Source organism: Mya arenaria, chromosome 13, assembly GCF_026914265.1.
Source record: "Mya arenaria isolate MELC-2E11 chromosome 13, ASM2691426v1".
NCBI lineage: Eukaryota > Metazoa > Mollusca > Bivalvia > Myida > Myidae > Mya > Mya arenaria.
In genome coordinates, this window is record NC_069134.1 from 1,215,973 (window position 1) to 1,288,061 (window position 72,089).

The following is a 72,089-nucleotide window of genomic DNA, read 5'->3' on the forward strand; positions in this document are numbered from 1 at the left end:
GATCGATATTTGACAAACAAAAGAATACACGGCCTTAATGAAAACTAAAAAAGAAATAACGTTTTAAAGAAATACATACACTCTATAAGGCCAAAACATATGTCATCGCCGACAGGTGCATGTCAATGTATCCACCTATACTGTATGTACCGAAAACATCTAAATATAAATCATTTCGATCTCGGTCAGAACCTAAAGAATTGGTGGCCGATGTCGAATTTGATCTAAGCATTTTGTGATACTTCATCAAATATAACGCTAAATATAACAAAGGGCCATAACTCATAATAAAAATCATCGAACCGGAACGTGATGATAATATGCGCAATTCCTCAGTTTAGCTTCGAAAAAAAGTTATGGTGCCAAATGAAGTTTACTGAGAAATAACCCTGACACTAATAAGTGAGATGAAATGGTCCTTTATCATACTATACATACATTAAAAGGACATTAACCGAGACGGAATATACTAATAATAAGCGTATCTACTTTTGCATCGAAATGATTTATTGAATACAAGCCATATATTGCTGAAAAATAGCCCGGACACGAAAGTGGTGGGGACGAGCACACGGACGAAGCCCCCCCCCTCCCCCCAAAAAAATATTATCGGCATAATACACGATAAATAAAGAATAGCTCGTTTTCCCGTCTTATAACAAAGTAAAAGGCAAGAAATTGCTTTACTCGTTACCACAACACGACTGTTCAAATGCATCGTAAGATGGTATCCTTTTATATGTCGGCTTTTGATCCGAGTGCTATGAAACAAGATCACACGAGCTTGGGTGCTAACCTTGCGCCTTTAGTTATAATCGCATTAGTAGAAAATTAAATATTTCTGGCGAGATTATTTTATCATACACTTTTTGTTAGTTTGATATACACAATATGTTTGATGTTATTTTCCTTTTTAAAGACTGTCTTAATATATGTTATGTATAGGTATTTACACTGAAGACACAATTTACTCTATCTTGCTGCGAAACACACCGGGACTTCTTTTAAATTCTTTTTGCAAAAATAATGAATTGATTATTAAAACAAATTATGTGGAAATAGGAAACAACAGATGGCTGATATATTTACCAAACTGAATATTAGAGCTTGCAGAAACACCCGGAGTTCAATCGTAATACAGTAGTATGTTTCCTTGCCGTTGAGAATAATCATACATAACTGACGTCGCCAGATGAAATAAAGTTACAGTAAAGAATTTCTATACAACTAGTGGCACAGTTGATGAGGTTACGTCGTGATCAAACATCTTGAAAGGTTTCGGCTATGTAGAAACATTTTGTGTTTTTTTATCGTCGTAAGTAATCAACTTAGTGTCTAAATAGTTTTCATCAATTTTAGAAAACTCTTTACTAAATTCCGTACTGAATGACCACTCTTTATAGAAGCTTGCAAATCTAAGGAGAATAAGAGTAAATGATGAAGCTGTGTGCGATCAAATAAGAGAGTTATTTCCTAATCATATTTTAATGTAATTAATCTAATATTCATATGATAAATGCTTCTGGTAAATTTTCATTTGAAAATACAAATTGTTAAGTTTGAATACGTTTTCACCGAGAGCTTTTTCATGGAGACATTAAATTATCTCAAAACAAAATTAATTAATTTGCTATATAATTATAGTAATTCTTTGTATTGCCTCCCTTTTAAATATACCATATTATGATAGTATCGTCATAATATTTTTTTTATTTCTAAACTGCACTATAACATCTTTTCATCCACAGGATGTATTAATTTACCTTAAGATCTTAAACAAGACTTTAGGGGCAACTTTATCCAAATGAAATAAATCACAGAATCATTGTCATATCTTATTTGATGCTTCCGGAGATTGACATAATTTCGTCCTTTAACTATAATTCAAACTGTTTTGAAACAGTGAAGTAACATTTGAGTATTTGAACATGTTCTTTTTGCTAGTTGACTCATTTAAACGATAAGATTGGTTGGTAGTAATTATTGGATGAATATTGACCAATAAATAAACATTTTGCATAGCTTCGTTCAAACCAAGTGTTAGTCTTGTTGTTTTAAAAAGGTAATCTATTAAGTATATTAAATAACCAAAATACTCGAATGAAAAGCAAATACCTACTCGAATGAGACCCAAATATATACTCGAATGACAATCAAATACGTACACGAATGATAATCAAATAGCTGCTCGAATGACAATCAAATAGCTACTCGAATGATAATCAAATACCTACTCGAATGACAATCTAAATATATACTCGAATGACAATCAAATACGTGGCATGATGTATCAAACAATATTGAAACAACAGCTGACAATAACAAAACGTTACAGGCATTTTCCACCTTGTGTTTTTTATGTTTAACTAGTTTGTGACAACACCTGTTGAAATGTTTAATGTGGAAGTAGCAATTCAGTATTATCGAGATGAGCCCGGATATAAGCAATGTTAACCAGTTACAAAGCGTTTTAGAATGAAGTAACATTCAACGAAAAGCCCTTATATGTTACTGTTAGGGCGTAGTGTTCCTCGATCGGTGTTCTTTCTTACTTTTGTAATTAGTAAACAATAATAGATTTCCTTTGACGTTAGTTATTGAGTTCCAACGCACTTTTAAGATGAACTTTATAAAACTATTTCAGCTTCATTGTATCATTAAGTTCCATGTATAAAGAAATATCTAGCCAGGGCCATTGAAATTGTTTGTAATGAGCCAACTGCCGACGTGTTCCAACATTAAGACAACACGTGCCATTGAATGTTCTCTCTATCATACTTCCGACAGAGCTCCACTGCAATTAACTCACATGATTGAGAAACATTGAGGTTCTTTTTAATACAAGTGCTGGGCTAATCTGCGTTATTGTGCTTTTCGTTCCTCAACAGAAAATATATTCAGTTTACGTGTTTCAGTGATGCTGCAAGGTTAAACAAAAAAGCTATTTGCATAGAATTATTATTAAACGTGACTAAAACTGACGTTTTGAAATGTATTTAAGCTTCTTCCGGTATATCTAATTTGTTTAAAGAGTCTGTCATTATATCGTATAGCTTATAATTCTGCAGGTACCTTATTAATTTAATAATAAAATGGAAACTACATTGAAAGGCATAATACCTCACGGAAGAGAGATATATCAGAAGCACAAGAGTGGGAACAGTTTTGGTTAAATAAGAAGTGTACATTAACAGTATAGAGTGAGTAAGTTTTGTTTGTTCCAAGGCGGTTCTTAACAGTCCTTGATAAACAGCCCTTGTTCTATATGTTATATATGCAGTGTGTTTTTTGTTTAGTTTTGTGTTGTTGTTCCATGTTTCTGGTTTGTGATTGTTGGATTTGTGTTAAATGTGATTTGCGTTGACCCAGTGCCATTAAACAGGGTTCATGTTTTAACGTTCGACAATTGTACTTGTTTCTATAGTTTGTCATATAAGTATTAAAGTCACCAAGACGGAAAAATGGGACTCTTCCAGAACTCCGTTTTCCAGATTAAGCAAGACTAAACTCTCTTTTAACATCGTGTTGTTTCGCAGTCGTTTTGTAATAAAATAAGTTTAAACTAACAGGAAAGAACTAAAGATAAGAGCATCACTGCCAACTGTTTGATTATCACGGGCTTAAGCGAGCTGTTATCCGTGAATCATTACGACATAATGTTTTAAATGATCACGAGGTACCAAATTTAAATAGCTTATATATGGCAGAAGGACGAGGCTACAATTTATTGCCACGACACATCACTTTACTGCAGTCGCAACACAAAGAAAGACTCGTACAAAATGGACACAACACAACACTTACACCAGCCGTATAGCTATTTGATGACTGGCATATCCCAAGCTTGTAAGTAATCAACACAAGACCACTTTTTGTTTGTAACGGGGCATTTATTGACAACGCCATAAAAATATCCACATCATTTAAATGAATAATATGGTACATATTAACTGACGGCAAACGACCGCAGTTAGGGCAACGCCACCAGCTTTCACGGACACCAAAGTTTTATAATGTCTACAACGAAAATACAGTCTAAACAAGGCTTGCATTGATTGCTTTTTAGTTGATTAAGATAGAACTAATTTGTTGTGATAATGAATGAAAACGGTCCCAAATAGGCTGTTGCGAAAAAAATTGCTCTTAATAGTAACGTTTATATTGATCAATCTAATAGGCCTTACAGGGTTTTGAAATTATTATTACAAGATTGCACTACATGTCTAGGCTTGAGGTCTGCTGAGATATCGAGAAAACATCAATTCATGATTTTCACAGCCGGAATCAAACGAATCAAATGCTAAGGCAATATCTAGCAAAAACCAAGACTTTTATATCTACGAACAGTACGTTCTAAGTAAAATCGTTGCAATCGATCGACAAATGGGATTTTTATGCACATACGTAAATTTAAATATATATATGCGAATTCAACTTGTTCGAGCTGGAGTGAAAATGTAAAAAAATACAGCAATAATGGAACAAAATATAGAAGTCACTTAATGTAGTGTGCCTTTTAAAAGCAACTTTAGCTGGTTCATGGACATATTAATTACGCTGCAGTCCGTTTCCTGAGTTAAAACCTGTGATAACATGTGTTTAGAAAGGTCACGAGCACACTCCCTTGGTAAGACTTGAACGCGCGATTCATTCGATGATGTTATCTTTAGCACCTTAAAATAATAAAAAGGAACACAATACTTTATTAAATGCGTAAAGACCCTTCAACAAAACTCAACCTCGTTATCTCCAATATTTCGAATTAAAGGAAACAATAATAAATCCTAGCAATAAGAAAAAAGAAAGGTCGCGAATTGCGTGAGACTTCAAAACAGTAAATGAATATATATATATATTTTTATCCGCCCCGCATACATAATACATGTACATTTAAGCATACTTATGTTTTTATCAAGTTTAATAAAACACTGGAGTCAAATACACTCCTTTGAACAGGTTTAATGGGAACATTAATATGATTGGAAGATAAATACGTAGAATTTCCAAAACACGTTTATTTACTTTCTTTACACGGTTAATGCAAAAACAATATGCAATGGACAAACTTATGAATTAGCTGTTTATAATATACCGAAGGTGTTTGCTTATATGCAAGTAAAGAGGCTGTTCTATGTTCCAATGAGATATAAATAATAGGTTACTTTTGCATGGACGAAACAATCATCATATCTCGCATATAAATGTCACTGTGTGGTTTGTATCCTTCAATAAAACAATCAGTTTTAACCTTTAAACAATATCTGTGTAAGTTATTGGCACATAATTAGTACTAGTGGTATTGTACAGCATAATATAACGTATCACTTAAATAGCATTTTTACAACTTTTAACAATGGCATGCGTTTCTTATCGCCTATTGATAAATCTTATTCACTTGCCGCTTTGCTTACATGCTGTTTGGTTCTCGCAATAAATATATATTCTCTCTCTATATATATATTACAGGTATATTATTCACAAAAGGTTGTTGAAATATTTTTCTAACCATTTTTCATTTTTTTTGCATTTGTCTTTTATTTAGCTATTTGAATTCATTTAGTTGCTTAATGTACATGTTAATTCCGTCGACAGATGCTTGCTAATTCACTTGACGCTTTGCTTACATGCTGTTTGGTTCTCGCAATAAATATATATTCTATATATATATATTACAGTCCTTCCCGTTGATAGAACCCGTAACGCCCATCCGGTGACATGAATGTTGTTTTTTTTCAATTGACACTGAGTATATTATTTGATATATGTTTATACCACTTTCTTTTATGTCGATTTTGAACACGCATATTAAAACAATGCTTGGTCTTTCTTGTGACTTAAAACCTCGGTACATTTACAATTTGCTGACCGTTCCAATTCGGTACCCAACAATCCTTGATTAAGACACTTAGCTTTGTAATATATGCATATACAATTACAGAATTACTATTTTAAACGGGACTATGGCAATTACTAGAAGCACAGATGTTGTAACAAATACCTGGAAATTTGATGACGTTCAATAATATACGTTATTATTGTATTTGGGGTTGTTGGGTGAGGTTGTGCACACAAATTGGTTAAAATCCCAGTAAATTTACATTTTACTGACGTCGGTACCTAACAATCCTTGACATATATTTATTCGAAAAGCTACAGAAACAAGCTCAGTAGCAAAAGGTTTTAACATAAACCTGGCACTGGTTTTATGGCACTGGGTAAACGCCAAAGACATACAACATAAAATCATAAACAAGAAACATGGAAGAACAGCACAAATCTCCACAAGCAGCATATATACAAAACTAGGTATTTTTATCAAGGATTGTTAGGTACCGCCATGGAACGGTCAGTAAAATGTACCTAGTTCTTTTTATACAGTATATAATACACTGTGCTGTGAAGTATTGTGCTGTTTCTTCGGCATGGTGACCACAAACCAACTTTACAGGTCGGGAATCGAACCTGGGTCGCCAAGGTGCGAAGCGAGTGCGCTAACCATTGCACTAAGCTGAAAAGTAAAATACGTGCCAATGGTATTTGATATGGAACGCATCAACAGTTTCAAAAAAGTGTATGTAATGAAATTTCCGATAGTTGCCATGAAATCACATTAATTGATCGAAACTGTTTAGAAACTTGTCAATTACCACAGGGAACAAACTGGAGCAGAATATTTATGTCAAATTTAAATAAAAAAAACCTTAACAGGTATAAATAGAACGCCATGCCACTCAAGTAGATTGAAATAGATTTGCGTCCTTGCCTTTTTCTGCTGTCAACGCATTTTGTTAATACAAGTACATCAACATGTTGGCCGTGTGTCATTTTTAAAAAAAAAATGCGCCATCAATATCAGGAAATATAGACATTTAGGCTAAAATGTTCTACAAACATATACGTCCTATTAAGAAACTTCTCGAGCATTTTTGTTTTGAACTCGTCATACACCACTGTTGAGGTGATATTTACTAAACAAGTTATTGTTATATAGCTCATTTTTACATTATTTGATTGTGGCAATCCGATTTAGTTCAATAACTGAAGAATACTTTATTCAGGTTATGCTCGTAAGCTGCATCTGCTTTCCTTTAGTTATGGTTCAAAATCATTTGATCCATCTTTCATGCTTCGCATCAAAATTAGCCCAGTATATTTACGTTTTACTGACGAACCTTGTTCATCTTACCGTCACATGACCAGCATTCTTTGGAGGTCAGTTGGACAAGGGCCATTGTCGAGGTGACTTTGAGCAGTAAATCCGATTTCGTTCAATAACTGAAGAATACGTGCAGTCAGGTTTTGCTCGTGAACTGCATCTGCTTTCCTTTAGTTATGTTACAAACTCATTTGAGGCGTCTATGATGCTTTGCATCAAAAACAGTTTTGGAATTTGTTCTGGAAAATTTGTACAATTAAACAGTTGATTTAAAGTTCCCATGAAGACATAAAGGGATGATTTGCTTTTAAAAAACTGTAAATCCATACGCTTAATAAATATCATATAACGAGGAAACGATCTGTAAATTTATCAAAGGAAAATGTTTTAGTGAGGTAAAATGCCGTTAAATATATGGTTCCGCAAGGTTATCTATCTTCAATAATGGCGACACCGTATCAGTTTTCATACCAGAAACTAAATATAAGCATACATATTGAAACGACTTTTTTATAATTCAATGTAAATGAAACTACAATCAATTTTAAGGATGCAGTAACAATTATAAAATAAGGACGTGGACATTTCATATTTTACTTGTTTTTCACTATAATAATTGGTTGAACTTTGGAAAATCGCCATATTATGTTCGTCCATTAACATTGCAAACTTAATGGTCAATGCATAAATTCATACGTGAATAACATACATACATACATACTCATATATTCTAGAGAACACAATTTTTATAATGGAACAATTTTGATTATTAAAAAGCAATGCTGTTTTAAAAGCCGCTTAAATAATTTAATTGTTCTCTCTAAGTTTAAGGGACTCGCTCATGTTTTCTGTAAAATGCATTTCTTTCTATGACTAAATAAAGTATGACAAATCATTGGGGGTGTTAAAACTAAGACACTGATAAATATGCTCAAATATTGTCTCTGAAGTAATTGATGTTGAAAGGTTTAAGCAAAGCAATCATTGGGGGTGTTAAAACTAAGACACTGATAAATATTGTCAAATATTGTCTCTGAAGTAATTGGTGTTGAAAGGTTTAAGCAAAGCGATTTAACAAAGACTTGAAGGTTACGTTATCCTTCTGATTGTGTATGAGTCCTAGTGGGCGTGAGGGTTTGTTTTCAATATTCCAATTTCATCTTGACTTCATCGGCGTGGGGTCGCACCTAGCAAGAATGTGCCAATACTTTAAGTGTTGTTGTTTTTATTTGCATTGTAGCAAAGAGTAAGTATTAGTGTTTTCAGATGCAATACAGGTAAACAATTGGTTTCAAAACGTGACTGAGTTCCATTAAATGTTTCAACAAAACATGAATTTCTATTAAGCGTGTTTAATTTTAACTTGATATAACATTGTGAGGTATGAAAATTCATAAATGTCGAAACAAAGCACAAAAAGAACAAATCGAATAATTGAAGAGAATAGTTAAATAGTGCAGACATTCTTATCAAACAGTAATCATAATGTGTCCTTCACGGTCATTGGTTTTGTTGTAATTTTAGGAGTTAGCACCTTTTCAATTTCTTCCATTCAAAATGTAATTTGTTTGGATTGATAAATACTTTTCATTTTTGAATTTAACGAATCAGGGGTGCGTTTCAGATACATTTTACGATCTGCCATTATCGTAAATTTATGATCATAATAACGACCAACTTAACGATAATCATAAACTAAGGCGTTTCAGAAACGTATCGTAAACTTTTCGGTCATACGTAAAATATAACGATCAAGTACAGCGTTAAAACGAGTGACCCAGTCTGAAGTGAAATGACGTCACGTCATATAAATCGCACCTGTCGTTTTTAATAATAATAATAATAATAATAATAATAATAATAATAATGATAATAATAATAATAATAATAATAATAATAATAATAATAATAATAATAAAACTTTTAATAATGGAATCAAGTAATGTAATGAAACAAACTGAATGACTAAATATAAAAATATATATAAACACACACACACATGGTATGAATTTCTGTAGCCATCACCATGGGGAGGGTATTGCAACAATCGGACGCCGCCTCACAATTAAGTGTTAGTGTTATACGTTGTGGTGGTTGTGGATTATTCTAGACGCTTTTGTTTTAGGAATACGACATCAAAATGGGTGCTTGCTAGTGACTTCTATTACACAATGATGAATATGATTCTGTTTGTGCCGGACAACCCGACACTCCCTAAAAAAATTGTGTAATTAGGATGAAAATTGGACAACAAAATACGATTGATTTCAGGCTGCTTATTTTAAAGTTATTATACTTTAAGTTCGTATTTGATAAGTGAAATATTAAAGTACGGGTATTATGTATGCTCTGTGAAGTAAATGCAAACGTGCAACATGGTGTTGATGATGATAGTAACGGTGATGCGACGACGACGACGATGATGCTGTTATAATAATAATAATAATAATAATAATAATAATAATAATAATACAAGGACTACGACGAATATTATGATTATAATGATACAATTCAACAATGATACTATTTATGATGTGACGATGATGACAATGCGATGATGACGAAATTGACGATGGGTAGATGTTGTTGGTTGTTGATGATGGTGGTGGTTGTGGTGGTGGTGGTGGTGGTGGTGGTGATGATGATGATGATGATGATGATGATGATGATGATGATGATGATGATTCGGCCTTAGTTCAGGTAAGGCGTAAAGTTCATACTTTTATGCATCAACACTGTGAGTGAGAGGTATTGCACTGGGAAACAGCTCGAAAATACAATTTTGAATGGTTGGATTTATTGTATGAAGATATTTCAGAAATCAATCTTTATTGTGTCAATCGTTGCAATAACTATTAAATTAACAGTATTTTAGTTCCATTCATAATACTTGATAAAACCAACAGTTGTTGACATGATTCAAGGACTTGACAGAAAAAGACTAAAAGAAATATTATCTAGTTTACAAGCTCGTCTCATCAAAACACATTATTCAACCAAAAAGTAGCTTAAAGGTAGCGCAGATTGTCATAGTGGTTCTATGTTCAGGGTTTCATGCAAATATTATCTTTAATTCCTTTTATGCTATGACCTACTCCAGAGTATACACTTCATACACCAATGTGTGTTTAAAGATGTGCCAGTCAAAGTAAAAAAACCCAAGTTATTTGTATTCAGAAATATCAAAGCATTCACTTAATTTCTATAAAAAGATAGCTTAAACGTTTCATTGAAATTAAACCCATGGCAATATTACATGAACAATCATGTTAGTATGCTTTTTATATATTATCATACGATTCAATAAATGTTTCAATTAAATTTTCCTTTATAATTTTTTTTTTTTTAAAAAGCTTGAATGAAGATATGTATAAATGGTTATCATAGTTGACACTGTATAAATATATATATATTTGGAAGATCAAATTAAAATGGCTTTTTCAATGCAAAGTCAATCTTAAAAACCCCAAAAGGAACTTTCATTTCAACTTATGAGGTTAACACAAATGCCTCACAGCCTATGAAACAATTTGTAGTCTTGTGTTGTGTTGGAATATGCAATGTATTGCACTGTCTGTGTCCACATATATGTAGCTTAAAGTCAGCTTGGTCTGGTATCTTCTGTGTATTTTGGTAAGTACTGTTTTGTCACAGTCTTCTTATTAACAGTGGAACGCTTAGAGTGAGTATATTGAAGACTGACAATGGCGGGAACATATTCTAGATGACTGAAACCTTGGATTACTCAGTGGCTTGAAAAAGACAAAAAGTTAAAATATATTATTTAATACTACATAATACAACAATACCTTTATGAAAACGCCTTTTAATAGTTTACATATATAGGTAAAACATAATTTACATTCCTCTTTCTTAATTGAAACAGTTTGTATTTTTTATGAAAACTATTTTTAATTAAAATAAACACTGAAAAAAGTAGGGTATGTAAGAAAACATGAAATATACCATACTACTATCAATTAATTAACTTCTAGTTTAGTGTTCATTCCTAGTTAAATATCACATATGTTATACCAGTCAACAGTTCAAAATGAGATGCCCAACATGGTATTAATATAAAAATGATATAATTGTATTATTGATAAAAGTGTATGTTCTATACATTAAGAGTTTTTACATAGCGCGTACATTTTCAACTCTTTTAATTTACGACGTAACGTCAAACACTATAACACTACTTGTATATAAATTATTAACTTTATTTCATCTTGCGACGTCAGTTATGTATGATTATTCTCAACGGCAAGGAAACATAATACTGTAATCCGATTGAACACCGGATGTTTCTGCAAGCTGTAATATTGAGTTTGGTAAATATATTAGCCATCTGTTGTTTTCAATATTCACATAATTTGTTTCGATAATCAAATCATTTTTATTTGCAAAAAAAGTTTCAATGCAGTCCAGGTGTGCTCAATAAATGTTTATGCGAAAAGCTTCAGAAACAAGCTCAGTAGCAAAAAGTTTAAACATAAACCCGGTTTAATGGCACTGGGTAAACGCCAAAGACATACAACATAGAATCACAAACAAGAAACATGGAAGAACAACACAAAACTCCACATACAGCACAGTGCATACATACTTTATATAAAAAACTAGGTATGTTTATCAAAAATTGTTAGGTACCGACTTGGAACGGTCAGTAAATTGTAAATTTACTGGGGGCTTAAACCAGGTTGTGTGCACAACCTCACTCTTATCCCAACAATCCTGAATAAATCAATAATGTAAACGTTTGAACGCCATATTGCCTCGAACGTTATTGCAATAATCTCGTTGAAGTTAATAATTCTTAAATTTTCTATTCAAATATAAAAACGCCATGTTTATCAAGGATTGTTAGGTACCGCCTTGGAACGGTCAGTAAAATATAAATTTACTTGGAGCTGAAGACAGGTTCGCAGCAAGATAGAGTTAATTCTTCTTAAATGTGAATATCTATACATGATATATATTAAGACAGCCTTTAAAACGGAAAATAATATAAAACATATTGTTTATTTTAAACTAAATAAAACTGTATGATGCAAAATTCTTGTATGATATAGGTTTCGTTTCTATTATTAATATGGTAACTTAAGGCGCAAGCCACGCATCCAAGCACGTGTGATCTTGTTCTATAGCACTGGGATCAAAAGCCGAGAAATGAAACGATATAATCTTTAAACAGTCGTGTTGTGGTAACGAATAAAGCATTATCTGAATATTTGTATTATGCTCCCCGATAAATTTTAGGACATGATATAGTTAGTGTATAGTCCATGTGTCCGTCTCTTCCACTTTAGTGTCCGGTATGTTTCTCAGCAACCTACGGCTTGTATCCAATAAATTATTTGGATAAACTACAGTTGTAAAAGGAGATGCGCATATTATCGGTACCTTCCGGCTGAGTAGCTGAGTCAATGTCCCTTTAAAGTATGTAAAGTATGATATAGGACCATTCAATCTCAAATATTGGTGTCCGAGCTATTTCTCGGTAAATTCCGTTTGGCACTAGATGGAATCTTTTTGGTAGCATAAGGAGATGTGCATATCATTATCATGTTCCGGTTCGATGAATTCTAGTTATGGCCCTTCTTATTTATATATAGTGTTATATTTGATGAAATATCGGAAAATACATTGATCAAATTCGACCTCGGCCATCAAGTTTTCAGTTTCTGGATACGATCGAAATGATTTATGTTTAGATGCTTTTGGTGCATACATGTGTCGTTTGGTCAATAAACCGCTGAATTATTGAGGAAGCTGTTAGAAAGTCGCTGAATGGAGGGACAGTCCGTTAGGTGGATGCCTCGATCTGCACTTCTCCGCGATAACATATGTTATGGTATTATAGGGTATATATTTTTAGTTGATTTGTTTCAAATGTTGTTTTTCTACTTGTCATTTAGGCCATGTTTGGTTTTGGTAGTCCATTATCGATCGATCTGCCAGCCTGCCGACTTTCTAATTGTAGCAGCGAACTATTATAGAAACGTGATTTAGAGTGGTATGTCCTTAAGTGTATTCCATTTTAATCATACGTTAGATGTTTGCAGCCATAAACTCAATGTTCGTGAATATGTCTAACATGATATTACTTCAATGAAACTGCCGATATTTATTTTATGTCAAATTCGCATTAGTTCGGATAGACAACCATTTCAGCCTCGTTAAGCCATTTCATCATTAGATCGGCTTTTCTAGAAATAGTTTGCCTTATTTGGAAGTATATTGGACTGACACGAATGGTAATGAAGTCGTTCCGTCTCGACCTTTAAGCAAAATTCATATTTCTTTCCAAAATTTCTGGCAAAAATAATGAGTGTTAAATTTCCATGAATTTCGCCAAGTTGCCTTTAGTTGCGCAATCAATTTTTACATATATTCCATCATATCGAATCTGACAATATAATATGCGTTGTTCAACATTCAAAGGTACTCTTTCACGTTTTTTAAGGTCAGATATTGAAAAAAAATGCAAAACGCGACGCAAACGTTTTTTGTTTTTTTTCAATGATAAAACATCGTACAATTTAGAGCTCTATTGTTTATCATTAGTTGACCTAAAAACGTTAGTGCTGCGCGTTAGTGACACTCTCAAGCATTGAATTAGTTTAATGTTAGAGTTAAGTATGCACCTGGCTACCATGGCGCATCTTCTTTTGTATAACAGTGTGTCACCCTATCCCTAACCCAAATTATGTACGAAAAGCGTAATTTAGGCAATTAAAGTTTGATAAATGTATTGCAATAGCTATCAACATATGTGTCTGCCAGCTGCTGTTCGGTGTTTGTTTATATAAGTTATATGACTAATTTCAGCAAAATCTAACACTCCACAAATGTAAGAGATTCCTTTTAAGGGAATCGTTGTATTGCATCTGAAAAGAATTGTGTCCGTATGGTCGACGGCTTGGCCATCCGATGATTCTGTTGGTTTCATGTCCGTAATGATCACCCTTGACCAAGGCGGACGACGTCGCGAATGTAGATTGATTTTGTTCGTTATTCGAAGGTATCAAATTGTTCGAGGTGGGGGCAGCTGTATTTTTGAATAAAGGAAATGCTTTTCTGAGTTTTTACCAACCCAGGTAAGATGATTCACGTGAATCTACGCGCAATTCTAAGATACTTGTTAAATGGATGACGATAATAAATTAAAATGATTAAAATAGAACGATATAGATGAGCAGAGTCAGCACAATATACAACAACAAACATATTAATAAAAACTTAAATGAAAACCTCCAACGGCGACGTTAATCGAGATCTTATGTTCTGACGTTCACTATAAATAACTGATCGTCATGACCTTGGGATCAATAAACAGCTTCAAAATATGCAAGAAAAAGAATCGTCCACATTGCAAGCCTCCTTACCGGCTTCCACACGAGCCATCGGGTCAAATGAGAAAGACACTTATATAATTACAATAGAAAACAATTTAACAGGTAAAATCCGTTTCTGTCTTGTCCGGGTATATAACGTGTTTCGGCTTTTGATTATATTTTATGGCGAATAACATATCGATAATAAAATTTAGATATTCATAAACTTAAAATTAAATACACTCAACATGCCGGTACCTTATTAACCCCAACAGCCGACACATTAACTATTATCTGGAAAGGGAGTCTGAACAATCCGAACAGCCGGCTCTTTAACTAATAGTATATTACCGAAACGGTTACCTCATCAATCCTAACAGACGTCCTTTCAATTTAAAGTATGATATTAAAGATATACCTCAAAAATCCCAACTGAGTTGAAGCAAGAGACTTATAAAATGAAAACAACATTGCAATGTTTGAATAATGTTTTATATCCAATTTGTATCCAATGAGTCAAGAATGAATTTTTCGAAAATGACATCGCTCTCTTACAACATGATAAATATCAAAAAGCCTCTACATCAGATATTGAACTAAATTGCAGATTCCACAAAACTTGTCTATTCTACACTGGCGAAGGCGTTTTATTAATAATAACGCAAATTGCAAAATTGTCATGGACTTTCTTCTGTAAACAATCAGGAAATAATCATAGAATGTTCCCGTCTGTCTTACGCCTGTCATATTTTAGACACGTAATATTGGGTATTCTTGTATCAGACATAATGTGCTTACTTAGAAATGTAAAATTATTTGAACTGTCTTAAATGCTAAAACATTAACGTTATTGCTTATAAAAGGGCCGATTAGTTAACATCAATGGCTTAAAATTAAATGCGTCGATCATAATTATGTTCGACATAATTATGAAAAAAATAAGAACATTTTGTTTATAAGGGTTAAGTTAAATTTGGTAAGTGTTGAACTAAAATATTAATTTGATTAATGAACTGAAATAACCGCTGTTTATCCAGAATTTTTATTTTGAGAATGTTCCGAATTGTCTACGATTGAAGTATAACTGAAAGTGCAAATCACACACACTATAGTGGTAGAATGCTATATCTATGGTTGGAAGTTTGGAAAACGTAGCAAATTCTTTTTAGACAATTTTGCGTATCGTCCCCAAACTCTAGTCAGAAGTATTGGCAAGTATGTTTTTCAGTTACAGGTTGCATTCATAAAAAATGGTAATCACGAAAGTTACGATAATACTTAATTGTCGCAAAATTTTTAAAACGATCTTATATCATCAGGAATCGATATGAATTACACAAAAGACTATCCAAATTATATTTTTAAGCGTATTTTATTCTATGTTTAATCAAGTGTTGACCAAACATGTTTCTATTAAACAAAAAAGAGTATCAACAGATTAGCAGCCAAGCTGGTTTACCGAATGATAAAGGAATCACTTCACGTAAGAGATAAATACCATATAAATTGTAAACATGATGATTATCATATTTAAGGATATAAAACAACTGCATCAATTAAAAAATAAAAAAAAAGAATTTGTTTCATCAAGCAATATATAAACAAACAAAATCTTGTTTTATTTGTAAACAAATAAAAGATAATTATCATTTGAGAGAGAATAATGGATGACAAGATATTGTACTTAATGAACTGAACAAACATTTAACAACTACTGTATAGCAGATATGATAGAACACTCACCCTTAAGTCCGGACCATTTTCCATAGATAAAACGGTGTTTAATAAGCAAAATTGGGAAACAAAATGTTTGATTTCAATTATATTAAGTCCATTGAAGTAAACAAAAATAAATGATTAACTTGATATAAGTAAATCTACGCGATAGGATTGGTCCATAAGTATCTAAACATTTTTTAATAAGATAAAACTGTTTATTGCTTCTAAGGTTAAGAATAACAGTCAACGAATCAGGAGTTCACTTTTTCTGTTTTTGCACAGAGGGATATGTCTCGCAAACGTATTCCGCGCTTCGTTAAATAAATACTAATCATTCTATAATATTGATTATGCCTATTTTAGTGTCTTCTTTCTTTCTTCTGCTTGGTCGTTGAATTATTTGAGGTTTCCTAACTTTTAAGGTTTAAGATTGTTTGGTATTTTCCATGAAAAAACATTATTGGTAATCTTCTGATGACGATAAGATACTCAAAATCAAATTCAGTGTTGTTTTAAACAGGTAATGCTTGGGCTATTTTTATAGTGTGCACTAATGACCCATTATTACGACAATGATATATGCTCTGCTGCAAACGATACTGCTGTTGACGAGTCTCAGATTGTAATCGAAGGCTTGTAATGATATACAATAGGCACGTTTCACCTAATCAACTCGGTCAATCCACATGTAATTATAAAGTTTTGAACATCTTCTAAATGAATAGAAACTAGTTTTGCAGTATTACATGCTTTAACGAAGCACCTGATGTTTATACAACAATGACGTTTAGAGTTTAAACTATTTCAGATTATTTTCATTCCCTTTCCTAAATGCTGTCGATACTCTGATTGTAATCGAAGTCTTGTAATGCTGTACAATAGGCACGTTTCACCTAATCAACTCGGTCAATCCACATCTAATTAGACAGTTTTGAACATCTTCTAAATGAATAGAAACTAGTTTTGCAGTAATACATACGAAGCACCTGATGTTTATACACCAATGACGTTTAGAGTTTAAACTATTGCAGATTATCTTCATTCCCTTTCCTAAATGCTGCTTTTATAATTTCAAGAACTAAGAACAAATTATACTGTTTATTATGCAGTAAATGTGTTTCTTGTTTTGTTTAACATGTTGCTGTTCCAAATTGTTTAAATGCACTGTTCAAACACAAAAGATTGGTGAATGAAATAGTTTCCACATTTATGAAACATAAGCATATTGAAAACATTAATAAATATCAATATGGTAACTTATTCTTTTAATCCATCAGTAAAATCTGATATCGCGTATGTTGTCATTGGTGTCTCATTTCTTGGTTCAGAGTGTTTGAATGGTTTGTTAACGGCATAGACATTCATTACGGCACACATGCTGTTAGCGTCAAAATGTCATTTCTGACGACAATTGTATAAAGGTTGCTCATAAAAGTACCAAGGACATGAATAATAGGACAAGAGAAAAAATCCTTTTTAAATGTCACTAAGAATATTGCTTGATTCACTTGATGCAGCTATCAAGGTCTTTTGTGGTGATAGTTATCAATGATGACATGAGCTTAGGATTCGCGTTCGTGATTTTAGAATTGTATTACTTGTATTTTGTCATATAAAAAAATTCAAGCTGGTTCACGACTACGTTATTATGCATTGTGGTATATATGTCAATATTGTTTTCATATCAACTCTATTTCTACACTGGCCTTAACACTCCAATGACATTTGTAACAGCCATTGCCTATTGTTCAAGAATACAAGATAGCGAATCGAGAGTCCTCCGATGTTTAAATAAAAAATTGTCCGAAAAAGATCATGCGGCGAAATTCTTATGTACCAATGATAAACAGGATACACTTCCTTTATAAACTGAACCAAAACATAAAATTACTATACATATCTCTTACACTAAGGAGTTACGAGTTGTTGTCATCACGGTGTACAAGCTAGGTTGAGTATATAAAGTAAAAGGTGCATACAAAGAGCTTCTCCAGATATCCATCATTTAGTGGCAGACTGGACAATATTGCAAGTAGGTGAGTGTTACGGTATCTCGATCGAATGTTAAGCCTGATCTTACTCATGACTGAAGGCACCCATACTGAAAGTATACTGAGCGCTCGCATACTGGTACATTTGATGATATCTAAACATTCATTTTAACTTTGTTCGCCTTTCAAGTTAATTTGTACCTCAATTGACACATATTTAAGAGTTTAAGTGATTATATGATTATGCTTTGTTTCCTAAAGCAATTTACGTTTAATTAAAAGAAAAATATACACTTAACAAGGACCACACTCAGGCTAACATCCTTTTTAAACCCCATTTGCTGAATAATTTTAATTACCTATGGTTATAGCGTCTATTCTCATTAAAAATGATATATAACTTATCCTACTGAATGTATTTAAGATCTCGAATTCATTTTAGTCCCATTTCTAAAAGTGTCAGTACATTATGTGAACTTATCAAAACGATAGCTACATTAAAACGCTTCTGTGAAATAGGGTTCACATCCTATTTCAAAGGGCTTCAAGATGCTTTTAAATAGCATAATATAATTGGACTACAATTGAAACAGCGATATATCATTTTTATTTCACTGATGAATCTCTTTAAACCACCGAAAGGCATATTATGAATTTGCTTAACTTTTAAGAGTGTTTCTGTGTTCTCTTAATTTCAACTTTTTCATGGTGAACTATTGAACCTGTTTCAATGTCAAAAGGAATGTGTTAATATCCACGAAATAAATGTAGTTGTAATCAATTAAAAACTTTAGACGATTTTGTTGACAGTAGGCTATGTCCATTGGTTCTAATTTTGCGGATTCGACAGTTTACCAGAAATTGTCAAAGACCATAATACCATCCTATTACCATCACAAGAAGCAGATTTAAAACTGTCGTAAGCATAGTTTGATGAGATTCTGCCATTTTATAGACATAAAAGATAAAAAGGAGATAACCTAACACGGATCCTTGAAGGACAACCTCCAAGAACCTCTAAACAACGATTATACCAAAACTTGTTAACTTTTGCTGAGTAATCTGTAAGCCGATCCCTGACATTTTCATCAATACCATTTTTAAACTAAAAAGGAGTCTTTTGTTTCAAACTGTATCAAACGCATTGTAAAAATTTCAAAACAATACGTGTTGATTCTTTTTCGTCAAATGCTTTCCAAATTTGATGATGACAGTTGATCTGCTTTCTTATTAATCACTGCCAAACAAGTGTATCACTTTATTAAAACAAGTGTCCTTTTCCAGACGGTTTCGGTATACGTGTCGGTTCTAACGCTCGGCGCAATAGCTGTGGAACGCTACTTTGCCATCTGCCACCCGCTCAGCCGCAGCCTCACCGCCTCTAAAGTCTCCCTATTCATCGTTGTGATCTGGATCGTCTATGTCATAGTGGCCCTCCCAGAACTGTTATATCAAAAGCTCCATCGCGGGTATCCTGAGTACATCACAGACTATCCACAATACTGTCCACAGATTCTGACCAAACAGAAGCAAAAACTTTATCAGATCAGTTTGATGATCGGGCTGTTTGACATCCCCATTCGTCTTACGTTCTACGCGTACACAACAATTGCAATCATATTATGGAAGGATGGAATGTCCGAAAACGTCAATAATCGTCTCAATGCAAGTAGGTATTTTAACAGGAAACAATACTTAACTAGTATTTATGTATAAACTACAATAAGCGTACCATTTACAGGTTCATTTTAACTAGAATCTATTATATTCAGTCGAGTCGACTTATTGATAGCATCATCCAAACTGTATACATCAAAGACCTATTTTAAAACTTCATTTAATGAGCATCCCAAACATAAGGCAAAGTAATATCTACAACAGAGCGCCATAAATATAACAGTTCAAAAGGTAAAGAATGAATATCAGTCTGGAACTGCGAACGTCAGAATTATGTTTCAGGGAACACTCATTGGCAACTGTTTACAGTTTAGGAACCTTGAAATAACAATACCATTATGAAGCCCAAGAGGAGCTTTGTTTATTATATAATAACCCTGTTTTAACTATTTCCCTCAAATAACTTATGTGCAATACTACGCGTTTAATATTTTAAGATTTCTGCGAATCACTTGTTTTGAGTGAAAGCATTCCAAACTAAATCTTAGATATATCATTTTTAAGGGCAGATAATTAAATAATAAAACCACTCCTATACAATTAGTATGTATAGGTTGTCGCAGATTTCCACTACTCTACATACACTTGAAATGTATTCTGAATGATATATTTAACTTGTTTATAATTTAAGTCACTAAGTTATTGCTCTAAATGAGAGAGAGGATAAATCTTTACACAATATGTGATGATTTGTACTTCACCGGAAGGAAAGATAAATTGACCAACCATCCACAGGGATTAATATTATACTGATTTATACTTTTTTTCTCACTTTTGATTGCAATCAAGAAGTTGATGTCAGAATAACAAATGTGTTTTTGAGAATTGATTTATTTTGCAAACTAGGGAGGAGTATCACGCCTAGGATGTCAATACTTAATGGATCTCTGATTCTAAAACATTCACTCATTCATTTCGGCAACAGGGTTATGCCGTTTGCAACCAAACGGAAATTCATGTGGTCTGTCAAATCGACAAGATTGTTGTTCTTAAACGCAAATGGAACTTCTGTAAGTGCGTGCTCGCCTCATGTCAAAACATCCATACATCAAAGTAATAAATTACTTTTAGATAGAAAGCATCAAAACCTATAGTACCTATAAAAGGTTGTCAGGTTAGCGCAGTGGTTAGCACACACGCTTCTCACCAAGGCGACCCGGGTTCGAATCCCGGCCAGGGCGCATGTTTGGTTAGTGGTCACCAAGCCTGGCAAGTGGGTTTTCTCCGGATACTCCGGTTTTCCCCACAACACAAGACCACACTCTCGCGCAACATCGTGCCAACGAGAGTGATTAAAATAAGTTGCAATAGCTTGTTTAACAATCGTTGTAAAATCAAATTAGTTTAAACTAACTGTAGCAATCCCTTTATATGACGCATTCAATTGTTAATATTTCTTTGTCTTAAATGGTTGATCATCTAAAGTTGAGTTCATGTATAGACTTAGACACTATAGCATGTTTTACTTTTAACTTAATAAAGCGAGCATAAGGAAAGCGAAGCGACATATACCAAGGCTCAAGATCATACTGTTACATGAATGAGATGCAACATAGAAGCGCTCTTACATTTTTTACATTTTTTTAACCGGAAACATTTTTTCAAATGACGTCACAATAACGCGGGAAAAGATCAACCACTTGAAATCACTTTAAAACATAAAATTAAAACACTTCTGGTACCAAAATATTTAAAATATAATAAACTAACACTTTTAAAAATGTTGATCTATATTTAACGGGACCTGCAGACACAATACAACCAATAACAAGATCAATAGCTTTCATGTATATTTTTATGCAATTAATTACGATCCGAACGTATCCGAAGATGCCGAAACGCAGTTCATTTAAAGAATGGAAGTTGAGGTGTAAATATTAATTAATGACACAAACACTTCATACCCACATACAAACACCACAAACAAAACAAACTACACTCGCATCAACATAGCTTTAACGATAACTAATGGTATTGTCGCCTTGTCAGTAATACTCGACTAACTACACTACAACGTGAGCCTTATGGGGATTGATTTATATGGCCATAATATACTTCCTTTTATTCAAGGAGGATCTTTGTCTTCATAAATTAAATTTTAATACCTTTCTTAAAAGGCAATATTTCTTGGTTCAATAGGTGGTGTCAAGTATTAAATTATTGAACGTATTTTCGGCTAGATTTACCCTAGGGTGAGGGTGTGCACGCAAACTGGTTTTAACCCCAAGTACATTTACATTTTACTGACCCTTCCAATTCGGTACCTAACAACCCTTAATGAAACAGCTAGTATTTTAAATAGTATTTATGCACTATGTTGTTGTGGGGTCTTCTGCTGTTGTTCCATGTTTCTTGTTTGTTTTTGTGTTCTATGTCTTTTGCGTTTTATTTAAACTCTCGGTGAACTACTCCTTCGCTTGCCGTTATAAGCCGATGGTACCATCTTTTATAGATATTATTGTCCCTGTTATTTCTACAGTATAATTACTCAGAAGAGCACTTGATTGTATAGTATTTCTTATAATATACTATTAGACTAATGCCCATAAAGTGATGTCGTTACCAATTAAAATAATCCACTGATTTAAAAGGTCGGCGAGGCCTTAGACAACGGACAGCACTAAAGGCCCGACGGAAGGCCGCCAAGATATTGATGACTCGTTATTCTCTTTGGATTCTGTTACCTACCCATCCATGTGTTCAATGTTCTCAAGTAATGGTACAACGTTTTTCAAAAACAATTTGTCGACTATAAGTAGTTTCAATGGTTAATTCCCAAAAAAAAATCCGTTAGTAATTTTGCTGTTTCATTGTTGATGAATTATGGAACAGTTAACGATGATAATAGTCTTGTAACGAACGTGAACTTATTTTTTCCCTTTAAGAATATAAAAAATGACGAGAATGTGCAAGTCGTTTGCGGATTATCCTTTTGTACTTTAGGCCTTACCTGTACTCGTAAAACACTTTTTTAAGGGATGCAAAATACTACTTGTACGAGAAGTGTACGTATGAACTACTTTTTGAGTGTAACGTCCAGGTATATGCACTTTTATCAAGGTTAAATTGTGTAATCTGTATCAAATACTAATTTTAAGTTTTTGTTAAAATAGTCGTCTCAAAAATCATGAGAAAGTGCTTCATACCTCATATGGGTCAGCTTACCCATTCACAAGAGAGATACTTCTGGACCGGTTTATTTGACCAACTACACAATTTACTATTTGGTTAGAGAGAGGTAGAGGTCCAATAAGTATTTCTTAAGCTTTACTATGTTAGCTGTTTAGACAAGCTATACCTGTCCATCGTAGATCATTAAATTTAACAGGGTTGGAAAAATGAGGGCATCACGACCATACTTATAGCCGGATGACGTAGAAATTAAAAATGTAGTTCACGTTCAAATCAACGGAACCTTGTAGGAGCTTGATGGCAGTGTTGTCATCATATGGGCTTTATCAGCTCGAAGAATATGCTATATGAATAGCGCACTCACTCAATCCAATTATATGAGTGGTTAGTATACATAAAAGGGGCACAATAAAGATAGATGCACAGTGGGTACTAAAATCTTAGAATACACTTTTTAAATTACCATCAGTAACCTTTTTTCAGAACTTACAGTGACCTATTTAGCGCACGCCTCCTCCTCACTCGTTATTTTGAAATGCGATCTACTTTAACATTGGTTTTCAACAACACTGATGTCATTGAAATAGATTACTCTCAACTAAGCAATGCTTTACAAGTGATTTTATCAGATTAAATTGCGATGGCCTGTTTCAATATTATAATAATGCAAACCATTCGATAGATATTTATCTTGTTAGCATCATTTAATGTGAACTTTCTACACTGAAATATCTTTATAAAAATGAAAGATAGTTAACAAGAGATTTGAAATTCAAAATAATGTGCAATTATAAGCTTCATTAGGTGCAACATAGTTATATTCAAGTGTGAGTTTATTTTTTGTACAAATAATGTATGTTTCAATCAAAAGTAATGTTTACAAATTTCGAACGTTAGTCCAATTGCAGCAAAGTTTTGTCATGAGTTTAAAGCCGCGTAAGCAGATGCCATGGACCAATTAATGACAAGAACCATTTCAAACTCTATAATTTTCGTACCCGTACAGAGGGATATTCACTGAACACATATTCAGCACGTCCAAACTGGCCTTTGATATAGTATGTTGTGTTTATAAGTGTTGGTTATTAACGTATGTGTTATCATTAGAATGTTTTATATTAAATACGTAATACATTTTGTCTTTAATATGTATACCTACAGCTAAAATGATTACTGAATAAATGTATTTATTTGGGAGTGTTTAGTTTGAAAACAGAGCTCCAAGAACTGTATGTATTGCATTAATACACAGGAAACTATCGTAGAAGGTCCTGCGACGAAGGAAACATAGACTTCATCAAAACGAAATGGTTGATCAGTACATATTTGGGTGGCTTCATTAATGTACATCGTATCTCTAAACAGGGTTTTCTTTAACAGTAAAGCTATTGAGTATGTCTCTCACAGACTGAGTCCGGCAGTCTTTAAGTTTAAAAAGAGCAATGTTCAATGATCAAGGCCTAACAAACACTGAACAAGACTGAACGAGACTGAACGAGACACGACGAAACTCAACAAGATTCAACAGCACTCAACGCGACAAAACCATATTCAACACGATACAACAAGACCAAACACCAGAGAAGCGAGTACATACATTTCAAACAACAATATAGATAAATAGTTGGGTTGTCGGATTTGAACTGTCAGAGATAAAACGACTCCACTAGTTGCCAATATTAGATCTACTTATACTTGCGAAATCATTTAGAGTATAAAGTGCGAAAGTTAACTTCAAAAACATAAACAAGTTATATAAACGCACAAAATTACTTTTAAATACTCAACAACCAGATACATTTATCACCTGCAGAGTAATATACCACACAGGAGTAATCTTCTGCATTGAGCAAAACGATCCCAAACAGACAATCTGACACTGCTTCCGCACAAATGGTTTGAAACTATGTCCTCGGTAAGTTGAATACAGATTTTACAATTTTGAAAAACAGGCAGAAAAAACCCGAAAAGTATTACCAGTATGGTGTCGACCTTCTTTATGCTTTCCTTAAGAATGTGTAAAACAAAACACTCAAAAAGAGCTTTTGCAAACAATCCAAACACGCATGACTTTACCCTGTTAGTTGCTGGTGCTATGTTGTCAAAACCCTACTTCGGCTTCAGCGATATATTATATTCAAGAACGATTGTGACACGTTCAACCTGCGGTTAGCAATCTATCAACAAACTTATACGAAAATAATGATAAAATATGTCAAAAGGTAGTGATTCATGATTTAACATTGATGATTGGCCAAAAACTAAACTCCAGGTTATGAACAAATTGCGATTAAACGGTCGAAGCAAAACAGAACTGATAATCATGTGTATGTACAGAAGGTTGTTTTTTAATGAGGTATGCCTTTGTTTCCACTATAGCATGCTTTCAGGACAAGAACGATATATAAAAAAAACCATTATAATTTGGTTTTAGACCAACCTCAGAGACAGTAAGAGCAGCTAAGCGCATGTTTTGGCCTATATTTTTGTATGTATTAAATAAATACGCCTAACCAAGCTTTCAAAAGTGAACAAATTTGATGAGTGATGTTTCAGTAATTTGAATTCCTGATAAATGAAAATGTAAAACATACGAATAAGGAACACGAGGCACTATCTCAAAATGAAAAAAAAACAAGTGTGCAAGTACAAGGAAACAATTATCCAGCTCCGTTAATTTTGCATTTAATAATGGTTGTTCCTACTTTACTACTTCAACTAATTGTGTGAATTTCTGGAAGCTACCATTAATGTATCGAAATTTACTCGGCGTTGCAATTTACAACTTATTAAACTCACTGAATATGTTCAATTTATACCACATTAAAGTCAGGGTAAAATGAATACGTCTGTCTCAACAGAGTCTTTTACGCCACCGAAAACAATCAAATGAAAGTTCCTCTACATCAATATATATGCAAAAAGCTACAGAAACATGCTCAGTAGCAAAAAGTTTAAACATAAACCCGGTTTAGTGGCAATGGGCAAACGCCAAAGACATAGAACACAAATTCACAAACAAGAAACATAGAACAGCACAAAACTCTACAAACAGCACAGTGCATAAATACTATATATATATATATAAATAAATGGTTGTTTATCAATAATTGTTAGGTACCGCCTTGGAACGGTCAGTAAAATGTAGTGGGGGTTTAAACCAGTTAATGTGCACAAACCTCACTCTTATCCCAACAATTCTTAATAAAGATAAAACGCAAAAGATAAATCTTATCACAGTATGCATTAACTTGAGGAAACTTATCAATAAAACAAATAATAATAAAAAACGAAAAAGGTAAACCCCAAGTACTTCAATGATTAGAGATCCCAACTCTATCTGCAGACGGAGGGAAACAATTCAGAGCACCTAATGCAAATACTTTTCAAAGATACGATGCAGTCATCGTTAGAAACTAAAAACATCACACATAGTCTGCCTTATAAAATAAAAGGTTTAAAACTGTGTGATCATAGAGTTTCATAATAAAAAGCATCATTGTACTAAAACTGGGAACAAATAAAGAAAAACATTATTAAAAATAAAAGCGACTAGTATATGCTATTCTCTCCTTCCAAATGATTTGAAAATGTAAAATATTTGAAGAAATTTAAGTCACAGCCAAAACACTCGGAGTCAGTCAACACGTGTCCGCCAAAAACGGTTTTAAAGATAACATGAATTAGCAAATTCTTCATAAAAATCAAAGCACTGAAAGTTTATTTATGAAAGGATGCTATATTCAACACAATATTTTGTTTCAGGTATTCATCTTCAAAAACAAGAAGGCAAGTGCTCTTCAAAATATTGCCGTTATATCCACGGTTTAAATAAAATCCAAGTAATTCATTAAGTCTATCTGCCCAACTACCTGCTGGAAACTTTTTAATTTTACGAATTTTCTTTAAAACATCACAATACAAATCGGGATGAGCAATACTATCAGCAATGAGCGATTTAAGACTACTATTGTGCTTTGATATGAGATTATAATGACCATTAACAAATTTTGAGAAAGTTTTCCTTAATTTGAAATATCGGAAACCCTGTTTTAGAAGTTTTTGCATCATATGTTTACTGCGAGAGCTGAATTTTGTTACATATTCTAGCAAATCGTATTAACTGTGCAATAAAAACATTATAAAATTAAAATCATCACGTTTAAGCCTCATAACATGTTTCATAGCCATATGCGATTCTAACGATTTTCCTTACATGCTGCTGAAGATAATAACTTGATTAAAAAAAATATATCGGTGCTGTAAAAAATGAAGAAAAACTTCATAAATCATACTTCTTTTGATTACGATTATTTATATGACATCGTATAGTTTAAGGATAAGTATAACAAGTAAACACGATAGTTAGGTTGTGAGATAGTGAGTATTGCACAGTCTTGATAACGCCACATTTGGAGTCAGAAAGCTCAAATATGAATAATACAACCGTTACGAAGGAAACGTTACCGAAGAGAATGTTGATTGGTTTCTCATGTTTCATTTCCCATTTATAAAGCTTATCGTCATCAAGAGAATTTGCAAAACCCATTATTGTTTGTTAGGCTCATTCAAACATGTGTTATCTTAAACGTATTTCCTTGTGTATTGCAAATCAGAGCGTAGGTGTAAAAAACCGTACAGTTTGTGTAGACTAAGATGTAACCCATTAATGCCATACTATATCAACAATACTATATCAAACCTGCAAGCTACAGCAAAAGAGTTATCTTCACTAATGTTGAGTCGGCGACATCGATATTGTTATGGAGGAATAAAGTAACAAAACTTGATTGATTTATTTTCAATTTGTACGTTTTGGATTTCTATGAATAAATATGCATTAACGACTCGTCATATAATACAAAATTGTTAGTAATCGAGAATCGAGAATAGTCATGGGGTGTTCTGGCGTAGTTATTGAGTGTCGTTGAGGAGTTCCTGAGTGTCCTTTAGCGGCATTCTTGGGAAATCCTAGATTGTCCATTTAATCCATTTAATTGTAAGCAATGGTCTGGATGTATAGAGTAGTTTGGGAGTATCCTTGGTGGTCATTGGTCAGTCAGGGGTGTACGTATACATTTGTGGGTGGAGTAATTTGACCACAAAAATGTCCTGGCATTTTAAAATGTTAATTTATATAAGTCGATATTTCAAAAAATTGTCAATATTTACTAATTTGTATTAATTGCAACAACATAGTGCAATAAGTTTAATTTTTTATTATTCATATAGCCTTTTTTAATTTAGGACCTACAATTTGACCTTGAATATGACTTTATTCCGACAGACATATAAATGGACAAAATATATAACACTACTGATTCAATACTATATGTATTGCAAATTATGGTAAATTGTATCAATAGATTTGATATAAACCAACACTTGATGTGTTTGTTTTTTTCGGAATATACATAAGGTCCACACGATATTCTTTGAAACCAATTTTTTTATTAGACGAGACAAGATCCTCGTCCAACAACTGTTTTCACAAACTTGGGACATTTCTCTGAAAGATGGTGGCGTGTACAATGTATATTTGGTTGACCACTTAAAACGGGTTTTATTTTTAAACTTTCAATTAATTTATTTGCTTCTGTAGTTATTTGTGTAAATATTACTAACGTAAGAACTCCACTTAAATGTTCTGTTGTCAATCTCAAATGTTTTTTCATTCATTTTGGTCTCAGGGCATCTGCTCAAGGCCAAAGGAAATATTTAAATGAGTTTTCGTTCGCTTAAAGGGGCCTGAAAAACATTTGTTGGCAATAGTGGAACATGTTATTTTATCCATTAAAGTGATAATACAACTGTTTCATTGATAACTATTAAAATTCAATATTGTAACACCAGGTTCATCAACTTTTATCTTTATGTTAACACTCCTCTTAATAAAATTTTTCATTTAGGAATGTCGGAGACATTTTCAACTAAGAGGGGGAGTGTGTAGAATAGGCCAATTTCAACTATAACTCCACCCCAACTGTCCTGTTTGTTATTGTCACTTGTTTGTCCATGTGATTCTCATGTTGATGTAAATGAGTGTATGAGGTTATGTATGAAAGTGGTCAAACGGGTATATTTATATTTAACTAACAGTTTCATTGGCTCTCCTATTTTTATCTCACCGCCCTTACTAATTTTCTAGGTTTCTCTAATCATTCCCAACCTAAACGCACAACTGCAAAGTTGTCCGTATATAGTTTATACATTCAGTTTCAACATAACTGTCTGAATCTTATTTAAATGATTGTATCGTTTCACAGCCTGGTGAGTTATAATATATAATTACATAGATTACTATTAGTCGTTCGTTTGTATTAATTAATATCTAAATAATAATTAAACCCGTTTTGTATTTGCTTCTATTTTGTTCAAACACGTGGCTATTGTATTGTACCCTGTATAATGTATTTTAAACATTTGCTTATTGTATTATATAATATTTACGTATATATTATATTTATAGGTTCTTTCTACATACTGGTTCTTTCTACATACTGGTTTTTTCTACATACTGGTTTTTTCTACATACTGGTAATAAATAGTAGAACCCTGAGAAGTGTTGAGTTTACCACCACCTTCTACATATATAAACGATTTGTTAGCTCTGATGTGATAGGATTATGCCAAATAAATAGTTCAATTTTTTACATTTGCCCTGGCAACAAAAAACAAAACAAAGCATGCTATAAAGCGATCACAGATTATAAAAGATCAGTTAGAAGTCACTTTCAATTTACCAGACTGTTTTGCTAAAGACTGTATTTCATAAAAAAATTACAAATAACCAGTCGCTTAGTGCAACATATATTCACAAAATTGTTTGAAATTTTATCGATATCTTTGACAAAGTATGAGTGGTAGTGTTTTTACATTTTCTGAAAGTAAGGTTCGACAAATAAAACAAAGTATCAAGTGCATGTGTTGCAAGATTGTTTTTTAAATGATTGTGTACTTGTAATACGAGTGACGAAATACTGTAACATTAAAAACGCTGTTTTCCACTCATTGTAACTGCACATCAATGTGGCGTAAGATAAATGTATAAATTTCACGCAATATATATACATACATGATCAAATGGAGAAGATAAAAAGTGAGTCATATTAAAGACAAACGTGATGTGACAGACAAGAGATATTCGCAATATATATACATACATGACCAAATGGAGAAGATAAAAAGTGAGTCATATTAAAGACAAACGTGATGTGACAAGAGATATTCTGCGAACTGACTACTGCTAAAAATTATGGATGATATGTAGGATTACTCCGAGATTGCTAGATGTATGTGCATAATTATTCAGATAGTTGTTTCTGTATTCTCAAAACAATTCCCCACAGATTTGCAAAAACCATGTTCACTTGATGATTAAAACCATTTGCTGTTCATATGTCATGAGAACGAGGCTAATCAAGTGAAACGGTGTGAGTCTGTGCTGGATTCATATACCATTTGCGGTTTTACTGAATGAATAAGGTTTTCAGTTTAGGAGCAGTGTTTCCGCATATTTAAACTAGCGACTGCGAACGACGGTGAAAAAAATAATGAAAGGTGGCATTTTTCCTTCACAAGCAATAGAAACGTGGCGCGTGTGCTATTGCTTAAATACTACATTCGCTGATTGTTTATTTAATGTCTACTGAGCATTTATTGTTACAGCTGTTTCACTACATTAAATACATGAAGTTGATGGTAAAATATAAATTTAGCTGTATGTACTATATTTCTATGACATACAAACTTTAAATGTTTTTGTTGTTGCATAGATGCTTTCTTTATCATTGGAAAATGCTTTGTAAATACGTTTTGCTCTGCATCATTGGAGAAATAACAGTATATCTATTACAATATTGTTTGAAATATTACCGATTTCTTTGAAGAAGTAGGAACAGGTCGCTTTTTTAACTTTTTTGTATTTTTGAAAATAAGGTGCGATATATATATAACACGGCGTGTTTTGCGCTGTAAAACTGATCTCTGACAAAGATATGTATCTAATTTATACTTTAAGATGTCACCCATTATCTCGAACAATAACAGCGAGGTCATCTAAAGCTCCATGATAGATCATTTGCCTTCAAAATGATACAAACACATTGTTATATACCACTACACTATCTAGACATATTATACAACCTTAATCAATAGTCATAAATCATGTGGTAGTCTGGCGCTTTGCAGTCTTCTTTGAAACGTTTGATTACAAAATGATGGATTTCCATGACTGTTAGCCATAAATATTGGACGGCTAGATGTGACAATGGGTATGTAAATTGCAAATGACCAGACTCATCCTATACAACTTTTGAAGCAACAATACCCCAACATCTCAATAACACAAATGCTGTTAAGACGTATTTGTTTCATTTAAATGATTGAAGTAATTTGTCTGAATAAAATTCCTCAATTGCGAAACGCTTTGTTACAAATCTTAACACCACTTAAGAAAGTTTCCACACAAACTAATTTGTTAGAAAATAATTGACCGACAATCAATATAATACTTCTGGACATGAATGAGATTTTTTCTTTGAAAATAGGAAAACCATTCAACGTGATGAACAAACTATGATTACTGTTGAATGAAAATGTCTGCATTATTTAACTAGTCTCTTAAGAGTCCCATAATGTTTTGCTGATGTAAACTTGTTTTATTGTATGTATATTCAAATGACCTGTCTTAAACTTCTCACATATATTTAACCCCCAAAAATGCATTTATCGATAAAACAAAATGCAACAAAACCTGAAGTCACTTTAAGTATAATATAAATGTATTGCACACAACGTCATTACGAAATTTGCATATCACGTAACTTTCTTAATATCTAATGATTTGCAGTTAAGTGCTATATATACAAGTAGTTTCAATGTAAATGTTGATTTAATTCTATTTTTAGAATGACTTCTGATAAATGATAGGCACCATTACTGGGCATAGATAAGACGGAACAGGAAACCTTGCTGAGGCATACATCTAACGGCATTTCACCCCTTTGATTGTTCCTTTGATACGTTTACATATCGTTTTCTGGTAATATTAGATTGATTCAGCTAATGGCTTTACTAATAACAACATGTACGATTATCTCCCTCATAATATAAGATTGGACGCTTCTTATGTTACATATTGATATTCAATAGCTTACTCAGTGGCCGTAATGTCACTGCAATGCCGGTAGATCCTGTCTTATGAAGAAATGTCTTTAAATAAAAATGTCATTGTTTTAAACACTCTCTTTATCAAATTTTGACACTCAATCCAGCAGTTGCCAGATGTGCTTTCATAAAGGATTTTCAACCAAATAAAACATTTGCCTAGAAGTAATCGTACACGAAAGTTCTTTGGACAGGAGTTGTATTGAATGACAATAAATATGTTTTAAAGTTTCATATTAAAGGTTTCAAAGAAGGTTTTGTCAATCTCAATTATTAACTCATGATATGCTTTATGCCATACATTAGTGGCATTTGATTTAACATAAAAGTATCCCTCCATTCTTGCTATTGAAAACTTGCTGAGAGCTTTAATATAACAAACAGATTTAAAATACAAAACAAGAATTATATATGGTCATAGTATTGAAAAAAAACCCACATCTTTCAAATTTAACAATTAAAAGAAAGTATATTTTTCCTTTTATTATAATCTTATGAGCGCTTGTAAAATATCTAGTTTATATATGTTTTTTCAATAAACCATATATGATGATGATAACAGCCGTCAACTATTTGTTGGCGACGTAAGGCTTACCCCATTATTAGCATATATATACATTTCTTTTGGGTGGCAAACATATTTCTGAAGGAAACTCCGAAGCAAAAAACAAACAAATGACCTCTATCGTGGACGGTAAAAATAAACGAGTGAGTAATAGTGAGTTCTATGTTAACCGTGGTCATCAGAACTTAATTATTGCGAAGACATTCGATGGGGTATTACAAATGGGGTGAATCGTATGGAGTCTTGTTTTTCTTCATTATTTACCAAGTTTAACCGGTTAATTGTGATAAATTAAACATGATATATAACCCTTAAGTATATTCCGAAAAGTTTGGGCCTGTTTTTATTGTCAAGATTGACTTCAGTCCAACAATGTCAGTTTCAGTTAACGCGATTCTTCGTTTATTCACGTTAAGAATTCCCTTCAGATGTGAAATTTCAGGACATCTGGTAGCAAGTTTCGATATTGTTGAGCGCACTCATTAGGGATTTGGCGGAAGGAATGTAGATGTAGATAATTCAGCCTTTTGACAGAAGACCAACAATGGAAGAGTCGGGAATATGGTTCAAAAAGGTTAGCCGGGAACTAGATTGAACCCGGTTCTAAGCAAATCATTCATCTGTCTTTACCTTGCAATTTGATAAGATAATCTAACTTCAATTCTTACAATATACTACTGTCACAACGGTCAAGAAAAGCAGAAACCACAACACATGTATCAATAATCTAAAAATGAAATACAGCCGGTAGAACACTCATCTTGTTTTGGAAGTCATTGTACATTTACAATCAGGGTACAATGACATACTTAATTGTGCTATTAGGCCAAAAGAAATTGTTTGTTTAGGGTAACCTTCCCAAAATTTCAAGGAAGGGATTTTTTTTGTTGTTTGTTTTCTTGCACATGGCAGTCTTTCCTACATTACTGTCATTGCCTGACTTTGTATTATCATATAAACAATAATTCTGATTAAAATCTGCATTTATCCGCCCTTCGTAACTCTCTATTCGCTAACGCATATATTTTTTGCTCAGAAACGGAAAAAGATAGTTAGGGTCGGCGCATTTTTATAGGTAGGGTCGGGTTACCTGAAACGGACATATTTTTTTTAGGCCTTACAAAAGATGATTAATAAAACTTCGTTTCAATTATGCTTAAGAATATTTTCTATCAAGTACAATCCTACACAACATATGGAAAATGTTATCAATGTGTTGAAACTGTAGCAGATGTTTTTCTTTGAATAAATGTGAAGAAGGATGGTGGTTAACGTATATTTTGTTTGTCTGTATTTCAGTGGCTATCTTCTTTTAGAATTGTGTCTTTAAACAGGGTATAAGTTATATGTTGGCTACTGGTCCTGTTCCTGTATTGTCAAGGGTACAAACACAATATGGCTCAAAGGACATTTATATATTCTCGGAAATAACTTTTCAAAACGTATAGCAAAGGTTTCAATATATTATCGATGAGCACAGAATTGCTTTGTTTATTGTAAAATAGCTATCATCTGTGAGATGCTTTCTCCACAGAGTTGCAGCCCTGTTTTCTGTCTAAGCGTGGACATCATGTTGAGTGTCGTTCGTATGGTGTCAGACTGTCAGTAGATTTCGCTTGTAAATGAGACGACCGGTTCGAACAGAAAAGCAGCTTCACCGATAAAAGATGCTTGTGATGAAAATTAAGTTATAATCCTAGAGAGAATGACATTGTTAACACGTTTAATGACCATCTGAGTTCTTTCTGAGATAAAAGAAATATAAAACATGCTATGGCACTTTTCAGGTGTACTTACGGAAAGTGGTAGCACAAATGACATCCGAACTATAAAAACAGCAGTTTCCGTCTGATTAAAATTGTTTGTTTAGGAAACGAAGTTTCATTGAGGGTCGATGTGCCGCAGCTAGGAATATGTTTATTTAATCCATAATTTTTGTAGGTCGCTAGTGAGTATGATTCGTTGGATGAATGATAACAGAAATTATTCGGACCCATTGTTTTGACAATTTGCCCGGGATATGCAAGACACGTATAACAAACATATAGCATGGTCTCCATGAGCCTGATTTTGGTTTTGATTGGCTAGCTCCGGGCGAAAGTATATTTGGTCGGTAAGTGAAGTGCGAGTGAAAAGACATGAGTGAATGTTTGTTTTTTGGTAAATAAATCTGAAATCGTACCAATGTTTACTAAGTTATATTTTTGTTACATTTCGCTTTTAATATATGAAATTTATCTACATTAAATGAAAGGCAACTGTTGGTGGCTAGAAAACTTCAGAGCATTTTTATAACTTGAAGTTTTATTAAGTGTCATGAAAATACTTTGTGAGTCTCTAATTGTTATGTTTGTTGTATTATTTTGATTATTATTTGGAATATGTGTTTTGATTATTGTGTTTGGGTTAGTTCAGATAACCGCTCCATTACGTACAATAGCGTTCTGTTATGTTGACTGATTGATTGTTTGATGGTGCTGAACAAAGGTGAAAGAGTTTATTAAAAACGAGTTCTTGTTTAATATTTGAAAAGAAGATTTCGCAGATTAGTGACTTGAACTTTGAAGCCGCGATAAAAGTGTTAGATTTTGGACCAAAGTTCACATACAAGATTTAACCCTGTTAAGAGCTACTCTGTTTCTTAACGTGCACCAGCGTATAACACTGTTACACGGGTTTTCCGTTTAAGGTCCATCTGACGGTTATAAAAGCAAAGCAAATGGAAATATTTAAATTAAAACCGCGGAAAGGAAGTTTAAACATAAACCCCATCGAAAACAAGAAAAGCCAGAAACAAAGAACACCAATAAAAACATCGATGAACCGGAAACACAAAACAAAAACCACATGCACTGCACGTACAACACATAACATACAAAATATAACAGAAAAGGAATGCTGGATACAGCCTTATAATGGTCAGCAAAACATTAATTTACTAGGTTCAATGGCGGAAGAAAATAATTGACATTGGTACAAGTAACAGAGTAAGTTGCTTTCTAATATCGAAAATTATATATACATACACAGCAAGGTTTCCAATGATGTTCACATTCTTTGACATAAATAGTTCAATGGATGTCAACATACTTGGGTGTCGGCAATAGTATTAAGGAATGCATCTTTGTCGAAGTGCTAGATACATGCTACGTTCAAAAAGAGAGTTGAACTCATCTTCCAAGATATTGCACAAAGACAGGTCCTATTATCAATATTTGTACAAATCCATCTATCGGTTTCGATACTTAATCTATGGGACGACATCCTTAACTTGCTGAAAGGAATTCTGTATCTTTCAATGCTGACATGTTTTAAATAGAACTGAACATCGAATTGCAAAATATCTTTTTAAACCAATGCCCTTGATGATTCGTTTACTCTACCTTGGAAACACAAAGTTGTTTGATAATGTTTGTTGAAAAATCAGAAGGAATTTAGGGTTATCGCCAATACCTTGCGATAACCATACATCATAGAAACCCAGAATTAAAACAAATTTTACTTATTTAGCCAAGTTGTTTCTGTTGGGATGGCTTTTAATATTGTCAAACATTATTGTGTAAAGAATATGTACCCTTGTATGTTCCAAAATAAACACTATTGAGCCAATTTTTAAACGTGTCAATTGTACCTAATGTTAAAAGGTCAAGCCTTCCCGTCTCGGCACGAATAAAAATCGTTTTTTTTGTACTTTTTACATTTCGGACACAAATTAAAAATTGTGTGCATTTGTATTTCCCGAGGTCCCGACGACTTTCATGTAACGCGTTTCGACTGTATATATATTATATATGATATTTTCATCCAATGTGAGAGCGGTATCATGGTTTAAAAGCGCTCTACCGTTTTACCATCAATGTATTAGACGTATGTTGATTTTTTTAACTTATTTTATTAGTTTCTTTTTACTTTTAAACATTGTCAGAAATTAGAAGATTTCAATGAAATAAAAGAGGACTTTTAGATATGAATAATTTTGATATAATACATCTTTTAGGGTAAAAATTTATCAACATTCCAAACACACATTTACTGATCAGACGTATTTGTTTTATTTGAACTATGGAAATAATTCGCCTGAATAAAATGCCTTTTATATGCTAAAATTTAGATATTGCAAATTGTGCTATGTTTTTCAGCAACAAGTCATAAGAAACATTTTGCTTTATTGGCAGACTTTATACTTGACGTATTGTTTTTGGTTGCTAATCTTACGTCATTTTCTTTTAGACATATAAGACGTCGTCTGACTTATTTGCGCGCAATTTGCGTAAGAAATATTTCTATACTACATTTTATGTAATAATTTTAAACTCTTTGTAACAAATCATAACGCCATTGCGGGTAATTTTTTGCACAAACTATTTTGATAGACGAAATCATTGACTGATGATCAATATAAAAGTCCTTGACATCAAGCCGATTTTATTTCCATGGAAATAATAAAACTATGGACCGTGATGGACACAAAATAAATTATTGTTGGATAACAATGTCTGCATTATTTAACAAGTCTTTTTAAATTATGTGTATATTCCTTGTGACAATTTCAAATGTCAAAAATAACAATATCAAACTTACCGTGTGGAGTAACTGTATTATAAACTATTACAAAATTTAAAGCAGATAAATCCACCTTTGTGAATATAGACGCTTTGTTATTTTTCATGAAAATACTCCAAGGCACAGCAACAAAACAAACGTTATATCGGTATGTAAATTATGCTAGTTTCGTCTTCGTCTTTTACCATGACTTAAGCAAATTTCAACCAATTATGTTCAGCTATTTAAGTTCACTAGGATGTTCACATCCATATTTTTTTAGCGCAACTGCACCTTGAATATTGAAAACTTGCCGTCAATTATATTGAGCTAAGTGTAATATAAAATAGTTTCAATGTTAACGTTTAGTTTTAATATTATATTATTTTTAGAATGACTTCTCATGAATGATAGGCACCATTATTATGGATAGATAAGTCGGAACAGGAAACCTTTCGGAAACATGATTTATGTTTCCGCAATGTTTCCTGTTCCTGTTAACGGCGTTTTACCTATTTAATCGACTCCTTTGATATATTTCTAGGTCGTGTCATGGTGAAATGATATCTTTTAAACTAATGGCTTTACGGTCATTAAAACCCAACTTAAAAGCTTCATCCCTATCTACGTCTTTGCAACTTTTACTCGACTGTTTATTGTACGAATTTTCCAGAACGAATAACACAGAAAGTAAAATATAAATGTAACGCATTACATGACTTCTTCGAAATCAGATTGGTTGAGGTTACTTAATTTAAGACCGTAAAATCTGTAAATACTGTCGTAAATAGACACATTGTGATACCTCCACATTGATCTTCTTGTCTCAATGATTCATTATAACATATTTTATATATGTATTAACTGTATTTCAATAAGGTACTTTTTAAAACAGGTAAATATAATAGGTAATACATTTACCTATGATATTTATTCATTTCAAATAAGCTCGTTCCGTTTAATTTGATAAACTTGATAAATTTGATATATGTACCTTTTGCGCTTATGCGGGGCGGCGAGATATCTTAATTAAATATGTGTGTGGTATCGAACCGAACACGAACAAAATACGTCAAAAATGAGAAAACTATTTCCAAAAATACAACCAAATAAAAGTTTACTTTATAGACTGAATTAAAAAACAATTTGAAAACTGGTGAAATCAATCTTGGAGACTCTCGTAATATATAATGTATGTAATGACTAACTAAACGTTTGACTAGACAACTGTACGGATTATGAACCTTAGATCTTTCAAAGTACAATAATTAAGATACGATGATTACACCATTCAGCTGTCGACTTTTTTATGGCGATGTAAATCTACACCCATTGTAAGCATATTTCATCTGAGTTTCTTTCGGTTGGCAAACATTCCTTAAAGATACTCCGAAGAATAATAACAAATTACCTCAGTCGTGGACGATAAGAATAAACCAGTGAATAAAAGTAAATACAATGTTGAGTTAACCGTGATCATCAAAATATGATTATTGCGAATTATTTCAATGGGGTATAACAAAATTGGTGGAATTATGGAGTCTTGTTTTCCTTTATTATTTTCCTAGGTTAGGACTATAATGTTGATAAATTAAAATGATATATAACCCTGAAGTATACTTACAGAAATTTAGGCCTGTTTTGATTGTCAAGATGGGCTTCAGTCCATCAATGTCAGTTTCAGTAAACGCGATTCTTCGTTTATTAACGTTAAAATTCCCCCAAAATGTGAAATTTCAGGACATCTGGTAACAAGTGATTAGTCAACAGTTTTGATATTGTTGAGCGCACTCATTAGGGATTTGTCGGAAGGAATGTAGATGTAAATAAGCCTCATGACAGAAAACCAACAATGAAATGTCGGGAATATGGTTCATTAGGCAAAAAAGGTTAGCCGGGAACTAGACTGAACCCGGTTCTAAGCAAGTCAATCATCTTTATTTATAATGCATTTTGATAACTTCAAATCCTATAATATACGACTGACAATGGTCAAAGAAAACAGACACCACAACACATGTATCAATAACTGGTAATGAAATGGAGCCGGTGGAACACTCATCTTGATTTCATGATCTGAATAACAAGTTGTTGAACACGCATCTTGATAGCTTTATGCAAGGACGAACATCTGAAGGTACACATATCTTAATAACCTTATGCAATGGAGAACAGCTGGTGGAACAAACATATTGATTGCTTTATCTAATGCAGTACAGCAGATAATAAGTATTTTAAGTTACACTGTTTTTGTCATATCACAGTAAACATAAATGGTTAAGAAAAATAGTATTAATCATAAAGCACACTTTATAAAAAGCTTAAAACTGGGAAGTCACTGTACATTTACAATCAGATTATAATACCATATTTATTGTGGTTAATACAATAGATAATTTACATTTATATATTTTCAAAACGTATGGCAAAGGTTTTAATGGTCAAACGATGATCACGGAATTCCTACTTTATTGTAAAATGGCTATAATTTGTGAGATGTATTTCGCCACTGAGTTGTGTTAATTTGCATCCCTGTTTCCTGTCTTGGCGTGGACGTTATGTTGAGTGATGTTCATATGGTGTCACCCTGTTACGCCTGTCAACTCAGACGACCGGTTGGAACAGTAAAACAGCATCACAAATTAAAAGATGCTTGTGATGAAAAACTATTTATGATCCTTGAGAGCATCACATTGCTAACATCTTTAAAGACTATCTTTCTATGACACCTCTTAGGTGTACTTAAAGGAAAGTGGCAGCACAAATAACATCCAAACTGTACAAACAGCAGTTTCCGTTTGATTACAATTGTTCGTTTAGGCCATATCACTTCAATTAGGGAGCGGGAAAATTCGACATTTATTTATATATTTAAAAAGAATTTAGAATGGTGATTCTGAACAATGATAACTTTTTTTCTCCCTTTTAAATAAAAGGTTAAGCGATAAGACCCACGACATTTTTATTGTAATATGTCACAGTTGCAGTTTTCTAGACGAGGTCGGAGACTTATAGCAACGTTTGTTTGCATTGTTAGTTGTAACATTATTTGCAAAATCGTTTATTCTTTCATATTCTCGAAAAAGGAACAGAAATACGATGAAAACAAAATCAATTTGATTTAGCCTAGATAGTAATGGAAATCATTAATCTATGATTAACAATAATAATACAATGAAACCTACGACAACATGGCACATTACGAGATATTCAATTAGTCAGAAGGACCAGGAAAAAGGACTTTACTGTCGATGTTATTAAAAGACAATGATAAATTAACTGCAACAAAGTACACTGTTTTGGCATAATATATAACAGGCAAGTGCTACGTGCAAAAGTGCTCGCATTTCTTCAATATTGATGAAATGCAGTGAAACTGGACGGAATCATTTGATTATAAGAAATTCATGATACTCAATTGTGTGTCAGTCTGTTACTTTGTTTGTCTGCATTTTGGTCTGTATATTCATCCATCGTCTGTGATTTTGCTTGTACGCCTGTTGGTCTGTGTGTTCATTTGTGAGTCCATACTTGTGTTGGTCAGAAGTCCGTCTATTTGTTCGTTCGTATCTTCATCTTTGTCTAATGACCGTAAATGATTTAACATACTTATAAACTTGATGCAGACATGTTCCATAATCCATTGCCAAGAAGAAGGTAATGAAAACAATGATATAGAAAATACTGATTATTGGTTTGTTATTTCCCCAATTCGGGAAGGGAGGGGTTGCATATGAATCTGTTCTCTTTCCGTCTCAACGCTTGACCGGAAGTGTGTTGCAGCAGCATCTTAACCATTAGAGATAATATGATGAAATAAGAATAAAACATAAAAAGTTTATTGTTAAGTGTACCACGTGTTTAATTTAAAAATAACAACCCAGTAGTTTTAGAATTATAGTCATTGACATATTTAGCTTGAATTATGCCTCTTGATGGATAAGCATTTAGTGTAACATATGTAAAACCTTTAAATAGTAAGTTACCTAACAATAATTGACATACAACGATCAACATTCGTAGACCATGACTGTTTAAAAGGATTTAAGTTGTGCACCTAGGGCCAGTTTTACGAACAAGTTTCGGACTTAAGTTGCACCTAAAGCAAATTGCTAAGAATGACGTGAGTTGTTGCTAAGGCTGTTTCATAAATGAAACGAAACAAGAACTTGAGTTGCTATTTTAAGTAAAAGCAAAGCAAACCACAAGCCAAGTAGTGAACTGTTCAAGTTTAAACATATTTAGAAGCAAAATGTTAGGGCCCAAACGATACCGAAAGAAATTTCCAAACGTACACTCACAACAAACAGTTCACACACTCATTACCATAAAGCTTTATCAATACATGTTGGGGTAAAAGCCTTGGAAGGGTCAATAAAATACGAGTTTGCTGCAACACGAGTAAGTTTTAAACTAGTTTATCTTCACATCTCCCTGCACTCTCCGGACATGTAATGGCTAATATACGCTGAAGAATAAAGTAAAACTTACGTGAATACTGACAATGCAAATTGAAGAACGCAACATTAACTTCACAAGAGTGAATTCAGCCGTAGTAAAAAAGCCAGCCTAAAAGTACGGTGCAATCATCTGCCATCTACTAAAACAGTTTTCTGACACATCTATCATCAAAGTAATTGTATATATGGCAAATTTGGTAAAACTCCTCATTTTGTTTACCACATGACGTCTATCGTGAGATATTATCTGACGCTAACAACGAATTATGACAGAAAATACGTCAAACATTTATACAATTTAATGGCATCAGATAAACTGAATAATTCAGGACACAACAAGTAATTTAAAGTTAAAAACTTTCTAGAATATATCGGAATTATTCAAGTTAAGTAAATCAAAGTTAATTAGTATTTCTTCGTTATTTCTCGTACAGTATTTTCGACCAAAAATAGAATAAAGAGACTTGAAGAAAGTACCTTCTGAAGTTTGTATTCTAACCTATTATATTAAAATACGATGTAAACTTTTTTATCAAGGTGAAGAGTATCATCAGACTACAATTAGAAATGGGACGATGGCAAACACCGCATGAAACACCAAGAAATGAATGAAAATGTTACACCTGTAATACTCTTTTGCCAATTAGAATGTCTATATTTTTGCATTATCCGAGTAATCTGAATTTCATTGAACTAGATTAACCTGTAAAATTAATATCATGCTCAATATAGGGTTTTATATGATGTTATTCATTGTGAACGGGAAACGTTTATGCATTTTGTCGAATTGTCCCAAATCGGAAGTAAATAATTAACACTGATTCTGTCATGAAAAGAGTATGAAAATATCACAGATATTATGCCAATTTCCTGTTATTGATTGAACTAATGAACGAGCGGAAGTACTGTTGAAATGGGATTTATTTCTTACCTTAGGTTCTACTGGACTTTCGCATGAGCAATGAATTGTATGAATGTGCAGTGTATTATAGTATGCAATTGTTAACATAATATAACGTTTTATTGTGATGAATAGAAAGCCAAACTGAAAATGACAGTTCATTGCAATAATGAAAATAATTTTCTTAGTTATGTGTTTATCTATAGAAATATAACTGAGCTTCGATCATTTATATGTTACCTTTTACAATTCATCTGATGAAAAGTGATTATTTTGACGAATTTTAAACCAATCTAAGCATACATTTCTATATTAATATGAAAACCTAACCCCAACCCATGCGCAAAGATATAGAGGAAATACACGAAATGTTAAAAAGATTTCCGTTTCATCAGCAATTACTGTGCGTCAAGTGGACTACATTTTCATTGATTGTTAAGAAAATCAAGGACGCCAAAGACATAGAACGCAAAAACAACAAAATTGGTCACATTCTCGAGCAAAATTTTGACAAAGTAAGAGGTGTTATATTATGGTCATGCATTGTTTACCAACTGGTATATGATAAACAAGTAAAATGTATACACAGACGACTTGCCAGTCTACCGTTTATTCACAATATATGTGCTGAAAATAAATATGTTATTGTACAAGCGGTTTATAGTTCATTTGCATTAGACTCAGTCTAGATGTGGGTCAAAAAAATAAATATAGCCTTTCATGATTTCCACAAGGAATTATTCTGATTCGTTAAAACAAATCAAACACTTACGTTTAAATCAATTACGTTAGCCAATAAAATGAAGCATTTCATGTTATGCTACAGGGCTTATAATCAAATAGTTTCATTTGAGTTAATGACTTTATTGCAAATTTGGCCAAAGGGAATTGAAAAGCAGGTAAAGGCAGATAAGTCGTGATATTTGACGATTATTTCCAGTTTATTGCTGAGCATCAATGAACAAAATAACATGTTGCTGTTAATAACCTTTTTGAAAAGATATCGGAGAGGCAACACACTGTTAAATTTCTAATATGAAAGCTACAAAAACAAGCTTAGTAGCCAAAAGTTTAAACATAACCCCGCTTAAGACTATCTAATTAACAATACAAAAAATACAACCTTGTATGTTGATGATAATATAAAATCAAGTAAGAAATATTGGAACGTGGTATCTTACAGGCACTTCATCGTTCTAAATGTATTTCTTTTAACTAACTCAAACACCAGACGGTCACGAAAATTTGGAAGTACCCTGTGATTGTATTGTTGTGTTTTCATTTTATTTTTTTTAAATGGTATAAATAACATCATCGAAGGGATCCCGCGTTCGAGAGTTACTAAGGATATGTTATTATGATAATTCTTAAAACATGCTAACACAGGTTTTCAACTCAGCAAACGAACTGCAGCGTAAATAATATGTCCTTAAGGCGGCTTAAAGATGCTTCGAAAGCGACATCACATAAAGTGAAAATTTGTTCCATTTTTGTTGTAACTTTTTAAGGTTGAACAAGTTTAATGTCCAAATATATTTACCATTTCAAGGTTCAATAAATAAAATACTTCTGGCGGGAACATGCAGGGATCTTGTCTAGAACGTACTCGTCGTCATTATAAAAACGACTTGGTTGTTTGGTAGACATTGCCTTTGTATTTGATTCGTTTGATACTGGCCGTGTGAAAATTATTATTGATTGCAATATTGACCTCTCCGCAAGGCCTCAAGCTTAGGCATTTAAGTGGCGTCCTTTCAAAATATTTTTTAAAACTTGCTAGGTTTAGATTATCTAGGGGACCGTTATCGTTCGTTATCACAAAAAATATCTTCCATCAAAATGAATTAAAAGTCGATCAAGTAATTCTCAATCAAAGTTACGTTTAGGCTGTATATCCTTTGTGGACATAATAATACATTAGTGTCCTTACAACTTTACAGAGTTCTTACTATTCTTACATTGAACTCATTTAGAGGCATGCCTTTTTGAATTGAAGGCGCAACTTCGCAAGTGGATAGTTATATCTTGAAGGACATCAACAGTCTACCTCAGTTACTCCAAAATGTGCTCAAAATGAGCTGGTGCTTATCAGCATAGCTAATCATAGTTAACTGTACTATGGTCATAAATCGTCCTCCCCTACTGGGCTGACCACTGCTCAAAGTAAACACAGCAGCTTGTTTTTTCTCTCCCAAATCTCTTGTACAAATTGAAGCACCTCAACAATTATTGGCCATTTATTCAGGATTCTAGAAAGTGAACAGTCAAATTATGTAAATGTGATTTAATTTTCATTTTGGAAACAGGACAGAAAAGGTATGTAATCATTGTTTTATTTAAATATATATTACAATACATGTTATATCATAAAACAATACATGTAATATCATCTAGTACTTTTTAGAGCACTTTTAGCGTTTAAATAAACTTGTAAATGTGTGCCATTATTGAATTTAATATGAGGAATCATCATCATCATCATCATCATCATCATCATCATTATCATCATCGTCATCAAATAGTGGGCTATATTTATATAATGTTTATTGTTCTTTCAGATCTAAAAACAACCTTTGTCAAGATGAATTCATTTCAATTCAATATCCCTATTTTAAAAGATCTCTCAATTGTCATTGATCAAAATGGGACGAGATTTTATTTAAAACAAGTACGGTGCACAGGAAGGATTGTACAACGTTTCTAAAACAGACATACCCGAGTGTCAAAAAGTTAAATCAGCAAAGGGAGTCACAATAAAACGAATGTCTGCAAAACTTGCAAATGAGACTAAAACAGAACGGGAAAAAAGAGAAGAATCTCGAAAGAATACAGTAAAACAACAACTCTACGTAACGCCTTGATTTCCCGAGTTCAGAAATGAATGCTTGCCAAACCATAGTCCGAACCGGACTGCACAAAACTGAAAGTTTTAAAATCTAAAAAGTTGACACCTTAAGACTTGACATATGATGTAAGGCAGTTTTCGATACTGCCATTGTATGCAAAGTAGTTTGAAAATTACAGAAACCCACAGCTTTGGATGCCACCAGTAAGTGCGATTGAAAACATGTCTAAGAACGTCCAATGTCTCTTAGATTATTATTTGACTGCTGGTGGCCATTCAAAACAAATGCCAAATTTTCTACTTTTTGGCAGTCTGGTTCAAACCAATACAGGAGTCACAGAATTTGATCTTGGTCCAGACACGCACGTGACCAGTATCGGAAAATGCGTGGTGACAGATCTTGAAGAGCTAGCCCTTAGACTGAAGAAAGGTGGCAAAAGGAGACAGGATGAAACACCACAGAGGCGAAAACTCAGACCACACGCCTAGGTTTTCAGTTTTAAAATCATAATAATAATGCTTTTATGATACCACGTTCAGTCAAACCCCATTGGCTCGAACTCTCTTGGCTCGAATTCCTCGAACTTAATGAAAAGGACAGATTAATTTGAATGTAAGCATTACCGCTTGGCTCGAATTTTCCGAGGCTCGAGTTGTTTTCGCCCGGCCCTGTTCGACTGTATACTGTATTTACAAAGAAAATTAGGAAATTTGCCTTTCGAACTACCTCAAGATATTTTAGCTGAATTAATTTCATTAACATAGTAAATTGGCATTCGCGTGAAATTTTTATTCAGACATGGAGAATCATGAGCAGCAGACATTTATGTATAAACACCCATCAACATCGATTTTGCCGATTAAAATAACATTTGCGCTCACCAAATCTACCAGAATGTACATTGGATATAGGTTTAGAAATACAAATATGTGATAAACAATCATTTTATTGAGTTCCGTGCAAATCTTACTACTCACTATATGCATATAATATTCATTTTGATTTTGGTTGCTTTGAATATTGTCACCCAGGTAGCTGCAGCGGTTTGCCTCAGCATAGCTACGGGCCTGTAAATATGTATTTATAAAACGTTTTTATATTTTCAGAAAATAATGACATATCAAAGAGGGAAAACAGACTGACATCCTGCCGACAAGATTGTGATATGAGTTGTACATGTTAACATGACACTGAATTTTATACACTAGTTTGTAGCATTTAAAAGTAACATAATGTGTTTACGGTAGTTTAATTACAATGTATCATCTACATATTATAATGATGCAAATATATATGTCAACAAACTTAGTAAAGGTACTTATTCAGGCTTGAATAAGATATATCTAATTGAAAATCTATCCCATGTGAAAGTGAAATTGGAAAATTTTGGCTTCAGGATTGAAACAGCATATATTTCAGCTTAGTGAGTTAAAATATGTACAGTAAAACAATTTAACAAACTGTTTTGCAATACGATTTACCAAATTTAATCAAATTGTGTCTGCTGGACTGATCAAGGTCTTTTTTACCATGTATGTTAAATTATATTTTGCTGTTCCCAGAAACTAATTCATGGGCTGTTGATCAGTGTATTGCTGTAAATTGGAGTAACTGAGGTAGACTGAAATGTAAATTGGACATGCATTCATGTTTCAGCATTCCTTATCTCAGAGATGCCAATTCAATCCATAGATTTTGGCCTCCAAGGGTGAACATTTCTTCACACTGACCTGATGATATCTTTTAACCGTAAGCCCACTAATCTCAGATCTGAGAGGAAATTCTGAGAATTGGAGTTACTGGGTAGGACTGTCAATGCCATCATAGTTCAAACGGATTCTTTAATGTATCATCTGAGTAGGAATATGATCCAATAACAGTAACATACCAGATATTGTGTCGAACTCTCATTAGACCTTCTATGAAGATGACAAAAATATCTTTAATATGCTATTTCTTACATAAAATAACATTCTGTTGCAGATATGGAAGTTAGAACAGTATCATAATCACATGGTTGACTAATCTTAATAATACTTCGACACATCGCAACTTCTAGCAATATGTACGAGACTGTTTTTGCGTTACGGCTACCATTAAGCCTGGTGTAGTGTCTAATATGCACGAGTCTATTTTGTGTGACGGTTGGCTATAAGTTTTGTGTGTTGGCTTAAAAATTTAGCCTCCTACGTCTACGTTATCTAAGCTATTTGTTCCATACCTCGGGATCATTCTGTCTTATATGTCTTAATGATTTTAAGATAACATTTCGCTAAAGCCAGTGAAAAGAAGACAGCTGGCAGTGATGCGCTTATCCGTTCTGTTAGTTAAACTAATTTACTTTACAGCGATACGAAACAGGTTTTTTATAAAATCAAATTAATCACTCTTGTTTGCGCGATGTTATGCGAAATTGGTCTTGTGTTTTGGGGAAAAAGGAGTATCCGGAGGCAACCAACTTGTCCGGCTTGGTGACCACAAACCAAACTCACTCTCTCTATACTGTTAATAAACAGTTTAAATAAAATCCAAGAATGCATTGTTTTCTTCTGGTGTATCTCCCTTCCACAAAAGGTTATGTTTGATCCTGTAGTATCCATTTTATTATTAGATTGTTTGAAACGTGAGCTCGAAACTTATCAGCGATACGATATAATGATGCACCCTTTAAACACGTAAGATATACCGGAGGAAGCTTAAATACACATAAGATATACCGGGAGAAGCTTAAATACAGGTACAACGCCAGTTTAATTCATACTTATTAATGTTTCTGTGCAAAAAGGTTTGTTTGATTGATCAACCTTGCAACATTACTGAACTATGTAAACTGAACAAATTGTCAGTTGAGGAACGAACGGAACAATAATACAAATTAGGAAAGCACTTGCATCCTAATTGAAGATCAACGTTTTTTCAGTTATTGGATTTCATTTCAGTGACGTTAATTGTGACGGGAGCCTTATACAGAGAACATTCATTGGCATGTGATGTCTAAATTCTCGGCAGTTGGCTCATTACAATCAGTTTCCCTGACTCTGTATTCAAAAAACAGATATCCCTTAAGACGTGGAACTTTGTATGGACAATGTAGCTGAAATATAATCATAACGTTCATGTTAATAATGTGTATGATACTCGATAACGAACGCTCTAGGAATACCTATCATCGTGAACTAATAACAAGAGTGAGATTGAACAACGGTCGAGATACACAACAAAAGAGCTATTCGTTGAATGTTTGATCATTCTTAAATGTTTTGCTACTGGTTTACATCGCATATATCTGGTCTCAGTTTGATGATGCTGAATAACTTTTTCATTTCTTTATTCAAAAAAACAACACGAAAGACAAATTGGATCTTAAATATTTCAATAGGTTTTGTTTTTGTCAGCTGTTGTTAAATATTGTTTGATATATCATGATACATTTTTCACTGAATTAATCATGTTTTAAAATAAAATACAATTAGCACAAACATGCGCAATTTTCTCAACGCATTTCTAGTGAACACGATGCGCGGCCTTTTTCTAAAGAGTGTAGCAGGCATTTTGTCTGTCACTTCAAGGTCATATTTCTCACGATATCAAGCGTGGGTATCATTGGGGTTAGATGTTGTGTAGTGTCCAATATGTACGATTCATTTTTGGAGAATATATTTTCGAGTAACTTGAGTAGTAAATTAAAGTTAATTGGTATACGTTGAGGGGAAAACGTGTTCAATTCTTGATGAGGTAATTCCATTCCGAAAGTGACTTCATTGATGTTTTGGAGCTAAGCTTGGATTAGACAGCTGCAGCCAACCGTATAAAACCGGTTATGTTTTTGGTTTAATCAGAGTAGCTCAAAATGTATATTGATTGGTCAATATATATTAAATCATTACTACTTACCAATCAAATCGTTTTGATGAGTTAACACGCCAAAAGATAACCTGTTGACAACTAATCAACTGGATACGGAACAGTTTGAGAACGTTCTATTATTCATTGCTTAAAAAATGAATTATTGTCAATGATGAAATTATGTTAACCAACGGAAGCATCAAATAACATATGATACAGACTGTGGTTGTGTGTATACAGTTGTCGTTATACTCTAGTTTTATCTTTTATGGTAAGTCATCTAAGATTTAAATGCAAAGATGTTTAGTGCATTCGAGAAATTAAATCTGTATCATTTCTTTGTTTCATTTATATCATAAACTATTTTCTTACCTTTGCATGGATTACATTATTGAACACCATAATTACGCTACTGTTATCATATTATTTCATATATTTTAAAGGAATATTTATGCAAAAAGCTACAGAAACATGCTCAGTAGCAAAAAGTTTAAGCATAAACCCGGTTTAGTGGCAATGGGCAAACGCCAAAGACAAAGAACACAAAATCACAAACAAGAAACATGCATAAATACTATATATATATATATATATATATATATATATATTTATATGATATAGATATGAGGATTGTTGGCGACTCGCTTCCCAAGCGCACGGGACTTGATCGAAAACATCGCTTGGAAAAGTTTCCGCAAGTCCGTAGAATCCATCGTCCTTTTGTTCGAGCCATCCAAAATAATATTTTTGCACCTGGTGGGGCAATGAATTATCCGTGTTGCCGATAACCAAAATATGACGGCGTCCATGGCATGCAATATATCGACGCACATAGATGTTCTGTTTAAGCACGTAAGATGACTTACTATACAGTGTATATACACACACATTATCTCGCAGTTCATACTCAGCATTTTGGATAATAACTTTTTAAGAAAATGATCGTATAATTCTGGCGGCAGTCAAATATTAAGTGTATTAAACCGCATTTAGGCGGATTTTATATTTATTTCAATTATAAAAGCTCCGCTTTCTCTAGCTGCAGGTTGAAGAACTCGGATCATTTGTCTTAGCATAACTTTACACCGTACTGTAATGGTGTTAAACGTGTATGTTTGTAAGATGGTGCTTTGGTTCACCGACCAGACAAGTGACAAACTTTTTTGTGTCATGTGTATAAATAAAAATTGAAAGCATGTGCCAATGTCTGGTTTATTATCCATCAACATTGCTGATATGCTTCATTACATTTTTATCAATACATTTGTGTATAGTTTGTTTGTGAATTATTCAAATGCATTTTATAATATAACACTGCTTTATTCATTTACGTCAGAAATAATAACACTCAGCAAGCAGAAGAACACATTAATTAGAAATAGACATTGCATTATTTGCAACACCCAAACAAATCAAACGCTGAACTTTCATTTTGTTTTTTAGATAAAGATTATTTTGAATAAGGTCGTTCATTTTTCATCTAAAACCTAAGAGGAAAATCTTATACATCCTCTTGAGTTCGGGATATGTAACTATGTCAACAATCTATATTAGTACCCACAAATCAAAGAACTCTTATCATTGTACTAAAAGGAGACATACAAAATCTCCCTGGATACTCCTCCATCGTTTCCTTGAAAAAATCGCATAAGGAGATTTAGTTCGAGTGGATTTAAACACACCATCCGCTCTGACTCCTTCGCGATGAGACTGATACTGTTCATTATATGCAATGTAATGATTATTCAAGGAAAGACAATAGTTCCATATATATATATATATATATATATATATATATATATATATATATATATATACAAATTCAACCTTTGGGACATTTTGCCTATTTGAACAACCTTTGGAAGACATTATCATTACATGCTATATATCCTATAATAATATATCCTTTGCATATTCCTTCATAAAATATGCATAATTAAATGTAGTAAAGCATAATTAATGATGTTTTTTTCCCAAAATACTAGCCATCGAGAATATACAATTTTTGACTGTCGCCTAAAGGTAAAGCGCCGGATGTTCATGAAAAAGTACAACCTTTGGGAGAAGTACCCCAAATGTTGTACTGTATATGTCGCCGAAAGGTTCAATATTATATATAATGTAATCTGACTACTTAACTCAGCCGGTAGAGTGGTCTGAATGTTTCGCGGCAGACCCCGTTCGAATGTTTTAGTCCTACTGACAACGTTAAGATGCCAGTTCGGTAACCATGATTTATGTAGCCATCTCCTCAATCCTTTCATTATATTGTCAAATTATTATTTCTTGCATTTTATTTGCTGTGTTCATAACAATATATGAAGCTAATTTTAATTTAAAGTCGGGCTAGGTTGTGATCTTACTCTCACACTAAGACGAAGATTTATGAACCTTAATAAACAATACAACAAAATATATGCCATTATTAATAAACCACATACATGTTGTTTGTCCAATGACATGCTCTATTGCCGTTTTCATCATTGCATTACTCTTGTAAAAAAATAGCATTGTTTGCACTTATGACTGGGTTGCTGAATTGCTTCAACCACCAGTTGGTGTGTAAGCTTCTTTAAACTCGCACTCGGGCCTTGCCCATTCGACGAGTGCTCTGGTAAGAGTGTTAGTTATCTAAAATAATTCAAGAATGGTGCACAGACACAATAAAACCCTGGTTTGAGCCAATCCAATTCTTTGACGTGCCGCAAAATATAGAACTGTCACACGGGACCCCGATTAACGTTCATCCCGGAAGATGATTAGTATATAAGTGTTGCGGTTGGGAATAGAAACTGCTGTCCCTGGATTGACTAGTGTGACACAAGACCACGGAACCACCCGGAAAACGTTGACAATCTATTAACCGTGTATTTCGGTATTTTCTCCCTATATATGGCGATACCGATGAGCAATGCGATGGTTGTCGGAATAAATCCTCCGGCGGGATTATGTATGCCAAAAACGTGCCCTGGTATCCAAACGCGTAGTTAGCAGCTAGCCTATTTCATTTTCGTGAGCTGGAAGAACATCAATACTTATGAAACGGGTATAAAAATTACAAATTATTATGACTATATGCAAAATGCAGCATGAATGACTCATTTAATAATAGTTTAATACGAAAAGTTGAAATTGTTGTGTATGATGTCCACATCCTGTTATGCCAATGCCAAAACGATTGTCTGATTGAGGGTCAGACATCGACGGCCCTATACTTGGAGGAAGAATTGACGATTGGATTTTAAATATGTCTCTGGTGTAATGTTGTCTGCGATTGCATACGTTTTCTTCTCAGACTTAAACAGACGTGTCGTTGCAAACCCACTGTTCCTATATTTTAAATAACAAATAGAAACCACTCTTTGCTAATATCTACCGTTATGGCAACACCTAGTGCACGTGCGTTTTTCAAAATCATTTCAGAACTGAAAAAAGAGTGAAATCTATATACATTGTTAATTTATTATGTTTTCAATTTGAAAAAAAAAACTGAAATGCTATGAATATATGTAAGTTTCACTTGTATCTGTTTGATTGTTAAACCAATCGAAATAATTATGTGAGGCTTTTTTTCCAAGAAAATAATGACTGCAAAACAAATCAGTAACGTATTATTTCACTTGAGAAACAACCACCAGAAACCATGCAGTAAAATTACACTAAGAAGAATGATTTGTTTTAATGAATGTAGTGCAGTTAATCTCTAAAAAATATTTAAAGGTGCACTTGACAATTATTCTTAAATATTTGATACGGTATAAAAGCGGTTACAGCAGGCGAGAAAATGCACAATATAAGATTATAAGTATCTCCCATGGCCGAGAGTGTAAGATAGGTTCATTCCGACCCGAGCGTAGAGTGTTTTGCGGAAACGAGGTTTACCGAGTTTCCGCAAAACACCCTGCGCGAGGGTCGGGATGAACCTATCTTACACGAGCGGCTATGGTAGATGCTTTTTCTCCCACCTCAGTTAAACAAAATTAAGTAACAATGTATTTTTAGCTGGAACTCTTTTGTGCTTAGTGAAAATAATTGCGTATGAATATGCGATAGCACGTGGTTGTCATGGATATGCGCGCAATGATCCAGTTAATGTAAATAGTCAAATCGGTCTTTTTAAATAGTTCTAAGGAGAATGAAGCATTTTTCTTGAATGCTGCTTGAAAACTGTTTTATGGTGACATTTGAAGCGAGAAATAATTAATTAGCGTTCTAAATATTACCATAAGACAAGATTTCCTTGATGCTACTGACGACAGTCTTCAACAAGGGAGGTAATTACAATGTTGTGACCATTAAAAAAGGAGTTCCATACGGGCATTTTATCTTCGCCCGTGGGCAAGATAAGAATATCTAGCATGGTTAAATTATTGGATCTACTTATCTGAGGTGGGAGAAAAGAAGGTACAACACTCGCCCCAGGCGGTAGGTCCTGACGCGAGGCCAAGACTGTCTGTACATCATCTTTCCGCGTATCTATACCCCATTTAAACACAGCGACACACGAACATTCCCTAGATTGAATATCAAATTGATATTGCCACTAACCGTTTTTTTCTTGAATCCATCGTGTATGCGGTCGAACAACTTCTTCCTTGTGTCGATCACTTTGTGGTTAATAAAGGTGATATGGTGCCCCTCTTTCCCATTTCTAACCTACGCCCCTTAGAAGGGGTTTACATACTTAATTATTATACGGCTCCAGACATTAATTAAGTAGAATTGTATTTTAAACATTGGCATAACACATGTAAATGGGGGGTAGACGATGTATAACAAATATAAGATATTTTGAACGTTTGCGATTCAAAGATTCATTTAAATATGTATCAAAATGAATCTAGGAACAATTTAATTTATTCAAAAATGGTTCTTATATAGTTTTCCCATCAATTTATAGAAATTATTTCAATTACAAATCGAACTTCAGTTTTCCAGACATACTCATTCGTTTCACGATGTCCCTCCCGGAGGAGTCCGACTGCAAATATTAATTGTTCAGATATTAAGAATGTGTTCATTGGTTGCACAACACCTAGTTTAGTTTAAACTATTTTTACTAATTTGTGGGATTATATTGTTCCTGAAACAATTCTTAGTCAGTAAAACCTTTAAAATTGGTTATTTTGTTTTGTATTCGAATAACAAGGGACCACATAAATCCGCTGGCGACTTTTGGACACCAAATAACTGGGGGTTGACGTTTTCACTTAAACCCAGGTTATGGTTACACCATATAAGTCGAGACAACCGTTGAAGTATAAAAAAACACGAAAAGAATGAGGTCACAGGAGCGGAATTTTATACAGGATAATGAGGCCTAAATTGAAATTGATTCGACTTTTTTTTATTGAAATCCCTGTAACGGAAAAAGATTTATCACAAGTTTAGAAAAGTCCTCGGTACACACAGAACATAATGCTTGACAAAATTGACTATTTGACATACGATTTTGTTTTATTTTGACTGACGAAGAGGTGTATCACTGTTATATTATTGAAAGGCATTTACTGCATGTTTTAAAGACTAATTAACACATAACAAACACTTTGCAAACACGTCAGTAAATGTAAAGTTGTGTTTATGTAAGGTTTATTCGTGTTTCTTAACATGACTTTTACCTCAATTATACACCAATGATATATCTAAATCAATACGTTGAATAAATAACTGAGTCGGAAATAAAAACGTATGTTTTATAATCATCAAGGTTTAATCGAAATCATTATTTAATTTACATGGAAAAGAGCTTTCATATGAAATACGTTTAAGCGACATACATTATACATGGATTTTTATTACTTCTTCAGGAAGGATCGCTTAAGATCATATCGTTCTTTACATGAAGCTTACAAAGGCCATTTTTCCTGCAACAAAATAGAGGGAAGAACAGAACAAGAACACTAACATAATTTTACGGAATATTTACATTTGTTTGAATTGTATTCATAATCTTTTTAAGTTCTTAACCAGACGACTTACACTGAGCAGAGATTATCGGTTGAAAATTCAAAACAATTTGTACTTTTGGGACATATAAATTTGCATAGGTCCTTAAGTACGAATGTCCTGAAAATCTTGTGACAAGCATATCATCAACTTTTATGTATTTACTTCTATCTTTGATTTCGCATAACTTGACGTAAGAACGTGAAGGATTCTGTATTTAAGACACAACCGTTTCATTCATTGGTAGGTATATTGTCCTTAAGTCTAAAATAAATTCATATAGTGTACTAGATGCCATTTTTTCTAAATCGAACAACTTATAAAATATTCAGTGGTTCACATATATTTTACTGTTTGAAATTATGAAATAAAACGAAAAGGACTTTATGGACTTATGCATGGCATAAAGAACGATATATTAATCAGCTTTTAACACTACCGAGACCGGTAAACAAACACTTATTATTACAATTATTTTGATGATCTATTATCCACGTTGTGGTGACAAAAAAATATTTTTCTTTTCTGTTTTCGTTTTTACATGAAAGGATGAGGTATTTCAGAGTATGATTTTACAAATCGGTCTTACCATAAACAATTAAATACATGTCACCACAAAAACATAACGTCAAATGAACAAACGCATCAAGAAAAAAAATATCGGAAAAAATGTATATATTATAAACAATTTTTCAATTCTTCTCATTTAAAGCTTGTACACAACCATTGTACTAATAGAAGTCCAGAATGATACATGGTATATGCTATGCAAGTTGATGGTAAGCTTCGGGTTCAAGTACATTGTAGGTTTTTGACCCACGCCTAATTCATTCAATAAAAACTATTCAAATATAGAAAATAAATTATATCCAGTGAAAAAGAGCATACATTGAACTAAGGGCGACATGTTTATGTCTAGATAGTCAAGTATGGGTGATAATTACCTCGTACTTGAATACTTAATTAGAAAACAATCGAACGCGGGCCGTTTGAAAAAACAAAAACAAACAAAAAACCCAAACAAAAACAACATAAATATGTAGATAAACATTTGAAAAAACAACTAGAAAAATAAATTAATACAAAATGTCAACATATTCTTTGGTATTGAAGAAGTTTTAGAATTCAGATAGTAGTGAGGCAACTGGGAATTCAACAACAAAGAGGTCAGTTCACATTGTTATATATGTATGCACACTGGACGAAACGTCCTGATCTCAGAACACTCTCTTGCCAATGAACTGTCCGCGAGTCTTACTCATCCTTTAAAAATATCAAAGTTACCGTACTCTAGCTTTTACATTTTTAAGAAACGCATGCTATCCAATTTCTAAATTGCAACAAGTCAAGACCAATGAAAAAAAACTCATTTGGCAAATTTCCCACAAACAAATGGGATTAACCCACCCCCTTGGCCTCAGAAATATGTCACACTTGGGGCTGTGACGGAGTCAAGCAATAACGCAGCCTCTATGGGGTGCGGGAGGACCTTTATAAACTCAACAACGGCAATAATACACGCCAAGTGGCGACATGTCAAGCCCGCTAAATAAGCTTCAGACAAAGTCAGAATATTGTCCATGTTATTGCAACACAGACATACATGGAGTTCAACAGTAAGACGAAAACTATTTATATTTAGTATGATATATTATTTGGTAACGTTCAACTTGGAAAATTAAAAAAAAAATCGAACATCTCAAATTATTGTGTACTTAATTAATTAATGTTTCAATAGTACTGTTTCAAATGTTGACCTCTCAGTGTTACCTTCAGGCCTGGCTGATGTGTGTTCTACGTCGCCTTATAATTGTGAAACCGTTTTGAAAATCCTACTATGTATGATCAATACAGCCAGGACAATGTTTTCTCAGGATCGATTGATGTACTTACGTTTTGTTGAAAATCCTTGTATACATGGTAAAGTTTCAACCCGGACTAAGTTCAGTCAAAATAAGTTATATCAACAGTATTCATTTTGATATTTAACTTGTATTGTGTCCTTGACATTTGACGTACAAATCATTGCTGTGCGTTCATACCGCTTGTAGGCTCGTACTTAGGCGGGATTCCGATCGTTCAATCCTCATAAACAGACAGAAAAAAGGTACATACATTATCACTACGAAATCGTGGCTTAATAAAATCAATCTTTATTAACAGAACAGAATAGACCATTCCGAAACAACAGTTTTTCTTAAAATCCGCTTTTCTACGATCATCATAATTATCAAATCACTATTGAACCCATGGACAAATCCCGCCAAATATGAGATACTGCGATGACCGTGATAGTATGCAACTGACTGGTATGTTTTGCCTATTAACCGAAAACAGTAATCTAATATCTACAGCGTGCTTAAAAGATAAAAGAGACATTTAGAAACGTTTAAAATTATAAACATATATATATATGTTATAGCACCATTACTGATGATAACATTTTACTGAAAATAATTCATCTATGCCATATTCTAACATGACACATACTACTCTTACTGACAATATATTTTTCGATCCCTAAACTTTACTGTTAGGCAGAGATAAAATATAAATGTCATGCGTAGGCAATTAAAAAGGCAATTTACTTCTATGTCCTTTTATGTTAAAATGTGTTTACACCTCAGAGGAATAATGAACCCACAAAAACAAAAACAACCAAAAGTAAATAAAAAGCAAAAAAAACAAAAACAAATGCGATAACATTAAATGTAAAAACCTGTATGCAAAACTATATTCTTTTTTTAACACAGTTACTTTTCGGTAAAATTTTCTGATCCTAAACAAAACTTTACTTTTAGGCAGAGGTAAAATATTCATGTCATGCGTAGGCAATTAAAAAGGCAATTTACTTCTATGTCCTTTAATAATAACAAATGCGATAACAGTAAATATAAAAACCCGTGTGCAGAACTGTATTCTTTTCAAACACAGTAAATTTTGTCATCTGGTAAAATAATTTCATGTCTCCCAAAGGTTGTTGCGATGTTACCCAAAGGTCGGATTGTGTTAAACGTTTCGGACACTATATAAAATCATTTTCTTGCTCGACATATGCTACGGGTAACAAATGTCGCATGTGTCAGGTTCAAACATGCAATTTGCATTTTTGTAATGTTATACGAAGTTACAAGAATATGACCTCACCCTACAGTTTGTGGTCCAAGTAGGCTTATAACAGGTCAAAACAAGTCCTGAATTGTGCACAAAGTGACCCCGGTTTCTGCTTGATGCCCTTATAAATACATATTAGGGACATAATATGCACGAAGTGAACAGATAAGGATGTTGCATAATTTGTCGCCCTAGTAAACGTATAAGCTAGAATTGCTAGTCCTTAGCTGAATATATAGCTATCTCCGCCTACTGGTTATTGTCCTAATAGGCACATGAGAGGGAAATTCCAGTCCGAGCTGAACATTTACTGCTTCCGCCCACTGGTTGTCGCCCTAATAGGCACATCAGAGGAAATTTCCAGTCCTAGACGAAAACCTTTATGTTTATAATAATATATCATTTGATTACGAACAACTTTGAAAAGCAAACAAATCGAACCTCTTAATTTATTATGTACTTAGTTAATGAATGTATCAACAGTACTATTTAACTGTTGACCTCTGAGTGTTACCTTAGGACCTGGCTGATGTGTGCACCACGTCCCCTCATAATGATGAACCTTCATGGCAAAGCCGTTTTGAAAATCCTATTATGAAATATCAAAATACAGCCAGGACAATGGTCGGTCAGGATGGATGGATGTACTCACGTTTTGTTGAAACTCATAGAATGCATTGTTCATCCCGGACTAGCTTCAGTCTAAATAAGTTCTATCAACAGTGTTAGTTTTGATATTTAACCTGCAAGTGTGTCCTAGACATTTGACGAACACATCTGTGTTTATGCGCTAAGGGCTTTATGGTGATCCTTTATACTTGGTTAAGATACAGTTCGGGTGGAAGCACTTACAAACTTTTACCCACTCAGTGATCTTTTTCAATATCATTATTTAACATAACACAAACGCTGAGGTACCAGTCATTCAATATGTATGCGTTTCAAGCCTTTGGATATACGGTTACAATCCTGTTATCAGTCATTAATATTTTCCGTAAATGCATTAATTAGTGAGTTGTTAAATAGTATTCTCTCAATATTCATCTTTGTTATACATGTGTATGGATTGAATTTGAATGAGAGTGTCACTTTTAGGAAAAAGAACTATTGCTGTGCGTTCATACGGTATGTAGGTTCGTATGTAGGCACGCGCCCGATTTTTCAAACTGCATAAACCGACAGAAAAAAGGTACATACATTATCACTAAGAAATTGTTGCGTAATAAAACATATCTGTATTAGTTAGACCATTCAAAAGCAACAGTTCTTCAAATCCGCTATTCTACGATCATCGTTATTATCAAATTACTATTGAACTCTCAGACGAACCCGCCAAATATGAGATTCGGCGATGACCGTGATATTATGCAACTGACTAGTATGTTTTGCCTCTACAGCGCGCTTAAAAGACGAGAGAGACATTTAGAAACGTTTAAAATTATAAGCATAAGTATGTGTTGTGGCACCATTACTGATAATAACATTTTACTGAAAATAGTGCATGTATGCCATATTCTAGCATGACACATACTACTCTTACTGACCATAACTTTTCTAAACCCTAAATAATACTTGTCCTTGAGGCCTAGGTAAAATGTTTATGTCATTTCTATGCAGCAAAACAATAAATATGCATCTTTGTCCTTTTATATAAAAATTGTGTTTACACTCATCAGAACATTGGATCTACAAAAATAATAAATTGGATAACATGAAATTCAAAATCAAACATTTGGAAAAACAAATTATTATTAAATCTAATACCGTTTGGATTACAATCGATTAAATCGTCTGGTAACATACTTTTTTGTCTTCAAAATGTTGCAACGATGTAACCCAAAGGTCGGATTGCCAAACCATTTCGGACACTTTTTTAAAGCATTTTCTAGAAAGATTATTGTTGTTCTTCACATATTACTGACCAAAAATGTCGCGTATATCATGCTCAAAGTGCTTGTTGGGGTGGGAGTAGAAGGGAAGGGCGATTTTGTACTTGTGATATATGCCTTTCTTCTTATAATGTTCATTATTCAGTTATAGAATTCACATTGTATACTAATAATAATACATAATAGCCTTACTCGGTAACTCGATTTTATCTAAAGTGACAACAGAGTGACCTCATCCAACTGTTTGTGGTATAAGTACCCAGAATAGGGACACACTAGTCCTGAACTTCAAGTGACATCCGCATTATGGTATTAAAATCATGATATAGACATGCTTGTTCTGAATTAAACATATAGTGTCTATCGGCATGCCATGGCGGGCTAGTAGGCATAAGGGGGCTACACTGATACGCAATTGTACATTACGTGTCATCGCCTTAGTAAGCACACAATATGAACATACCAGGCATGAACTGACACTATATTGACCTCATCCTACATGTGGTCGCTCTGATATACATACTTAAGCGATAAATAAGTCATGTAAGGAGCATCAGGTGACATTTGCCGACTGGTTGTCGTCAAAATAAGCACATATAAGGGTCAAATCGGACCTAAGCCTCACACTGTGGCCTCTTCCTTCTTGTTGTCACTCCAGAAGATACCCTTTTAACCAGGCATGATATGCCTTTAATCACATTTATATTTAAGATTGTTTCTTGAAACAAAATATATTAACGTTATTTCGGTTTTAATGTTGTTTAAAGAATGATTTAAATTGTTGTTCATTTATGCTGTATGTATGTATGTATTCGCGCCTCCGATCGTTCAAACTGCATTAATGAACAGAAATCGCATATCACTAAGATGTCGTGACGTCACAAAATCTATGTTTATAAACTTATTATACCATAAAGAAACACATTGTCTCATGAAATCCGCTCATCATTATCAAATAACTTTTTAATCCTTGGACAAAAGTAGCAATATTGTCAGGGTTATTGTGTTACAGCTGTAATCTCACGGTATTAATTTACATTAAATGCAGAAGCCCGGTAACCTCAAACTCTAAATGTTGTTATAAGGTTATACTATGTTCGTATTGTCCTGATTTTTCTATCCTGTGATAGATCCCCTCGGAGATGGGATTCTGCGATGAACGTGATATTATGCAACCGACTAGTATGTTTTGCTTATTTCAGCGATAAAATTTAGTAATCAATACTGCGCTTCAATGACGAGTGAGATATTTGAATTCGCTTCTAGTTATACACTTAATTATGTAAATATAATAGCATTATAACGGATGGTAGAGGTTTAATGAACATAACTTCATTGGCATATTATAGCATGGTACATTCTACTGTTACTGACAATGCATTTTCTGATCCTAAACAATACTTTACTTTTAGGCAGAGGTAAAATATTCATGTCATGGGTAGGCAATTAAAAAGGCAATTTACTTCTATGTCCTTTAATAATAACAAATGCGATAACAGTAAATATAAAAACCCGTATGCAGAACTGTATTCTTTTCAAACACAGTAAATTTCGGCCAAAAGAAAATTTTGTAATCTGGTAAAATAATTACATGTCTCCCAAAGGTCGCAGCGATGTTACCCAAAGGTCGGATTGTGTTAAATATTTCGGACACTATATAAAGTCATTTTCTTAAAAGGTCACTGTTGCTCTTCATATGTTATGAGGAATAAATGTCGCAAGTGTTAGGTTCAACGCGGGGAAAGGGCAACTACTTCAATTTCAAACATGCAATTTATTCATTTTTTTGTTAGAATGTTTATTATATAGTGATAAAAATACCCGTGTATAACAATACATGACAGCCTAAAGCGTACAGTCGATATTATTTATAATGTTATGTGACAAGAATGCGACCTCATCCTACAGTTTGTGGTCCAAGTTGGCACCTAACAGGTCAAATCAAGTCCTAAGTTGTGCATTAAGTCACTCCGGTTTCTGGTTGATGCCATAATATATACCTAATAGGGAAAATAATGTCCCGAACAGTACATTTAATGTACTTTGCCATGACAACGCGGCAAAGTAGTCAAAATATGGGGAGAAACTGGTACTCAGCTGCACACAAAGTGTCATTGCCCAATAGGCACATACTAGGAACATACGAGATATGACCTTAGGCTATTTATGTGATGTTCAAAGTTGGGGAGCGGTAAATATTTATGTTTTATGTATGCAAAATATTCCTCTTTCGTTAGAATGTTCATTAAACAATAATGCGTACTTGTGCGACAACCAGTAGGCGAAGGCCACTATTTCCTGTTCAGGACTTCAGTGTCGCGTTTAAGTGCATTCTAGGACGGTAACAAGAAAGCAAAGATCGCTTTATGTTCATTTCAGGATTTATATGTCTTTGTTATATTTTTACAGGGACTTGATTTACATTATGAATGCATGCATGTGCTTTAATTTTTATTTACATAAATTTTAAATAAAACAAGTATAATCACAAGTAATTTGTTATTAATTAAACACTGTTTTGACATAATTATATTCTGAACTATCACTCAACTAACATTCATAACGGTGTTAAGGTGTTGCACATTTTCACGACTTTATGTTTTATGTCACCAATAAATCGCGCATGCTGTTTTGTCTATAAATTGTTTGTTCGACATACCGTTAATCCTTATCCCGACTTAGGATTAACGGTGTTTAATGTGTATATTGACATCGGCTTACGGATTATTGCCCTAGTAGAAACAAACCCGAGACATGCTAGTACAAATCTGAACTGAAATGAACATAAATGGATATACGCCATGACTGGCAGCAAAGAAATCTCATAAAACGGACATAGAAAACATCCGTTAAACATTAAGTGTTGTAGGCGATCTATATAATTCGAGTTTTAAGAACTATGTTTGGGAAAAATACAAGAATATGAGGATAATGGGGATATATAGTACATGTGGAAAATAAAAATATTGGAAATATATTGTCATAAAGTTATTAAAAACTATCGAGTATACTGGCGAGGAGGAAACAAGTCAATGATTATGAAAAAGTGTAGAAATCTAACTGCTATGCGATTTTGGTCAAAAGAAACGCGTCAGTTAGAAACTAGCAATATATGTCTGAAGATCTCAGCAAGTTGATACCAAATTCTGCAAAAACAGTGATATCTTGCCACCGACTTGTAAAGTATACCTATATGAGCAAACAAGTTATCTTAATAATTATTACAATACGCCTCAAAAAAGTGATACGTTTGGAATCGTTCCAAATTATCCAAATAAATATGTATTTCTTGTAGCACCATAACTTATGACAAAATTCTAATTACCATTACTTATTTGATATATATTCTAGCATGGCAAATACTACTTTTACTAACCTATTAGGCTGAGGTTAATATTCATTTAATTTTTAGGTGATTATCATCTCCATCCTTTAATACCATTAGTGTATCCACATTTCATCAGAACATTGCATCTACATAAAATATATTATATTATAATTTATATATATTGGATTACACAAAATGTAATGAACCATATGTTTTATCAAACACCATACCTTTTGGGCAACATGCTATTTAACCATCTAATAACAAGTACAAGTTTCCCAAAGGTTGCACCCATGTAACCCAAAGGTCGGATTTGTTTAAATATTCCGTAGACGATTTACAATCTTTTTCTAGAAAGGTCACGGTTGCTCTACTGCTCTACACACGACAATTTCACATATACCATGTTGAAAGTTGATGGGGGGTCGACACTCTAGTTTCCTTTTACAGTTGCCTGAACTTACAAAATAGTGACCTCCACCTACTAATTGTGGTCCGTGTATCCACAAAATAGTACTAGCACCCACTGGCCGATGCCATAGTAGACGCATGAGACGTACCTGTCCTGAATTGAACATAATGTGACATCCACGATGACTTTATGCCCTAGTGGGTTCATAAAAGGAACAAACAGAGCACATTCAGCTGTTCATATAGTGCCATCCGCATACAAATTGTCACCCTAGTACGCACAAAATATGAACATGATATTCGTGAACTGATTGTTTATGACCTCCGCCTACTGGGCATCACCCTGTTACGCACATGCTAGCGTTAAATGCAATAAGAATTCATATGAACCAACTGGTCTAAGGCCGGACATACATTGACATCCAGGTACTGGTTGATGGGCAGACAACTGATAGAGACAAATTTGTTTCAAAATGGGTTTATTGTGACGTCCGCCATTCCTCGTCGCACTAGTATGCACATAATTGAGTCAAACGGTAACATATATTGACAATCTGTCAACTGGTTGTCATCAAAGTAAGCACATAATAAGAACCTACCGTACATGAACTTAATTTTATTGACCTCCGGCTGTTGTCCAAGTTAACACATATAACACATATAAGGATATAACAGTCATGAATTCAAGTTATGACCTCCACGTACTGGTTTTTGTCCTATTAAACAAATGATATCCATTTGCTATTAGTTTTGGCCCTGGTAGTCTCATGATACCGACATACTAAGTATGAGCCAAAAACAGAGTGATATCAGCCTACTGACATCGCCTACTATTTATCTGCCTTGTCGGCACATAATAGGGATCTACTGAGCCATATCGGAACACATGGTGACCTCCACCAACTGGTTGTAATCCTACCAGCTGCATTGTAGGGACAAACTAGACATACTGTAATCATATAGTGAACTGCGCCTACTGCTTGTCGCCATAGTAGGCGAAAGAAAACGACATACTAGTCCTGTCTAAAATAAGTGACCTCCGCCTACTGGTTGTTGCACTAACTGGCACAAAATAGGAAAATAATTCGATTAAAGAAACCAAAAAGCTGAGCCAACCGGTTTTCATCTTCGTAGACGCAAAATAGCGACCGAATAGACATGATAGTGATCGCCCCTACTGTTTTTTCAATAGAAAGCAAATAATAGGGACGGACTATTTCGAGACTATAAGGCAAATTATAGAAACATCATAGACGTGAAATGTTCATTATGACCTGCTTGTGGTTCTTGCACTAATGAGCACCCAAAAGGGCTAAGCGGAACAAGAATGACCTCCACCTACTGGTTATTGCTCTTGCCATAGAAGGGATATTTTAGGGACATTATTAGTTTGAACTAAACACACAGTGGCATTTGCCAACTTGTTATTTCCCTAGGACGAACAAAACAGGGACATATCGGAGATGAACTTAACATAAAGCGATCTCTGTCTATTGGCTGCCACACTTGAAGGCACGAAAGAGCGACATACACGCCCTGAACCGAACTGGACATAGTTAGTTTTGCCTGCATTTCGTTGCACTAGTAAGCACTAAAAACGATATACGAGCTGCACACATACTTCTGCATAAAACATTTCAACATAACTTTTTTGGTTTAGTATAGCATGACACGTACTACTGTTACTGACCACAGATTTTCTGAGACCTTAACAATATTTTAAGGCTAAATATTCATGTCATGTCTAGGAAGTTAAATATCAGATATACCTTTATGTCCAGTTATATAAAAATGCATTTACACAGCATTAGAACAATGAATTTACAACGACAAAAATATAAAACACAATAAAAATAAGAAATGCGATAACATTACATGTAAAAACTCGTATGCAAAACTATATTCTTTTTGAACACAAAACTTACTTTCGGAAAACAGAAGATTTGACCATCTGGTAACATCATTTCATGTCTTTCAAAAGTTGCAACAATATTACCAAAAGATCGGATTTGTTTATAATATATTTTAGACATTATACAAAAATCACATAAATAACCAGCCTATGCTGAACACAAAATGATCTCCCTACTGGTTGATACCCGAGATGGCATATATCTTAAACCGCAGCATACTACTTGTCGCCCGAGTAGGAACATAATAGCGGCATTCTATCCCTGAATAGAAGACCAGAAGACCTCAGCCAACTAGTTGTCGAAATTTTGGGATCATAAAAGGGACATTTCAGTCTTGGGACAAAACATGTAGGAGTCTTTACCTAAAAAAACATTTCCTGAGCCTGAGGAGAGTATATAATGACCTCACACTTCTGATTGTTGCCATAGTTTACTCATTATAGAGAGTTACTAGACGTGAACTGGGCATAAAGTGACATCAAACTACTGGTTATCGCACTAATAGACACATCATTGTGACGTACTTGACCTAAAGTGAATATGCAGTAACCTCCGCATGTCCTAGTGCCCTAGTGGGCATAAATAAGGTCATCATTCAAGCTCAAACATTAGCAGGCCATACTGCTTAATACGCAAGTATCTTTATCATTGGAATATACTGGGCCTGAGTAAACGTATAATAGCTTGCACGTACCGATTGTCGCCCTCATGTGCACATTTAGTGAATCAGCCTACTGGTAGTCTCTCTGTTCGGCACAAATAAAGACATACCAGACCTGATTTGATCGCATAAATATTGACCGCCGCCTACTGGTTGTCGCCCAGGTAGGGATTCAATAAGGACATATTATGAGTCCTGAACTGAACAAAGAATGATATCCGCCTAATTTTACCGTTCTAGAAGACACAGTATATGGATATACTTGGCTTGAACTAAACAAATTGTTGAGAAGAAATATAGTTGGAACATACTAGGTTGAACTGATCATACAGTGTCATCCTGGTTATGCCTGACGCCCTTGCATATGCATAAAAGAGACTTACTAGTCCTAAACTGAATGTATAGTGACTTCCGGCATGACGTTGGACCATAGCTTATACTCATTCGGAGCTCCTCGGCCATTTTTTTCAAAAACAACCTCGGATGTATTTGGACGGTTTACATACTAAAAAAAGGTACGTTTACGTCCGCTGCAAGTAGACCGCGTAGTGATTTTATTTAGTAGTTAAACTTTATGACTTTACTCTTGGAAATCTTAATTATGTTTGCAATAATATACTTCAATGACAATCAGTTTAAACTTAGATCAGTAAACACAATTCTAAAACACTACATTTCTAAAATGATTTAATTAAAAAAATACGAACTACTTTAACTGATGTACCGACAAACATCCGAGGTTGTTTTCAATAAAAATGGCCGAGGAGTTCCGAATGAGCTTATACTAAGCCTTATCTGAACAAATGGTGACCGCCGCCTACTGGCTGTTGTCCTAGTTTACACATATAAGGGAAGTACTAGACATGAACTGACAAATACAACCTTTGGGTAACATCGTTGCGACCTTTGGGACACATTGAAAATTTTCACCAGAAGGTCATTTCTTCTTCTCGCTAATAGTCAATGCGCGTTTAATAATAATATATTAGCAAATTATAGAAACATCATAGACGTGAAATGTTCATTATGACCTGCTTGTGGTTCTTGCACTAATAAGCACCCAAAAGGGCTAAGCGGAACAAGAATGACCTCCACCTACTGGTTATTGCTCTTGCCATAGAAGGGATATTTTAGGGACATTATTAGTTTGAACTAAACACACAGTGACATTTGCCAACTTGTTATTTCCCTAGGACGAACAAAACAGGGACATATCGGAGATGAACTTAACATAAAGCGATCTCTGTCTATTGGCTGCCACACTTGAAGGCACGAAAGAGCGACATACACGCCCTGAACCGAACTGGACATAGTTAGTTTTGCCTGCATTTCGTTGCACTAGTAAGCACTAAAAACGATATACGAGCTGCACACATACTTCTGCATAAAACATTTCAACATAACTTTTTGGTTTAGTATAGCATGACACGTACTACTGTTACTGACCACAGATTTTCTGAGACCTTAACAATATTTTAAGGCTAAATATTCATGTCATGTCGAGGAAGTTAAATATCAGATATACCTTTATGTCCAGTTATATAAAAATGCATTTACACAGCATTAGAACAATGAATTTACAACGACAAAAATATAAAACACAATAAAAATAAGAAATGCGATAACATTACATGTAAAAACTCGTATGCAAAACTATATTCTTTTTGAACACAAAACTTACTTTCGGAAAACAGAAGATTTGACCATCTGGTAACATCATTTCATGTCTTTCAAAAGTTGCAACAATATTACCAAAAGATCGGATTTGTTTATAATATATTTTAGACATTATACAAAAATCACATAAATAACCAGCCTATGCTGAACACAAAATGATCTCCCTACTGGTTGATACCCGAGATGGCATATATCTTAAACCGCAGCATACTACTTGTCGCCCGAGTAGGAACATAATAGCGGCATTATATCCCTGAATAGAAGACCAGAAGACCTCAGCCAACTAGTTGTCGAAATTTTGGGATCATAAAAGGGACATTTCAGTCTTGGGACAAAACATGTAGGAGTCTTTACCTAAAAAAAACATTTCCTGAGCCTGAGGAGAGTATATAATGACCTCACACTTCTGATTGTTGCCATAGTTTACTCATTATAGAGAGTTACTAGACGTGAACTGGGCATAAAGTGACATCAAACTACTGGTTATCGCACTAATAGACACATCATTGTGACGTACTTGACCTAAAGTGAATATGCAGTAACCTCCGCATGTCCTAGTGCCCTAGTGGGCATAAATAAGGTCATCATTCAAGCTCAAACATTAGCAGGCCATACTGCTTAATACGCAAGTATCTTTATCATTGGAATATACTGGGCCTGAGTAAACGTATAATAGCTTGCACGTACCGATTGTCGCCCTCATGTGCACATTTAGTGAATCAGCCTACTGGTAGTCTCTCTGTTCGGCACAAATAAAGACATACCAGACCTGATTTGATCGCATAAATATTGACCGCCGCCTACTGGTTGTCGCCCAGGTAGGGATTCAATAAGGACATATTATGAGTCCTGAACTGAACAAAGAATGATATCCGCCTAATTTTACCGTTCTAGAAGACACAGTATATGGATATACTTGGCTTGAACTAAACAAATTGTTGAGAAGAAATATAGTTGGAACATACTAGGTTGAACTGATCATACAGTGTCATTCTGGTTATGCCTGACGCCCTTGCATATGCATAAAAGAGACTTACTAGTCCTAAACTGAATGTATAGTGACTTCCGGCATGACGTTGGACCATAGCTTATACTCATTCGGAGCTCCTCGGCCATTTTTTTTCAAAAACAACCTCGGATGTATTTGGACGGTTTACATACTAAAAAAAGGTACGTTTACGTCCGCTGCAAGTAGACCGCGTAGTGATTTTATTTAGTAGTTAAACTTTATGACTTTACTCTTGGAAATCTTAATTATGTTTGCAATAATATACTTCAATGACAATCAGTTTAAACTTAGATCAGTAAACACAATTCTAAAACACTACATTTCTAAAATGATTTAATTAAAAAAATACGAACTACTTTAACTGATGTACCGACAAACATCCGAGGTTGTTTTCAATAAAAATGGCCGAGGAGTTCCGAATGAGCTTATACTAAGCCTTATCTGAACAAATGGTGACCGCCGCCTACTGGATGTTTTCCTAGTTTACACATATAAGGGAAATACTAGACATGAACTGACAAATACAACCTTTGGGTAACATCGTTGCGACCTTTGGGAGACATTGAAAAGTTTCATCAGAAAAGCATTTCTTCTTCTCGCTAATAGTCAATGCGCGTTTAATAATGATATATTATTGCTAACGTATTTGTATGTAACATGTTTTATTATCCCAGTTGTTATTCGATAAATATATCTGAGTTTTGTTATGTTTTTGATCCAACGTTCTGATGAAGAGGCTACACGCGTTTTGATTCGGACGGAGAATTGATTTTTGATTTTTTTAATTTGCTAGATATCACACCTTATTAATTCTTTACTTAGGACTTTTAAATAAGGCATCGTTTATTGTTACAAACAAATATGAATAGCATGGTACTTCAAATTAAATTTCTTTGACGCGTACCAAATAAGACGTTTTCAAATACATATACAATCGAAATCCGTTGTCTCGATATATCAGGGACTGGCCATAATACTTCGAGCCTCGCGAATATTGAGCCAAGCGATATTGCGTATTGTATGTGTATATTTATACGTTAAAGAAAGACTTGTTAACCTTGTTTGTTGTTTGCTACGTTATCTCCTAAAGACCTATTATTACCGTGTGCATATCGTACAGTTCACAATATGACAAATTTGATAATATGAAATAATTTGATTTTTTTTTTAATTTATTTACGCAATAAAATTATATAAACCCATCCATAGAAAACATAAACAACTAATATTGATACTTAGTTAGTAGGAATACGTGTGAATAGGGACGAGGATATCGAACCTTGCGATACCGAGACACCGAGTTTCGACTGTAATCGAATATGAATTCATTGGCATCAGTGGCCGATCTGTCGAGATGAAAACCTATCATATTTATCATTTTGTCACTTCCGATTGCACTTAAGTTTGGGTCGCAATTTTTACACCTTACTTAATATATTGTTTAACGTAATGCGTCTATAATTTTTATATTCATTCGCGTTACCACGCGCCAAGAAGGCAAGTATCTTTAACCATAGCATATTGGTTGTCGCCAGAGTAGGAACATAATAGCGACATTCTATGCCTGAATAGAAGACAGGGAGACCTCAGCCAACTGGTTGTCGAAATTTTGGAATCATAAAAATACATTTTCAGTCTTGAACAAAACTTGTACGAGTCTTTACCTTAAAAAACCTTGATAAACAGTGGTCTTCACCATGTCACGGCGCCGTATTAAAACACCCTGAGTCTGAGCAGAGAATATAATGACCTCATACTTCTGAGTATTGCCATAGTTTACTCATTATAGGGAGTAACTAGACGTGAACTGGGCATAAAGTGACCTCAGACTACTTGTTTTCGCACTAGTAGAAACATAATTGAGACGTCCTTGACCTAAAGTGATTATGCAGTGACCTCTGCATGACCTAGTGCCCTAGCGGGCATTAATAAGGTCATCAACCAGGCTCAAATGTCGCAGGCCATCTTTATTATTGGAACATACTGGGCCTGAGTAAACGTATAATAGCTTGCACGTACCGATTGTCGCCCTCATGTGCACATTTAGTGAATCAGCCTACTGGTAGTCTCTCTGTTCGGCACAAATAAAGACATACCAGACCTGATTTGATCGCATAAATATTGACCGCCGCCTACTGGTTGTCGCCCAGGTAGGGATTCAATAAGGACATATTATGAGTCCTGAACTGAACAAAGAATGGTATCCGCCTAATTTTACCGTTCTAGAAGACACAGTATATGGATATACTTGGCTTGAACTAAACAAATTGTTGAGAAGAAATATAGTTGGAACATACTAGGTTGAACTGATCATACAGTGTCATCCTGGTTATGCCTGACGCCCTTGCATATGCATAAAAGAGACTTACTAGTCCTTAACTGAATGTAAAGTGACTTCCGGCATGACGTTGGACCATAGCTTATACTCATTCGGAGCTCCTCGGCCATTTTTTTCAAAAACAACCTCGGATGTATTTGGACGGTTTACATACTAAAAAAAGGTACGTTTACGTCCGCTGCAAGTAGATCGCGTAGTGATTTTATTTAGTAGTTAAACTTTATGACTTTACTCTTGGAAATCTTAATTATGTTTGCAATAATATACTTCAATGACAATCAGTTTAAACTTAGATCAGTAAACACAATTCTAAAACACTACATTTCTAAAATGATTTAATTAAAAAAAATACGAACTACTTTAACTGATGTACCGACAAACATCCGAGGTTGTTTTCAATACAAATGGCCGAGGAGTTCCGAATGAGCTTATAGTAAGCCTAATCTGAACAAATGGTGAC

At 33.8% G+C, this 72,089-nt stretch overlaps 1 protein-coding gene across 1 annotated transcript; it reads left to right on the top strand.

Moving 5' to 3' along the window:
* The first annotated feature begins 18,294 nt into the window (after window positions 1–18,294).
* LOC128213774 (substance-P receptor-like) lies at window positions 18,295–45,982 on the top strand. Its single transcript, XM_052919823.1, has 3 exons — window positions 18,295–18,342; window positions 19,488–19,872; window positions 45,825–45,982. Exons 1-3 carry the CDS (start codon window positions 18,295–18,297, stop codon window positions 45,980–45,982), a joined length of 591 nt encoding a protein of 196 aa, XP_052775783.1.
* The last annotated feature ends 26,107 nt before the right edge of the window (window positions 45,983–72,089 follow it).

Bases quoted from the DNA above. Each gene is read 5' to 3' on its own strand.
- LOC128213774 (XM_052919823.1), top strand. From the start codon at position 18,295: ATGACTGAAGGCACCCATACTGAAAGTATACTGAGCGCTCGCATACTG. The intron at 18,343-19,487 runs GTACATTTGATG...GTCCTTTTCCAG, and splicing joins TACTGAGCGCTCGCATACTG to ACGGTTTCGGTATACGTGTC. The intron at 19,873-45,824 runs GTAGGTATTTTA...AAACCAATACAG, and splicing joins CAATAATCGTCTCAATGCAA to GAGTCACAGAATTTGATCTT.